This window comes from Labeo rohita, unplaced genomic scaffold (assembly GCF_022985175.1).
Source record: "Labeo rohita strain BAU-BD-2019 unplaced genomic scaffold, IGBB_LRoh.1.0 scaffold_49, whole genome shotgun sequence".
NCBI lineage: Eukaryota > Metazoa > Chordata > Actinopteri > Cypriniformes > Cyprinidae > Labeo > Labeo rohita.
In genome coordinates, this window is record NW_026129410.1 from 401,854 (window position 1) to 473,942 (window position 72,089).

General features: G+C 38.5%; 1 protein-coding gene across 1 annotated transcript; it reads left to right on the forward strand.

Annotated features, from left to right (window-relative positions):
* Window positions 1–23,333: 23,333 nt before the first annotated feature.
* Window positions 23,334–51,566, forward strand: LOC127160884 (NACHT, LRR and PYD domains-containing protein 12-like). The gene is made up of 7 exons (XM_051103527.1): window positions 23,334–25,129; window positions 27,910–28,083; window positions 35,827–36,000; window positions 36,118–36,291; window positions 44,337–44,510; window positions 50,940–50,986; window positions 51,058–51,566. Exons 1-7 carry the CDS (start codon window positions 23,349–23,351, stop codon window positions 51,564–51,566), a joined length of 3,033 nt encoding a protein of 1,010 aa, XP_050959484.1. The 5' UTR covers window positions 23,334–23,348.
* The last annotated feature ends 20,523 nt before the right edge of the window (window positions 51,567–72,089 follow it).

Genomic DNA, 72,089 nt, shown 5'->3' on the forward strand with positions numbered 1-72,089 from the left:
TCACGTTGAGTACAGGAGTGCCGCAGGGCTGCGTACTCAGTCCTTTGCTTTTCACCCTGCTAACTCACGACTGCAGAGCTGCATACACTGTAAAAAACAACCTATAGAATCTACTCAATATAATGGGGTAAACTGATGTAACAATTTGCACTTCGTTTTTTGGGTAGATTCTATCCTATATATTTGAGTAAAAAATACCTGAATTTAACAGCTATGACAAACTAAAAAAAAGTAGATAAAGTCTACACAGCAAAAAGCCCAGTGTTAAATGAACTCTCGCGGGAGTTTGAGTGTGAAAATGAACACTGAAGCAGTGTCAAAGTTAATGAGGTAATTAAGTGATTCATTGAGTGATGATTGACCATTATTAACCCTTTCACGCGTACGATCACACCAGTGTGATCATTCTTGGCTGGTCCCTGGAGCGTACGATCACACCGGTGTGATTCGAACGTTCAGCGCGTCACGTGATCAGCTGCTGAATTCAAATCTGCTTTGGCGCTTTGGCTGGCTCTGAGCCAGATCGGACGCGCTGAGTGCTTGTCATATTATCGCAACTATTCAGTGTTTTCAACCATATAATGCTTATTTTAGGTTCCAGACATTTACATACACATACGTCCTAGTAAAACGATGCATTTATAGTTAGCAAAATACAGGCTGATGTCTATGGAAGCGGCAATAATGATCCTTACAAATGTAATCTGACGACATGTTTTATTGATATCATATATACATTGTGTAGGTAACTATAAAGTTTACTCTGCTCTTCTCCAAGCTCACCAGAGACTTACTTTAATGTTTTTCGGGAGGAGAGGATGATTTGCGTTTTGTAAATCACACAGCTCGGATTCAGCGCGAACTAACATGGCGGCGCCCATCACTCGGCATAGATCAACTAACACGCTCATTATAAAAGTGTTTAAACCTCCAAATACATTTACTTGCACATATTTCAGAATCAGAATATCAGATATTTCATAATACAGTCGGCACGTTTGTGAATATTAATAATAAAAAGGGGAAAACTATATAAAAGTGATACATGTGTCATACAGCGCTATTGTGGCTGCGGTGTGTCAGGTGACAAACACGACGCGTCGCCATGGAAACAATAAGGCTATACGTTCTAAATAACGGTCGCCTAAAAAAAAAAACTCACTCTGGGGGCTCAGCTAGAATATTTTAAACTCACGTGTGAAAGGGTTAAAGATGCCTGATGTTAGTAAACAGAATCGCCAAAAGGAGAAAATCTAATTTTGTAAGTTGCCATCATAGTGGTCAGTGTTAGCATTAGTTTAGCTCTTTACCAGTAACTTCTTAATATTAGTTTTTGTTTGGGTGTTGTAATTAAGTTATAACAGTCAGACAAACCAGAAGAAATGAGATTTTGTGGTTTTGAATATGTTTTGACAAAGTCATGAAGTAGTGATCAGAATAAGTGAGTTGTGTTTTGTTTATGTTGGTTTAATCAGACAGGTGTTTAGACACACAGACATCAACAATCAGCATGAGAATCACAACAATGGTGACCAACAAAAATGTATGTTGTAGCCAATCAAAACTCATCCATATCTCCCATCATGCATTGTGGCATGAATAAATTATGAGCTGATGATTTCCATGATGTTTAGAGTTGATCTGTTTCTGAATATGCTGTTTGTCACCATTTTTGAGATTCATATGCTGATTCATGATGTCTGTGTGTGCCTAAAAGAACAGCTTTTGAAAGTTTTTTTTGATCGGAGGAGCTTGTAAGAAGTCCATTCAAAATTTAAAAAAAAAAACACACACAGGCTTTATCATTTTTTTGCTGCTGTGAAACCACAAGGCAGTTGTAATAAATAAAGGATATAGAACTCTAAATGGTTTCAGTGGCTCAAATTAAGTTTATTTTAAAACAGAATTATCACCACTGCATGACTTTTGCTCTTTGGCTTGTCTGGCTTGTTTAACTAAACAGTTGAACAAAAGCTAATGTTAAAAAGCTACAGGTCAAGAGCCCAACTGATGCTAACACTGACCACTATAATGGTGATGTAAACATTTTGGTGTCTTCAATAATTTTCAGTCATCACTCAATGAATCACTTAATTACCTCATTAACTTTGACACTGCTTCAGTGTTCATTTTAACACTCAAATAAACTCCCGGGAGAGTTCATTTAACACTGGGCTTTTTGCTGTGTAGACTTTATCTACTTTTTTTTTAGTTTGTCATAGCTGTTAAATTCAGGTATTCTTTATTCAAATATATAGACAAACGAAGTGCAAATTGTTACTTCAATTTACCTCATTTTCTTGAGTAGATTCGTAAACTCAGGTTTTCTTTACTCAAATATATAGGATAGAGTCTACCCAAAAAACGAAGTGCAAATTGTTACATCAGTTTACCCCATTATATTGAGTAGATTCTATAGGTTGTTTTTTACAGTGTACAACACTAATCACATTATCAAGTTTGCGGATGATACGACTGTGCTGGGACTGATAAGCGGGAACGATGAGTCTGCCTATAGAGAAGAGGTGGAACGGTTGTCTGACTGGTGCAGAGACAACAACTTATCTCTTAATGTCGATAAGACAAAAGAGATAATTGTGGACTTTAGGAGGACACACCCTGCCCACCTCCCACTCAGCATCAATGGGTCAGCTGTGGAGATCATAAGGAGTACTAAGTTCCTTGGTGTTCATAGAACTGAGGAACTTACATGGACAGATAATACCACCTTCCCTAACTAAGAAAGCCCAGCAGAGACTACACTTCCTCCGGAGGCTGAAAAGAGCGAGCCTTCACCCCTCTATTCTCATTACATTTTACAGAGGTACCATTGAAAGTGTTCTGACCAGCTGCATTAATACCTGGTACGGCAACTGCAATGCATTCAACCGCAAGCGCCTGCAGAGGATAGTAAAGACAGCGGAGAACATTATTGGGGTGCCTCTCCCCTCACTCCAGGACATATTTCACAAGCGCAGTGTTCGCAGAGCTTGCAACATTGTGCAGGACCCCTCTCATCCCTCACATAGACTTTTCTCCCTCCTGCCATCTAAGAGGAGATTCTGCAGCATCAGAGCCAGGTCTGCCAGGTTGTGGGACAGTTTTTATCCCCAGGCTGTCAGGCTTCTTAACAGCATGCTGCCCACAAGAATTTTTCAACATTAACTCTACCCCTCCTCAACCAGCCTGTTTGCCTTAATACACATATGCACTGTCACTTTTACAAGGACTGTTTTTTTGTACACAGAACAAAAAGACTAAAAAACACACATACCTCAAGTATTGCGCACTGTCACTTTATGATGATTTCTCTGACATATTTTCTTAAATTGTAACATGATGCTACTTAAATATAGTGTTAAATGATGATCTCTGTCTTACTGCATATGCAGAGTATATTAATATAGCTTATCCATTTTGCACATACCATAGATGTATATTATTATATATTGTCTGATTGCACTGTTTTTGTTTGCACAATGTGTTGTCTTGTTTGTCTTACTTTATTTAAAATTTTTCTATTGCACTATTTGTATACACTGTAGATCCAGAGCTCTCGCCATTTCGTTTCCCTGTATACTTGTATACGGTGAAATGACAATAAAGTTTACTTTGACTTTGACTTTGACTTAATTAACTAAGCTCTCTACACTGCATACTAAATCTGTTATTTACATTGTCTCTACATTTTGTGCTGTGAGTAGCAAGATGCATTTCTTTTGGCTGCAGTCTGCAGGTATTATGGCCAATCACAAAAGACGGTATTGCACAGCAAAACATAGACACAAATATTCTGCTATGTTTTTAGTCTATATCGCTATGTTTATGTGCAGAACTGGGATTGCTTTCGTAGTCTTTTGAATGGATGAAATATAGAAATCACTTTAATTTCCAAACAAAACTGAACTGAAACGCTGTCTCCCCTTGAAATTCACTCCCCGGACTGCGTTTCTCAAACCAATGGGGCTGTCTCAAACTATACCTACCTTTTCCAGTTTAAATGTTGTTGTGTTTTCTGACTTGTTATAATGTTTTCGGAATTGCTGTTGTTTTTTCTGAATTGTTATTTTGTTTTTTAGATTTGCATTCGCATTTGTAATTTGTTATTTTGTTTTCAGAATTGTGGTTTATTTTGCACTTCTCGGCCACCGCAATCTCAAACAATGTCATCTTTGCATTAGAAATGACACAACTGAGCAAATGACACTTAATGACAGTTGTCATAAGCATGCATAAAACCTTCTTCATATTTATGACATGTGTCATGTCATGATTATGAAGGTGTCATGTCAGTCTTATGCACACCCATTCAAGTAAAATGCTACCGAAAGTTGGTGGTTGAATACTTTGTTGGAATCTGGATCTGAAATTATCTCATGTGCGTGTGTGTATTTGTTTTTGCTACATTGTGGGGCCCAAATGTCTCCACCCAGATAGCAACGTAATGTCGGCCCAGATCCGGCCCACATCTGGCAGATGTGGCATGATGATCTGGCCCACATGCAGCGTGGAATTATGGCACTTGGGTGGACCGCTCCTGTTTGCCAGATCTGGGCCAAAAGCAGGCCACAGCAATGCCACATGTCAGCCAAGAGCCACAACCTTAGATGAAATCAGCAGAAGATAAAAGACATTCAATCTCTGAAGATCTCAGAGGAGGAGATTTAAACAACTCCACAAACAGCCTCACCAGCTTCACGCATTTCTGACCAGATTGACTTTACAGAAGTTATTTTTTGCAAATTAACAGGCTTAAATCTACTCTACCATAATAGTGGTTAGTGTTTCCATTAATTGGGCTCGTAACACTTTTTTTTTTTAATATAAGTGTATATTTGTATGTTGCTATGATGGTGTGTTTGTAAAAACACTTCAGCAGTAACAGATAAAAGCAAGATGAAATCAGGCATTGACAAAGCTATTGAAAGTTGTATGAATGAATTAGCCTGATTCACTGTCATTTGGCTTTTCCAATTATGTTGCGGAAATAATTCCTTTGTAGTATAACACCGTCTGTAGTCTTGCAAAACCAGTTTAAAAAAAAAAAAAAAATCCGGGAAGCCATCATAAATCACGTGAACCTCAACAATGGTGACAACAGAAAGTGCAAAGTTGCAATGCATGCTGGGAACCACAGTACAAAACTCCCAGCATGCATCACAGCATGAAGAAATTATGCAGCCTTTTGTGATGTCCAGAATTGATCCGATTATCTGATTGTTTTGTCACCATTGTTGAGATTCATATGCTGATGGCTGATATCTGTGTGTGTCAGCCTTATGCAAAATTTTGTCCTTTGTTTAAACAAAATTTTCAATACTAATTACTTCAAAACTAATTTTGCAACTCATGTAGCAATAATGCAGGTTTTACAATGTGAGAGCATTGAACTACACAACAACTACATTCAAATGTTTTCAGTGAATCAGGCAGTTATGTGATAATATTTAATCACACTTTCACAACAGCCAAATAAAACGTGCTTAAAAGTAAATGTTAAGAGCCCAATTAATTAATGGAAACGCTAATCACTATCATGGTGACCAGTGGAACATTTAATGTTAGTGCTAATTCTCAATAAAGAAATAAAGTCAATCTGGTCAGTAATGCATGAAGCTGGTAATACTGTTTGTGGAGTTGTTTAAACCTCCTCCTCTGAGATCTTCAGAGATTGAATGTCTTTTATCTTCTGCTGATTTCATCTAAGGTTGTGGCTCTTGGCTGACATGTGGCATTGCTGTGGCCTGCTTTTGGCCCAGATCTGGCAAACAGGAGCGGTCCACCCAAGTGCCATCATTCCACGCTGCATGTGGGCCAGATCATCATGCCACATCTGCCAGATGTGGGCCGGATCTGGGCCGACATTATGTTGCTATCTGGGCAGTGTGTGTGTGCGTGTGCATGTGCATGTGTGTGTGTATGACATGGTGGGAACCGGCCGATTAAAAATGATGTTTATCTGAAAATGCAACAATGCAAATAGGTTTTCTGTAAGGGGCAGGTTTAGGGTTGGGATAGGGGATAGACAATCTCGTTTGGTCAGAATAAAAACTATAGAAGTCTATGGAAAGTCCCTACAATTCACAAAAACAAACGTGTGTGTGTGTGTGTGTGTACTTGTTAATGCTACATTGTGGGGACCAAATATCCCACAAGGATAGTAAAACCTGAAACTTTTGACTGCAGGCTGGTCCCCACAGTGTAAAAAAAAATGATTAAACATAGTAAATGATGTTTATCTGAAAATGTAACAATGCAAACAGGTTTTCTGTAAGGGGCAGGTTTAGGATTATGTCCCCGCAAGGATAGTAAAACCCGAAAATTTTTTGACATGTGGGGACTGGCCTGCGGGGATAAAAGATATTGTACAATACAAAATTCTTGAACCCAAGCTGCACAAATACTATAGGAAGCATCACTCTCTGTCTGACAAAATGACCACCAGTAGTAAGACACAAAAAGAAACTAAACAGGAAAAACTACAGTTTTGAACTCTGGATTTTGGACTTTAGATCTTCTTTTAATTTGTCTTGCACATTTTATTACAGGTTTGTTTAGATGACAACCTGTTTCATTCAGACTTAATGAGAAGCATGGTTTTGTTTTACTTTTTTATGGGTGTACCTATGACCCACTGATGAAGTCCAAATTCCACATTGTAAAGATAAAAAAAGCCTTTATTCTACTGGTTCACTTTAAGAATATGGTAGACAGTACAGCTGTAACACTGAATATTTTCCTTCTAATGCAGCTGTCATCATCTGCAAGCCTCACTCTGTGTGGAAAATTTTTAAGAATTTCCTGCAAGAAAATATTTTGGCAGCAGGTAAGTCTTATTGATGTTTTACTTATTAATGTTTTACTGGATTAATATTTCTGTTTGATCATGAAAACAAATGTTTCCCTTTTTTTCTAAGACATTTTCCTTGAGTTGAAATCCTGCATGACCGTAAGCAGCCTTTGAATGATGCTGTAGTTGGAGTTTTAGGAATTTTACCATAGTTACACTTACATATGCAAACTAGTTGCATACATTTATACAGTATTTATCAATAATCTACAGACAATTTGATGTTTGCAAAATACTTTTTTATTTAAGATTGGCATTCTCAGGTTACAGACAAGGTACTATTTATATGCTATTTGTTTAAATGTGGGCATTTCTCTTAAAAAATACATACAGTGTTTTTCCATTTTACATTGCATCTCTCTGGTTTGTTTGTTTTCTCTGGCAGATGCATTTGTTAAATTGGACCCTATCGAAAGTGTAATATTTATAGTGTACTATTAGCTAGAATTGGAAAATGTATCTATTTGCTTATTACTCATACAACAATAATTCATAATAGGTTTCATATTAATAAGCATGAAAAGTAATTAATAAGTATGAAAGATAAGAACATACCTAGGACATGAATTTTCACATCGCACATGACACATAATTCTGTTTAGTTTATGTCAAATAAAATTCTATTACAGTGGTATTGGCCTAGTATTAATTGAGATTTATTTATTTATTTATTTTTATTAAAGGGGTCATCGGATGCTAAGTTCACTTTTTTATGTTGTTTGAACATTAATGTGTGTTGGCAGTGTATGTACAAATCTACCCTATAATGATAAAAATCCATGCAGTGGTTTTTAATTAATCTGTAAAAATAATATCCCCTTTTTCAAATCGAGCCGTTCTCAGATGCCTGTCGGTGTGCTCGCTGCAGAGCCAAATGGGAGGAGCTGGAGCTCTAGCTTCCCCTTGCTGGAGGTAATGGGTGGAGATAGACACCTAACCACACCCTAACCCTACACCTTACCCTATCCTAAACATAACTCCACCCTTTAGTTCACACTTAGCTGGAGCTGGACATCCAGAGAGGGGGAGCTGGAGGCCATTCAGCTCTGCAGTGAGCTGCACTTGGTTTTTTATGACCCCACATTTCACTTAAACCATTAAAATATGAGGGACAAAAACACTTACCAGTGTTGACAACTGCTTTTTATTGAAAGTAGATAAGCTAGTCGTTAAATATTGCTAGATGACATCATAATGGCGAGTTCACTGTTCTATATAAATATAAATATAGATCAGTGGAAGAGTCTCTGACTCTAGATATGATTTGTCCAAGAAATTGATTTCATTGCTAGGCTTTTGACAAAAATCTCAAAAGGTGTGAGGAAATCATTAAATCTAGTGACAAAATCACTAAATTGGCAACACTGTCACATTGAGAACAACAAAATCAGTTATTAATATTTTGTTGTTCCTCTCTTGTCTTCATAATTTCTTTGTATGACAGCATGGCCAAAAATTATGCATATTTGGCATGTGTCATTGTTATTATCACAAATAAAACAATTACAAGTCATGTGAAAAAGTTAGGACACCCTATTGAATTTCATGGTTTTGTGTATCAGGACATGATAAAAAATGATCTGGTCCTTGGCAGGTCTTAAAATTTGAAAAATCCTCAGATAAACATCATCACATGACATATCACACTGTGTCATTATTTATTTAACAAAAATAAAGCCAAGAAGGAAAGGCCATGTGTGACAAAGTTAGGACACCCTATGGGTCAATTGCCTGTAGATCCACTTTTAGCAGCACTAACTTAAAGCAAACATTTTCTGTGTGACTTTATCAGTCTCTCACATCGTTCTGGAGGAATTTGGACCACTCTTCTTTCAATGTTGCTCCAGTTTATTGAGGTTTGTGGGCATTTGCTTATGCACAGCTCTCACCACAGCATTTGAGTCAGGATGAGCTCTAGACATGGACTGGGCTGTTGCAACACCTTGATTCTTTTCTTTTCAGCAATTCTGTTGTAGATTTGCTGGTGGGCTTGGGATCATTGTCCTGTTGCATGACTCAATTTTGGCCCAACTTTATGTCGGACAGATGATCAGCCCCAATGATCAGCCCCCCTCCAGCATGCTTGTCTTTTGGTATGGGGTGTTTATGCTGATATTCTCTTTAGATTTTCACCAAACTTGGTGCTGTGCATTATGGCCAAACATCTCCACTTTGGTCTCGTCTGTTCAAAGGACATTATTCTAGAAGACTTGTGTTTTGTTCAGATGCAACTTTGCAGACCTAAACTGTGCCGCAATGTTTTTTTTTTTTTAGACAGAAGAGCCTTTCTTCTGCCAAACCTTCCAAACATGCCATTTCTGTTCCATATATGTCTAATGGTATTGTCATGAACTTTAACATTTAACATGTTAACTGAGGCCTGTAGAGTCTGAGGTGTAGTTCTTGGGTTTACACAGTCTGATCTTGGGGTGAATTTTCTGGGACGTCCACTCCTGGAAGGAGAGGTGTCTGTTTTAAATGAATTCTACTTGTGAGTAAACTTCAAATTGTTTGGAAATGGCCGTATCACTCTTCTCAGATTAATGGCAGCAACAACTGCTTCTCTAAGATGATTGCTGATGTCTTACCTCCTTGGCATTGAGTTAGCACACACCTGAAGGCTCCAGACCAGCAAACTGCCAAAGCTTATGCTTTTATAGAGGTGCTCAGACTTGCTGATGATCAGTTAATTAAAGGTATTTGATTAGCAGTGCTTGACTGCGATTTACCCTCTTAATTCCAATGTTAACAGTAAGTGTGTCCTAACTTTGTCACACATGGCTTTTCCATTTTGCCTTTATTTTTGTTCAGTAAATAATGACACGGCGCAATTTATCATGTGTTGTTGTTCATCTGAGGTTTTCTTTTTGAAATTTTAAGACCAACCAAGGACCAGTTTTTTTTTGATGTCCTGATACGGAAAACCATGGAATTCAATAGGGTGTCCTAACTTTTTCACATGACTGTATGCAGTATGTTTACAAAATACAAAATAATTTTGCACAGTGCAAAGCATTGAAAAAAAAAAAATACATTTAAATATTAAATAGTGTCTTAATCAAACGATTGGTGTTGTGCTGTTGTGACTTCACATGAGCAGGTTCACTATTGGCTGTTTCAGAGGTCAGCAGCGGCCGTTTTGGGTTGACATCATTGTAGTTCTTCGTTCACAACACTTAAGTGTCCCCTCAGTCAACACTTAAAAATTGGTCTTAGACTTTACTGAAAGTTGCTTTTAGCTTCTTTATAAAAGTCTCCTGCTTTCAGAAAAATCCTACTCATTATTAAGAATTTTTTGACACTTAAGTCAAAGATTAAGATTATTCTTAAAAGCATTTCTGAGAAATTTTATACATACCGGCCCTGATTATTTTAGGAGCCTTGTCACATGTCCATTGTTTTTGAATGACGGTGATACTTCTGCTATATTTTCTCACTTAAAACAATGGTTTGGTATTCCTCTTGTACCACTGTCTATTTTGTGCTAAGAAATAAGTCACCTGGCAGTTTTCTCCCAAGTGGTTCCATTGTTGTCAGAATTAAGTCTGAGTATGATTCAGTACCCAGTCAACACGTGAGATCATGCGATGTTCACAGTGACATCACATCATTCTCATTGTGTGATACTCAAGAGTGTGAGTAATATGTGAGCTCATTGTGAATTCAAAATGTTGTGCAGGTTGAGAGGAGGCACTGCAAATATCGGTCACCAGGGGACATTCTACTTCCTGTTTCTCAACACTATCACAGTGGTGTCACATGATGAGCTCGCAGTATGAGTGCACACCCAGATAACAAATTTATGTTATAAGAACCTTCTCCAAACATACACAGCAAAATCCCCAGTGTTAATTTAACACTCTGAGTGTGGACACATATAAACACTGAAGCAGTGTTAAAGTTAACACTGAAGCAGTGTTGAAGGTAATGATATAATTAGGTGATTAACGAAGTGATGATTGATCATTATTGAAGACACCTGATGTTAACAAGCAGAATCACCAAAGGAGAAAACCAAAATTTTTATGCAACCATTATAGTGGTCAATGTTTGCATTAGTTGGGCCCTTGACCTTTCAATCTTTAATATTAGATTTTGTTTGGCTGCTGTATTTGAGTTAAAACAGCCAGACAAGCCAAAAGCTCAAGTAACCAGCTGATTATGTTTTAACATATTCATTGTTTTGACAATCCACAGAAGATCCAGCACTTCCTATACATCTTGGAAAGTTTTTTTTTACAACCTGTTCAAAAAAAAGTATTTCACCTAGGCACACATAGACATCAAGAACCAGCCCATGAATCTCAACAATGGTACTATACGCTTTTTGATGGTCACCGTTGTTGTGATTCTCACACTGATTCTTCATGTCTGTGTGTCTAAATTAAGATAAACTGTTTTTCATCATCTGTCTGATTATGGCAAAACTGATTGATCTTTTGTTTTTTTTTTTGTAATCTTTTTTTGTAATGTCACTATATGATGATTAAGTCAAGCACAGTCAATGCCATCTTGCTGACTTTTGCTCTTTGCTTGTCTGGCTGTTATAACTCAGTAATTGCAGCCAAACAGGACCTAACATTGATGATTTAAGGGTCAAGAGCCCAACTAATGCAAACACTGACCACTATAATGGTTGCTTAAAAAATTTGGTTTTCTCCTTTGGTGATTCTGCTTATTAACATCAGGTGTCTTCAATAATGATCAGTCATCACTTTGTTAATCACCTAATTATCTCATTACCTTCAACACTGCTTCAGTGTTTATATGTGTCCACACTCAGAGTGTTAAATTAACACTGGGGATTTTGCTGTGTACAACTGATGTGTAACTGTTTGTAAACCACATTTGTTACGGCAAGGAATACCAAGAAGGGATTATTAATGATAACAACACAATCATCACCTAGATTCAGTACGCAGTCAATTATAATAGCTCTTTGCTTATACAGAATATTGAAATTTATAAAGAAATTTGAAAGCATAAGTCAAACATTTTAAACTGCCGTGTCATGTAAAAACAGAGAAACATCAAGAATCAGTGTATGAATCTCAACAATGGTGACAATCAAAAGCTTCCTGCAGCAATGCATGCTGGGTACCTAGTCTCCGTGCAGTGAGTACACTTTGACTTCACATTGTGATCATAGCGTGAGCACACATTGAGGACGCTGTGAGGTTACACTTTTAGCTCACTGTTACGTCACATTGTGACCACATGGTGAGATCAGTGTGAGATCAAATTGTTGACTGGGTAGGCTATAAAACACTTGTAATTGTCAGGAAGTTACTTGTCTTTTAGACTTTTAGTTCAATATACTTACCTGTTGATCATAAATTGGCTTAAACCTACACTTTTTTTTTTTTATTTAGTAATTTTCAGGAGGGTGTCGTCATTTTTCCAACACAACATTTTATCACTTTGATAAGAAAATCTTATTTTCCTGAATAATTTTGACATTCTTCTTTGGCAGTTGATAAAGCAGGCTTGTTGGAACATTATATCTCCAAAGAACCCTAACATGTCTTCCAAGTAAAGAGTAATTGCTGAATTTGTTAGGGGGTGTACTCATTTATGCTGTGCACTTGTAATAATATATATATATATATATATATATATATATTACCGGGAGTCTGTCATTTAATGTTTGATCACAGATAATTTATTGACAAAATTTAAAACATGGGTAAAAAATATCAAAAAGTCAGTTTTAAGTATAACCACCCCAAAATGAAAGCAAGAACACTCTCAGCTGATACTGTAATGACATAATATTATTGGCGAAACAAATGTTCCTATTTACAGCGGTGAGAAATGCAGCCAATAACGGACATGTTTGTTGATCTCTTTAACACAATGACCAATCAGAGGTATTTAATTTAGAATCAACTCACCGCACATAATGCCAGAGTTTCTGAATTGTGATAAGTTATGCTCACTCTTGTGAATCATCTCGTTAACAAACAATGACAGAGATTCATTAAGCAGTGTAGACAAGTTTATTGATTTTAATGAAATGTTGAGATCGCAAACTAATATGAGTGATTGTAAAGTAACCCAGATAGCAACATAATGTCGGCCCAGATCCGGCCCACATCTGGCAGATGTGGCATGATGATCTGGCCCACATGCAGCGTGGAATGATGGCACTTGGGTGGACCGCTCCTGTTTGCCAGATCTGGGCCAAAAGCAGGCCACAGCAATGCCACATGTCAGCCAAGAGCCACAACCTTAGATGAAATCAGCAGAAGATAAAAGACATTCAATCTCTGAAGATCTCAGAGGAGGAGGTTTAAACAACTCCACAAACAGTATTACCAGCTTCACGCATTACTGACCAGATTGACTTTATTTCTTTATTGAGAATTAGCACTAACATTAAATGTTCCACTGGTCACCATGATAGTGATTAGCGTTTCCATTAATTAATTGGGCTCTTAACACTTACTTTTAAGCACGTTTTATTTGGCTGTTGTGAAAGTGTGATTAAATATTATCTCATAACTGCCTGATTCACTGAAAACATTTGAATGTAGTTGTTGTGTAGTTCAATGCTCTCACATTGTAAAACCTGCATTATTGCTACATGAGTTGCAAAATTAGTTTTGAAGTAATTAGTATTGAAAATTTTGCTTAAACAAAGGACAAAATTTTGTTTAAACAAAGGACAAAATTTTTGTTTAAACAAAGGAAAATTTTGCATAAGGCTGACACACACAGATATCAGCCATCAGCATATGAATCTCAACAATGGTGACAAAACAATCAGATAATCGGATCAATTCTGGACATCACAAAAGGCTGCATAATTTCTTCATGCTGTGATGCATGCTGGGAGTTTTGTACTGTGGTTCCCAGCATGCATTGCAACTTTGCACTTTCTGTTGTCACCATTGTTGAGGTTCACGTGATTTATGATGGCTTCCCGGATTTTTTTTTTTTTTTTTAAACTGGTTTTGCAAGACTACAGACGGTGTTATACTACAAAGGAATTATTTCCGCAACATAATTGGAGAAGCCAAATGACAGTGAATCAGGCTAATTCATTCATACAACTTTCAATAGCTTTGTCAGCGCCTGATTTCATCTTGCTTTTATCTGTTACTGCTGAAGTGTTTTTACAAACACACCATCATAGCAACATACAAATATACACTTATATTAAAAAAAAAAAGTGTTACGAGCCCAATTAATGGAAACACTAACCACTATTATGGTAGAGTAGATTTAAGCCTGTTAATTTGCAAAAAATAACTTCTGTAAAGTCAATCTGGTCAGAAATGCGTGAAGCTGGTGAGGCTGTTTGTGGAGTTGTTTAAATCTCCTCCTCTGAGATCTTCAGAGATTGAATGTCTTTTATCTTCTGCTGATTTCATCTAAGGTTGTGGCTCTTGGCTGACATGTGGCATTGCTGTGGCCTGCTTTTGGCCCAGATCTGGCAAACAGGAGCGGTCCACCCAAGTGCCATAATTCCACGCTGCATGTGGGCCAGATCATCATCCCACATCTGCCAGATGTGGGCCGGATCTGGGCCGACATTACGTTGCTATCTGGGAAGCGGTCATTCGCACTTTCAAGGTTATATAACATTATCTGTTTAACCCTTTAGGTGCCTGGATTTAGACAGATTTTAAAAGCCTGGGGCTTGAAAGGGCCTAAAGACTGCTGTAAATTAGAAAAATGTTGGGCATGACCGAAAGTTTGTTTATGTTTTTTTTTTTTTTTTTTTTGGTCTTTTTATCCTCATTCCAAATGATCAGAAAATAGGACACCAACAATAAAACAGGAGAAAGTACAAAATTATTACTATACACAGCAAAATCCCCAGTGTTAATTTAACACTCTGAGTGTGGACACATATAAACACTGAAGGAGTGTTAAAGTTAACACTGAAGCAGTGTTGAAGGTAATGAGATAATTAGGTGATTAACAAAGTGATGATTGATCATTATTGAAGACACCTGATGTTAATAAGCAGAATCACCAAAGGAGAAAACCAAAATTTTTAAGCAACCATTATAGTGGTCAATGTTTGCATTAGTTGGGCTCTTGACCCTTAAATCTTTAATGCTAGATTGGTTGCTGTATTTGAGTTAAAACAGCCAGACAAGCCAAAAGCTCAAGTCACCAGGTGATTATGTTTTAACATATTCATTGTTTGATGTAAATCACCTAGAGTCTAATCTCTAAGTTAGGTTTTTTTTTGCTTATTGTAATAGCCTTGACAACCCACAGAAAATCCAGCGCTTCCTATACATTTTGGAAAGATTTTTTTTGCAACCTGTTTAAAAAACAATAAACTATTTCACCTAGGCACACATAGACATCAAGAACCAGCCCATGAATCTCAACAATGGTGACAAACAGCATATTCAGATAAACAGATCAACTCTGAACTCTCATAATTTATTCATGCCGCAATGCATGATGGGAGTCATGGATGAGTTCTGATTGGCTACAACACGCTTTTTGATGGTCACCGTTGTTGTGATTCTCACACTGATTCTTAATGTCTGTGTGTCTAAATTAAGATAAACTGTTTTTCATCATCTGTCTGATTATGGCAAAACTGATTGATCTTTTGTTTTTTTTTTGTAATCTGTAAGGAAATTCTATGTCAAATGCTCAAGTCACTATATGATGATTAAGTCAAGCACAGTCAATGCCATCTTATTGATTTTTGCTCTTTGCTTGTTTGGCTGTTATAACTGCAGCCAAGCAAGACCTAAAATTGATGATTTAAGGGTCAAGAGCCCAACTAATGCAAACACTGACCACTATAATGGTTGCTTAAAAATTTTGGTTTTCTCCTTTGGTGATTCTGCTTATTAACATCAGGTGTCTTCAATAATGATCAATCATCACTTCGTTAATCACCTAATTATCTCGTTAACTTCAACACTGCTTCAGTGTTAACTTTAACACTGCTTCAGTGTTTATATGTGTCCACACTCAAGAGTTTTAAATTAACACTGGGGATTTTGCTGTGCATGAAAGAAGGAATTCTCGTCCTCGGGATGTCCAACTGAAGTCCACAACAGCATTCTCCTTCAAACAGGCACCAAACAAAGTCTGTGTATGGAGGAAATGCCCACTTCTGAGTTACAGGAGCTGCTGACACTAGCAAAAGAGCTCCTTACACAGAACTCAACTGAGGAATACTGGGAAGGATACACTTCTGACTCCTTGCCCGACACAACACAGCATCAGACCCCTCCAAGTGAGCAACATCCTGTCACATCCCTACTTAGTAACGCATTACGGTAATTAGATTATTTATTTAGTAACGGAGTCATTTAATGCGTTATCATTTTCAAAATAGTAGTTTATAGTTATTTATAGTTACGAGCCCAGTGTCTTTTCGTTACTGCTGTGTTACATTGTTGCCGACAGAATAGTGTTTTATCATCTAGATGGTAAAAAGGGTTTAGCACATGAGACGTCCTCCACGTGAGACTTTACTTTGACTGGTAAGCTCCTGCGAGGTGAAAACTACCAATTAAAACAAACTTAGCATGGAGAGAAAAAAGCACATGTTCTGTAGCTGGAAATACAATCATTATTTTGAGTATATTTCTTTCAAAGACAAGCACATTATTGTGCATTGTCAATTAGGGGGAAATAAAACTTTTCATCCACAAAAAACTTCACATCCAATATACAACACCTCAAAGGGCAGCACGGCAGCGGTAAAACTTTTTGAGAAAGCACTTTTTTTGAGAGAGCAAAGCATCAACTTCTACTGTTGAGTCCAATGCCAGTGGATTAAAGACCTGCACTCCCACGGTACCTGATGCAACAGAGAGCAGTCCAGGACAGACAGGTGAGTTTGGGCAGGTAGGGACTCATGTATGTGAAGGATGCAGGAGAATAAACAATTAGTGGGACTCCCGCAAAATACGTTGAGCAATGTTGATTTCTGGAATGCAATGGCCAATCAGAGGTTTAAGCATCCACTCACTGCTCAGACTGCTGGAGTTCCTGTGCAGTGCTGAAATTATATTATAACAGAGCTTTTTGAGATTGCAATAAACTGAGTTAAACGGAGCACTCTTTGCTTGCCTTCTGGCATGCCAAACCATGCGAGCAGCAACCTTTGTTTTTACTTAAAATTAACTGTGGTTTGTGAATGTTGATGCTTTAATAACACATTTTATCTGGAGCGTTTATATTGGGATGTTATGGCTAAATCCATCTGACGTTATTCTTTAAAAAATGCATTTTTATCAGGCTCAGATGTATAGGTTTCTATGTAAGTACTTCTGATTGGACTGAGGCTGGGATTTTAGCGAGTTTGAAGAAAAAGTATTTGATGGACGTATAATATGCGTCGAGAGCATTCACTCCGTATCATTATCTCATTTTTGACCGAGATGGCTTTTAGCTGGTTTTGCATCTGAACTCTTCAATTAGTAATTGAATTACTTTTCCGGAGGAACTTGCCCAACACTGTTAAACAGCCCAGGAGCAGCTAGACAACATGGGATGGAGCAATAAATCTACGTGCCCAAAAACAAAAGCCACAGCTTCACTCTAAAAAATCTCCATAATCATTTCCTACAAACAACCTTTTGCCGCAGACCAATTCACTTCAGGATAACAGGTGGCACTACTTCAACACCTGCTGAACAAGATTGAACTGCATTTTGCTACAACCTACCACGGCACACCAACTGTCAACATCCACAGCCAGAGAGCCACCACAGCCTTCAAGCATTGCGTATCTGATTTTTCTGCTTATTTTTTAAAGAGGGTAATGTAAAAACTGGACAAATCAGATACACAATTATTTGTTATACTTAACAAATAATCTAACAGACCCTCATGCAGCAACTGGACTGGTTGCCAGTATGTCAGTGAGCATCACCCCAGGGCACAGGTTACCATGGCAGCTACACTGTAAAAAGCAACCTATAGAATCTACTCAATATAATGGGGTAAACTGATGTAACAATTTGCACTCAGTTTGTTTGGGTAGATTCTATCCTATATGTCTGAGTAAAGAATACATGAATTTAACAGCTAAGACAAACTAAAAAAAAAGTAGGTTAAGTCTACACAGCAAAAAGCCCAGTGTTAAATGAACTCTCCCGGGAGTTTGAGTCCATACTCAAGAGTATTAAAATGAACACTGAAGCAGTGTTAGAGTTAATGAGGTAATTAAGTGATTCATTGAGTGAATCATCATCAGCGTTGACCATTATTAAAGACGCCTGATGTTAACAAGCAGAATCACCAAAAGGAGAAAATCTAATTTTGTAAGTCGCCATTATAGTGGTGAGTGTTAGCATTAGTTTAGCTCTTTACCAGTAACTTCTTAATATTAGATTTTGTTTGGGTGTTGTAATTGAGTTATAACAGTCAGACAAACCAGAAGAAATGAGCTTTTGTGGTTTTGAATATGCTTTGACAAAGTCATGAAGTAGTGATCAGAATAAGTGAGTTATATTTTGTTTATGTTGGTTTAATCAGACAGGTGTTTCTGAAATTTATTTGACCAGAAAAAATATAAACATTTTTTAGATTTAGACACACAGACATCAACAATCAGCATGAGAATCACAACAATGGTGACCAACAAAAACGTATGTTGTAGCCAATCAAAACTCATCCATATTTCCCATCATGCATTGTGGCATGAATAAATTATGAGCTGATGATTTCCGTGATGTTTAGAGTTGATCTGTTTCTGGATATGCTGTTTGTCACCATTTCTGAGATTCATATGCTGATTCATGATGTCTGTGTGTGCCTAAAAGAACAGCTTTTGAAAGTTTTTTTTTGATCGGAGGAGCTTGTAAAAAGTCCATTCAAAATTTAAAAAAAAATTCAGGCTTTATCATTTTTTTGCTGCTGTGAAACCACAAGGCAGTTGTAATAAATAAAGGATGTAAAACTCTAAATGATTTCAGTGGCTCAAATTAAGTTTATTTTAAAACAGAATTATCACCACTGCATGACTTTCGCTCTTTGGCTTGTCTGGCTAGTTTAACTAAACAGTTGAACAAAAGCTAATGTTAAAAAGCTACGGGTCAAGAGCCCAACTAATGCTAACACTGACCACTATAATGGTGACATTTTGGTGTCTTCAATAATTTTCAATCATCACTCAATGAATCACTTAATTACCTCATTAGCTTTGACACTGCTTCAGTGTTCATTTTAACACTCAAACTCCCGCGAGAGTTCATTTAACACTGGGCTTTTTGCTGTGTAGACTTTATCTACTTTTTTTTAGTTTGTCATAGCTGTTAAATTCAGGTATTCTTTACTCAAATATATGGACAAACGGAGTGCAAATTGTTACTTCAATTTACCTCATTTTATTGAGTAGATTCGTAAATTTAGGTTTTCTTTACTCAGACATATAGGATAGAATCTACCCAAACAAACTGAGTGCAAATTGTTACATCAGTTTACCCCATTATATTGAGTAGATTCTATAGGTTGCTTTTTACAGTGTAGGACAATTCAGACAGATATAACATCTGTTATAGCCCAGTTTAATTCAGAGTTTTACTTTCGCTTAATTCACCTTAAAACAGACACGTAAGTTTAAAAAAAGGACTACTTCCCATTAAATTATAAGCAAACCATTCTGTGAATGAACATGCATATCCCCAGTACATTGTGTGTATTATTACTGTTTTTGTATATTGTCTTTTGCATTGAATACTGTTTTATACATGCTTTATGAAATTAATGATTAGTCCACTATTCATTGGTGTATACCACCTCCTTATAACATGTTAGTTATAAGAGTATAAGGGGACATAAAGTGCCTTCCCACTCTGATCATGCAAATATGCCAGCCAAACAATGAGTCATAATCTTTACTTCTGGAACTTTAAGTTACCAGTGGCTCAGTGACCCCCTGGAGGTGTGACCTCACCAGAAGTTAAAAGGCCACTATATCAGTGACTTTCCTTTCTTATCCTCTTCTTCTGTTCTTCATCCTGGTCTTTTGGTTCCTGCTTGTGTGGGTCCCAGGGCCAGTGCAGCCATGCCTGGAAGGCCTTGACTAAAGCCATATCTTCACTTTTCACCCAGCAGAGAACTCTCTTGACTACCACATAGTCAGAATAATATCTTTGAAGTTTGTCACACTTCAAGCCCAGAAGAATGTGATTGCAATTCCAACACCATCAAACTTGATCTTGCTACATGCTCTAATGCATTTGTTCTGTAAGAAAGCTATTTTTTTAGCCACAAAAATATAATTTCTTAGAGTTGATGTGAAATTACACTGAATGTTCGCTGGATGAACAGATAAGTTATTGTAATTTTAATTCTGCTATTCGTTGCTTTCGTCAACGAAAATGATGACTAAATATTGTCGTCAATGAACTTTTATCACGTGACGAAAACGAGACGAGACGCAACGTAAACGTGGTGTGACGATGACTACAATTAAATGTATAATGCAATATCGTTGACGAATAAAAATGTGGTTTACAAAATAAAAACTATGCTAAAATGTCTCTTCATTTTTGTTAACGAAAACGAGACGAAATGAAATGTTATAACGATATTTTGTTTTGTTTAGTCGCGTTATTATTATTTTGCAGTATTTCTGAAGTGGGCTGCATAAAGTCGCACTGCGCAGACGCAGGCGACGTCACTTTCTCAAGACTATTAGACAGTTATATACCGTTATCAGCACATGTTGAAGTAGATTCGTGTCTGAGAGAATATGTGCCGTATTGCAGCGTTAGAAAACTCTGTCAGTTATTTTTTACTTTCACTTTCTATATAGTGAATTGTAAAGTTAAAACTGAAATTAAGACGTTCACCGGCATAATTATAAGTTTGATATCCATTGGCTCGCCTTCATGGTTTAAAACAGAAATACTTCCAATATTGCGAACCGCAAACCCCTGTGTTTATGCATCTTAAACGCAGGGAGAGGTGAAAGAGGAATCAACTCGGTTTGCCGCTCTGTCTGAAACACGTCTTTATGTTTGTGCACGCTTCGGTGTATGCGAGAACAGCGCGCAAGTAACGAATCGAGTTCTGTTTCGTTTCTTCCTCTTGTGATTTTAAATAGCTTGAACGTGTAAATTGGCAAATTAACCTGCGAAATCACATTCCAAACGGTGGGGTTTTGACCTGGTCCGTACGTATCACAGATCGACTGCGATCCGTTTAAGCCCTAATAGGGTATATGAAAGATCAGAGCCAATGCTTCAGGGAAATTGCTTTGCCGGTCCAATGGCAGACTCCAGCGTTTGACACACATCAATCACGTGCACATATTTGTTTCTTGACTATACTACTAGGTACTTATACTATATTAACTGGGTTAAATAGAACTGCATTACTAAAAAGAGACTAAAATACAATTTTCATTGAGTAAAACTAGACTAAATGTCATCAGTTTTCGTCGATCAAAACTAGACGAAAATAGTCATGGATCATTATGATTAAAATAAGACTAAAATGCTCAGACTTTTAGTTGACTAAAACTTGACTAGACTAAAAAGAGTATGAACGTGACTAAAACTAATAAAAACTAAAATGACAGCTTCACACAAAGACTAGAACTAACTAAATTTAACTAAAAAATTTAATTTAACTAAAAAAAAAAATTAAAAATTTAAATTTAATTTAACTAAAATTAAAACTGCTGCCAAAAACAACACTACTGGCAACTGTTATAAATAATTGTAATTAATTATAATTAATTGCTTACATTTAGTGATTTTAACTTCTGGTTTAATGACATAAACTGGTTGCAGCCATACCTGAAAATACTTCAGTTCTTCCTTCATTTACAACAACGTCATAATCTGCAGTATAAAGAGTGTTAAACTTTGTATAGAGTTACTATATTGAAATATGTAATTATTACAATGCAAATTTTAATTCATGCAACTTGACATTTTAACTTCAACAAAGACATGACATAAAATATTTCACTTAATGAATTAAACTTTAATAAATTATGCAAACTGTTGCCTGTTGTGACACAAAAATCAATTGCTTTGTGAATGGCCCGTAAAATACTTTATTAGCCCTTTAATGCATTCCAGATGTTTAGTTGAATTCTGAACCGGTCTAAATAGTGACTCCAGTGATGTCATTGTATGTCCAAATGCAGAACAGAACATATTTGAGGGAACAGAAGAAGACTGGCTCTAAAATGAATCTATATGAGGAGAGAGAGGAGGAGGACAATGTTCCCTATCAGAACAAGAGAACAGCATCTCTAGAGCCTAGCTGTGTGTTTATGAGGAGTGAAGCATCCATACCAGAACCCATTAACTTTAGTACTGGATCAGTGACCATTAACCCCAGGTGAGACAATACCAAGTACTAAAGACAAGAGACATCATTATAAGCATTGTGAACATGGGTTATTAAGAGATATCAGTTATTGATGTGTTTCTCTTTCTTACAGTGACACCAAGAAGAAGAGAGCAGCATCTCCAGAACCCAGCTGTGTGTCTATGAGGAGTGATGGATCCATACCAGAACCCATTAACTTCAGTACTGGATCAGTGACCATTAACCCCAGGTGAGACAATACCAAGTACTAAAGACAAGAGACATCATTATAAGCATTATAAACACTGGTGATTAAGAGATAAGTTATTGATGCTTCGCTTCTTATAGTGACACCAAGAACAAGAGAGCAGCATCTCCAGAGCCTAGCTGTGTGTCTATGAGGAGTGATGCATCCATACCAGAACCCATTAACTTTAGTATTGGATCAGTGACCATTAACCCCAGGTGAGACAATACCATGTATTAAAGACAAGAGACATGATTATAAGCATTATAAACATGGGTGATTAAGAGATATCAGTTATTGATGTGTTTCTCTTTCTTATAGTCACACCAAGAACAAGAGAGCAGCATCTCCAGAGCCCAGCAGTGTGTCTGTGAGGAGTAATGCATCCATACCAGAACCCATTAACTTTAGTACTGGATCAGTGACCATTAACCCCAGGTGAGACAATAACCAGTGGCGGAGACAGGATTAAAACATAATTATCAGTAATAAGAGAAATAACCACTGACTCACTATGTTTTTCTCACTATCAGACAAAGGGTAAGTCAGACAGCATCATGTCCAGTATCCAGCTGTGTGTCTATGAAGACACTGGATTCATTACTGGATTCATTATTCATTACATACAGATTTGAGGTCAATTTGTGGAACATTATTTTAACTACAATGTTTGACAGTTGAAACAAACATGGAGAGACATTTTACTAAAGGTCATTTTAAGTGTAAAGCTGGTTCTAGCTGTTTTGGAATAGTTTCTGCATTAAAATAGTCTTGGTCTGTATTAAAGCTGTTTATTGTATCAGCTGCTTCAGAGAATTTAACATCTTTCATATTACAAGAGCATCTTTAACATTCATTAATTCATTGTGTTGTTGTTCTTGTTTCTGCTGTGTGGATAGATATGATCAGACTGGAGAACGGCTTCAGGATTCCCACAAAGCAGGTGATAAAGTACAGAGAGTCAAAGACCAGCACAAAACCAGCATGAGGAACAAATATGAGCAATTATTTCAGGGAATCAACTTACACAAGACTCAAACTCTCCTAAACAGGATCTACACACAGCTCTACATAATAGAGGGAGAGAGTAAAGGGGTGAATGAAGAACATGAGGTTTTACAGATAGAGAAAACAGCCAGAACAAAACGCTCACAAGACACTCCAATCTACTGCAAAGATATCTTTAAACCATTACCTGAACCAGGATATGTGGAGAAAGATGAAATCAAGACTGTTCTTACTAAAGGCATTGCTGGAATTGGAAAAACTGTCTCTGTGCAGAAGTTCATTCTGGACTGGGCCGAGGGAAAAGCCAATCAGCATGTAGATTTCATATTTGTACTTCCATTTCGAGAGCTGAATTTAATTAAAGATCATCAGTACAGTCTTCATGGACTTCTGCTGGACTTTCATCCTGAACTTCAAAATCTGGATTCAAAGATTTATAAGAAGTGTAAAGTTGTGTTCATCTTTGATGGACTGGATGAAAACAGAATCACACTGATGTTTTCAGATGATCAGAAAATTTGTGATGTGACTGAGATTTCATCAGTGGGTATGTTGATGTCAAACCTTATGAAAGGAGAGCTGCTTCCCACTGCTCTGATCTGGGTCACCTCCAGACCAGCAGCAGCCAATCAGATCCCCTCCAAATACATTAACCGTGTGACAGAAATTCAGGGATTCAATGAGCCTCAGAAGGAGGAATATTTCAGGAAGAACATCAATGACCAGCATCAAGCCAAAAGAATCATCTCACACATCAGAGGAGCAAGAAGCCTCCACATCATGTGTCACATACCCATTTTCTGTTGGATCTCATCCGCTGTGCTTCAGAAGCTCTTGAAAGAAGATCTGAGTGCAGAAATCCCTCAAACTCTGACTGAAATGTACATCCACTTCCTGCTGATTCAGATCAACATGAGAAATCAGAAATATGAAGAGAAAGATCCAGAGAAACTCCTGCAGTCCAACAGAGAAGTGATCGTGAAACTTGCTGAAGTGGCTTTCAAACAGCTGATGAAGGGCAATGTGATGTTCTATGAGGAGGACCTGAGTGAGAGCGGCATAGACGTCATTGGCGCATCAGTGTATTCTGGGATTTGCACTGAGATCTTTAAGGAGGAGTCTGTGATTCATCAAAGGAAAGTCTACAGCTTCATTCATCTGAGCTTTCAGGAGTTTCTTGCTGCTTTCTATGTATTTTACTGCCATTTAACAAAGAACATTGAGCCAGTGCATTTTTTTCTGGATGACAAATATGAGAAGTGCAAATCTGAGAAAAACAACTTGTATGAGTTGCTAAAATCAGCAGTTGATAAAACTCTTGATTGTGAGAATGGACATCTGGATCTGTTCCTGCGGTTCCTGCTGGGCATCTCACTGGAGTCCAATCAGAGAGTCTTACTTGATATACTGAAACACACTGAGAACAGCTCAGAGAGCATCAAACAAACCACACAGTACATTAAAGACAAGATCAAGAATACTGACTATAACTTGATGCTCTCAGCTGACAGATCCATCAATCTGCTCCTCTGCTTGCTGGAAGTGAAAGATCAGTCTCTTTCCAGAGAGATTCAGGAGCTTGTGAAATCAGACAAACACTCAAAGGAGAATCTCTCAACATCTCACTGCTCCACAATTGCCTACATGATTCAGATGTCAAAGGAGGTGCTGGATGAGCTGAATCTCCTGAAATACAACACATTAAATGAGGGAAGAGAAAGGCTGATACCAGCTGTGATTAACTGCAGAAAAGTTCTGTGAGTATTCATTCATGTCATTACAGAAGAAACAAATTAGTCTGTAGTTGAGACTCAAAGTAATCTATCATATCATAACCTTAGTTTTATTCATATAAAAGTAATTTATAGCAGATAGAATAAAAACACATTCATAATGCATCATTTAATGTTAAAATACATTTTCTTCAAACAAATTTAGTTTGAGAGACAAATGGAGCTCAAGCGTAGTTGAGGTAGACCACAAAACCACAGACAGCATCAGCAGACGCTCAGCTGATTGTAACTCCTCCCACTACATTAAAATAAGATACAGAAGTTCATCCATACTTACACTTGCCTTAGTCTGTTGCACAGATATGTGCTTAGTGAGCTTCAGTTCTGTCACACAGAAGCGCGCTAAAACAGCTTCTATCATGCGTCAAATCAGCTTTCAGTTTGGTTAAACAGAAAATGTGCACAGATACATTATGACAGCTTTCAGTCACTAGACTGTCGCACAGACACTCGATTCTAGTTTTGTACGGGAAACTAGAATCAGGAAAACTGTTATTATAGAATGACCCCAGTGTTCTGCCGTCAGATGAAATGTTGTCAGGCCATATGTCAGTAAAAAACAAATCTTCCTGTCCTGTCAGCTGTTATACTGTGCTCGTAGTGTATGCTCTTCACATGCATGCACAAATGTGCTTGCGCCTGGAGTGCGCTGTATTAGGCTTTATTGAAGTGCTGTATCATATTCAAACCCAAATGAAACTACAGGGTGGGCCATTTATATGGATACACCTTAATAAAATGGGAATGGTAGGTGATATTAACGTCCTGTTTGTGGCACACTATAAGTGGTCAGAAACTTGTAAATAACTCATGAAAGAATAAAGTTACATTAAAACCAAGCACACCATTGTTTTTCTTGTGAAATTCCCAATAAGTTTGATGTGTGATGTATCCATATAAATGGCCCACCCTGTACAAGTATCCAATGTTGTAGTTATGTTGTCAGTTAAGTCTTTTAAAGTAACAGCAGCCAAAATATCATAATAACCAGCTGCTGTGATGTCTGTTAATCAAAGAACAAAATTAAAAAAGAGGAAATCAGTAACTTCTGTAATTTTAAGATTTGTCTTTATTAAATTTAGAATTTAGTGTTTGATAACTTTATTAAATATAAAGTATATTTTCTATATTTACTATATTTTCTTGCTGAAAGGCATAGGTAGCTACATGACATTTATTATCATGAGGTTTAGGTGAAGATTGTTTTAAGTTCACTTAAAAGTTGTTATTTTTTAAAATGTTAAAGTGATAGCTCTCAATTATACTCTAATGTTGAAAGGCTATAGTCAGTGGTTAAATAATAAGAATATAAATTGCTAGACATCAGTTGGTATCAGTTATACTTGCCTTCAGTCATACAAAAATGGCATTAAACAAATATTGCACAATAAATGTATAATAATGTCAGATGGAATTAATTTCAGGTAAAATGTGTGATTAATTCGTTTTTTTAATCAACTGACACTACTAAGTTCTATAATAAAAATACATATCTGATATGACATTATATTATCATCAAACAATTCTTATTATCAAGGATTAAAGATTAAACGAGTAAAAATGATTGCACAACCACCAATTAGACGGCGATATGCAGTAATTATGCAAATGGTTTTGAACAGAAGAAGAAAAGCAGTATTGCATGCTTTTCTTAGAATCTGTTTCCGAGATGGGCACTCGAGTTAGTGACTCGGACTTGAGACGCACTTTTATAGACTTCAGACTTGACTTCAGAATTGACATGAAATGACTCCAGACTTGACTTGACTTAAGGAAAAGCACCCCTGCATCCATCCAGACAGTGAGCTGTAACAACAGCACCATTTTAAAGCAGAAGTCCACTTCCAGAACAACAATTTACAGATAATATACTCACCCCCCTGTCATCCAAGATTTCTTTCTGCAGTAGTAAAGAAGTTGTGTTTTTAAAGCTATGGACCACTGCTATGGTCCCACGTCTTACTGTTTTCTGCTCTCATTTTTGCTGTTTGTGATGTTCAAAATTGATCTGTTAATCTGAAAGTTTTATTGATGGTCTCCTTAGTCGAGGTTTGTGTCTCTCAATGAAGAATTCTTGCACAAACAAATATAATTGCATCATTGAGGGGACAATCTCTGTTCATCCTGTTACAGTGTAAATCCATAAAAACTGGGTTTCCTTTAATAGAACATTTTTATTCCCTTTTATGCCTCAACCTCACTAGACATCAACGATTTCTTGAATATCGCAAACAAAAGGCTTCATTTGGTCTGCTTCTTCATCAATGTCTTATGCTGTCAATGCACAAATGCTATTAATGAACTTAGTAAATGCTAAATTGCAAATGGTGAAAGATCATTAATTTAATAAAAGTCATGGGTTAAGTGCCAAACTAATATCACAATAGTGGGGACTTCAAAACAACAAACTCTCAACAAAACTTCAACATTAAACATAACTTAAATAATCAACACTCTGGGAATCACTCTGCCGGTGATTCCCATATAAACACAAAGCAGTGTTAATTTAAAAATTATTTAGGGATATTTAGAAATATTTAGGATCTCTTACTAATGTGTTTACATTAGGGTTTACAGATGGCCACTGCAATCCATCATGATCTGTATTCAGAGAACTTCATGTCACAGAATATTAGATATGTGATAAATAAAAGGCATGTTTTAATTGTCATGCACAGAATACAGAAAACATTTTGACTTTACCCATCCATCTCTTCCTCATTGCATGTCATTCTTTGTTATAGACTTGCTGGATGTCATCTCTCTGATCAGCACTGTGAAACTGTGTGTTCTGCTTTACAATCATCACACTCCAATCTAAGGGAGCTGAATTTGAGTGTAAATGACCTGAAGGATTCTGGAGTAAAGCTGCTTTCGAATGCACTAAAGAGTCAGAACTGTCAGCTGGAAATACTGAGGTTTGACTTTCACCTTTTAGATTCACTCATTTACTATGTTAAAATATGCTCATGATTACCTGTTTCATAACTATGGCTAGCAGAAACGGTAGTATGAATGTATCAGTGGCGTTTCCTCAGTGGATATGAGCAGTGCCTGCTCAGTAACACTAGATGAGAAAAAAATCATCAGTACAAAAATCAGGGTTTCCAGGCATCCTGGAAAAGCTGAAATTTAAAGATTAAGAAATAAAAATTAAATGAAAAAAGTGAAATTTTCTTTAAAAATGAGCATTTTTCTGAGGCTTCTATGTGTAGGTTCAGTAATTTCACTTTAATACAATGAATAGGTTCTTTTCATCGCTGGTAAAGTGAAATAACTTAACATAAACAGAGCCTGAGAAAAATGCTCATTTTAGCAGAAAAATTCTAACGGCACTTTGAGCCTTTGAATTTATATTGAGTCAAGGAAAAAAAAAAACAGCACCATCAGTAGTAGGGTTAGATATCGTTTGACTTATATAAACTCCAATTCCGATTCTGCAGATTGCGTCCATTGATTCATTGTTCAGCAACTCTTGGTAAGAATCATGCATTTGTTCCATTTAAGTAGAGTAAAAATACCTCACGCTTGTTCATGTTGCTTCTCCTCACTGTTTATTGCCATACACAAAACAGAGACGTCTAGGTTCTGCCCCCTTCTGGAGTTGCAACTCATTTTTTTATGTAAGGGAACACACCCCTGAAACAGCATTTTTTAACACATTGTGATACTGTTTTGTATTTGGATTTGGAACTTCACAGGCACATTTAAGAGAGCCATAAGATTAATATTACATCTTGTAAAAAGTGGCATAATAGGTGCCCTTTAAAAAGTATTGTTTTAGATCATATACAGTGTGAAAACATCCTTGCATCAAACAAAAATTAGATACAATGAAAGCTGCCTCAGGGTTACCTGGGAGTCAGCCGGCCAGAACTCTAGGCACGGTTTGTCAACCAAAAATGTGTGCAGGTCCCCTACCCTTTTGATGGAGGCCAATGCAAGCAGGAGCAGAGTTTTCATTAATAGGAAATTCAGCACAACTGATTGCAAAGGCTCAAATTGGCCCTGATGTAAATGTAGATGTAGATCCTTCCTCAGAGGAATCTGCCAAGGAGGGGCTGTTGCAAGGAGCATGAGTTCTGGGAACCAGGTTAGAGTGGGCCAGTAGGGCCCCACAAGAAGGATCTGTTCCTTGTCCTCCCTGACCTTGCACAGTGTCTGTGTGAGAAGGCTCACTGTGTGGACACTGCATGAGCCAGATACCACGCGAGGTCTGTGGCAATGTAATGTTCTCTAAGAACTCCTGGGTCATGATCACCCTGGTGCAGGTCCTTCAGTGCCTTAGCCCTGTGCTGCTGGAGCGGTTCCTAGCAGTGAAAGGTGCCGTCCATGTCCAAGTAAGCTCATCATGTGCCTCCAGGAAAAAAGGCCCTGAGAACTAGCATAAGCCGTAGTCGTAATACCAGTCGTCCAACCGGAAGGGGTTGAAGAACTAGCACCTTGCCCCACTGCAGGAAACAGAGTCTGGTCCGCAACTCTGTGATGGCCATACTCCCACAATGAGAGCATGGGTCATTCATGAAAGCCGCCTCAGCATGCTTAATGCCCAGACACATGAGGCAACGATCGTGACCATCACCTGGTGCCAGGTAACGTGAATGCAACTGCTCTTTTACGTGCTGAGGCGCACACGGGTGATGGCCGCAGTAACACAAATGGCGGTAGTGCAGCCTAATGTGTGTGTTCCCACTCGACAAAGGAGACCAACATGCTGAAGCGCCGTTCTGCCAACACAAGAACTTTAAGTAGAGCGGTTGTAGTCTTTGACCTGTTAATCTTGCTTATAGAACTCGAACTGGTCAGCTCTAAAGTTTACTTCACTTAGAAACATTTATTCATGGATTTGCACTGTGTCGCTGCCTGCAGCGTCTTCACACACAGATGAATCGTACTAGAGAAGTGTGAAGTGTGACATAAATGCATCTGTAATTTAAATGTGTGCTACTGATTTAAAACAAAAGTAAAACACCTCATGAGCCTCTCTCATTTGACAGCATCCAGATGTTTCCACTTTTGCCACGTAACATTTAGTTGCTAAACCATTATTCATTATGTAAACTTGTACTTCACTTGTGTTCCAATATCTGTGTAAAACATCATCCTTCGCATGTGAAAATATGTTTGTTTGGGAGCTGCACGCTGATTTTTGACCTTTTAGAAGTGTAACTTTTTTGTTTGGTTGACAAAATGTAAAGTTCCCAGTACTAGAACTGATATGTAGTGTGTGTGTGACTCGCATGCGTGATCAGTTAAATTTAATAAAATAAAGAAAATTAATAAAATGCATTGAGTGTCACAAAAACTAACGTAGCCTATACTTGTCACAGTTTTTTTGGTTAATATGTTAATTATTTAGAACAGTGGTTCTCAAACTTTATAAAGTGCCACCTCAGAAAATACACCACTATAATGACCAACATTAAAATACAGCAGTGTAGTAGACTTGTTACGATGTGAAGGAGACGAGAGGCGAGCGGATCCATTTGCGAGCTTTTATTGTTTGGACGAGACAGATACATAGTAGAGCAGGCAGGGTCGAGACAACAGCAAGCAGGTAAATTAGGGCGATGCACAATAGAAGTCCGTGAGTCAGGCGTGGGGTCGAACAGGAGCGAACGGGAGCAATACAGATAATCCAGGGAGAGTAAACGATAGTCCAGGCGAGAAGTCAAACACGGGAACGAGGAGACTAGGAACTCGGGAAACTAGGGAACGCTAACAACACAACAATACAATCTAACAATCCGTGGTTTGCAAGTGGGAGGACCGGGGCTTTTATACTGTCTCTGATTGGACGCGGGAGAAGAGCAATGGCTGATGGGGAATGTAGTCTGGGGTGTAGTGCAACAGTCAGAGTGTGTAAGTGAGGTGAGAGTGACATCTGGTGGTGAGCGGAGAACAGGACACCGACCAGATTCGTGACATAGCCCCCCCCCCCAAGGAGCGGCTTCCAGACGCTCCAACAGAAACAACAGAAAAAACAGTCCAGGGGAGCGGTGGGGGGGCCAGGGAACTGAGGCAAAACCGGCTGGGCAAGGGCCCTCCAGAGTGGAGCCAGAGGTGGAGCAGGAGACTCGAGAGCCCTCCAGGGTGGAGCAGGAGGCGGAGCAGCTCTCCGGGGCGGAGCAGGAGGCCTAGGAGCCCTCCAGGGCAGAACAGGAGGTGGAGCAGGCCTCCGGGGGCGGAACAGGAACCTGCGTCATGGTCTGGGACCTGGGGAGAGCAGGGATAGAGGAGACAAACAGAAGAGCAGGAGGGGCAGGAGCCCTCCAGGGCTGAGCAGGAGGCACCGGGAACTTCCAGGACGGAACCGGAAGCAGAGCAGGAGGCGCCGAGGCCCTCCAGGGCTGAAAAGGAACCCGTATAACGGACTGGGACCTGGGGAGAACAGGGACAGAGAAGGCAGAGAGAACAGGGAGAGAAGCAGAGAGACCACAGGATAACGCCGCCTCCATAGGAGGTTTTACAGTCAACGCTGACACCTCTGGAGGCATTGGCGCAGCTTCTCTGATGGGGAAGGCCTCTGGAGCAGACTTGAGACCAGACGGGACCTCTGGAGCAGATGTGAGACCAAACGGGACCTCTGGAGCAGATTTGTGACCAGACGGGACCTCTGGAGCAGACTTGAGACCAGACGGGACCTCTGGAGCAGACTTGAGGCCAGACGGGGCCTCTGGAGCAGACTTGAGACCAGGCGGGACCTCTGGAGCAGAAAACTGCGTTACGGCCTGGGACCTAGGAACAGTAGAGACAGAGGAGGCAGACAGAATAAGGGGAGAAGCAGAGAGTTTGAGGCAGAACGCCGCCTCCCTAGGAGGATCTACAGCCGAAGCTGACACCTCAGGAGGCATTGGCGCGGCTTCTCCGACTGGTGAGGCCTCTGGGTCTGTCTCGTGGTCAGGCGGGACCTCTGGAGCAGACTTGAGATCAGACGGGAGCTCTGGAGCAGGCTTGAGATCAGACGGGACCGCAGGAGTTGGCTGGCGAACAGATGTGACCTCTGGAGCCGAGTGTGCAGCCCACACACTGAGAATGGCGATCGCCAGCACGCTAGCAGACATGACGTGACAAGGCTCAGGGAGGTCAGACGAGACCTCTGGCACAGACTTGATGACAGGCAGGACTTCTGGAGTCGTCGTCAAGATCTCTGGAGCGTAGCTTGCGGCCCAGATGCTGAGGATGGCGGTTGCCATCACACTGGCAGACATGATGTGACAAAGCTCTGGGCGCTCAGACGAGACGTGACTTGACTCTGGGCCATCAGGCGGGACATGGTGAGGCTCTGGACAGATAGACGAGACGTGTCGGGGTTCTGGAAGGTCAGACGAGACGTGACTTGGCTCTGGAACAGCAGTAATAACTTCCTTTGGCTCATGAAGATCAGCTGTGGTTTGACTTAGTTCGTGGAGATTGGCCGTGAATTGACTTGATTCGTGAAGCTCAGTAGTGAACTGACTTGACTCTTGGAGATCAGCGGCGATTTGACTTGGCCTATGAGGATCAACAGTGACTTGACCTGGTTCGTGGTGACTGGCTGAGGCCTGACTTGGCTTGTGAAAATCAACTGTGACCTGACTAGGCTCATGGAGATCTACTGTGACTTGACTTGGCTCGTGTAGATCCGTTCTGACCTTGCTTGACACAAGAACCTCAGTCTTGACCATACTCAGCTCAGTAGCAGCAGTTTTGACATTACTTGAATCAGGAGCGGCCGCAGCTTTAAATCGGTTTAACTCAGGAACAACCGCCTTGACGTTGCTCGACGCAGGTACGACAGTCCTGACGTTGCTTGGCGCAGGAACGACAGCCCTGACGTTGCTGGACTTGGAAGCTTGACTGGACTTGGAAGCTTGACTGGACTTGGAAGCTTGACTGGACCTGGAAGCTTGACTGGAACTGGAAGCTTGACTGGACCTGGAGGCTACAGCCGTAGCCTGACTTGACTCTGGAGCAGCGGCTGAAGCTTGACCTGGCTCTGAAATAACAGCAGCAGCTTGACTTGGCTCATGAGGGTCTGCGGTAACCTGGCTTGGCTCATGGAGATCCGCTGTAATGGGACCTGACTCATGAACAACATGGCTTGGCTCAGGAACAACAGCTGTAACGTGACTTGACTCAGGAACAACATGGCTTGACTCAGGAACAACAGCTGTGACCGGGCTTGATTCGTGGAGAACGGCAGCTGTGTCTTGACTTGACTCAGGGGTAGCCGCCGCGACATGAAGGAGCACCACTTTAGCTGCCCATACTGTCATTAGGGGTGTGTCCAGCACGTGGGCCATCATGACCACAGGTGGCGTCCGGGTGCTGACCACAGGTTCAGGAATGGCGGCCATCTTGTGGAGTGGCTTGGAGACAGCGGCCATCTTGTGCAGTGGCTCTGGCGTGGCAGCCATCTTAACAGTGCTTGGCTTAGGAAAGATGGCTGTTCCTTGACTTGAGATAGGAGCGATAGCTCTAACTTGACTTGACACTGGAACAGCAGCCGTAACTTGACTTGACTTGGAAACTTGACTTGACTCAGGAAATGCAGCTGCAACTTGACTGGACTCGGAAACTGGACTTGACTCAGGAAACACAGCTGCAACTTGACTTGACTTGGAAACTTGACTTGACTCAGGAAACGCAGCTGCAACCTTATATGGCTCTGATATGGCAGCTGTGACGTGACGAAGCTCTGTTTTCACCGCCATCTTGCAAACGGGCACCGCAGTCGCCGCCATTTTGTGAGCGTGTGCCGGCGCTGCCGCCATCTTGTGAACGGGCACTGCAGTCGCCGCCATTTTGTGAACGGGCTCCACTGTCGCCGCCATCTTGCTTGCGCGCATCGGCGCGGCCGCCATCTTGTGCACAGGCTCAGCTGACGCTATCGTAGCTTGGGCACGCTCCGACACGGCCGCCATCTCGCGAGCGATCCAGGCGGAAAACTTGGTTTTGGCGTCGTGATCCGGCGTAACCACCAATCTGCGAGCGGGGTGCGGAGCTGCCGTGTCCGCGTTGTCGCGTTCTCCCTTCGCGACCCCCACAGTACACGGCAAGCCCACACACAATAACGCAAAGTTCAAGAAGGCGCCCAGAGATGAGCGCGGACCCTCGCGTCTGAGTTTGGCCTTTAGAGGCTCATTAATGCAGTCGCAATAAATCTCCATAATACTGCAGTCCGGGAGGGTGGAATAATTGGCTATGGCTAGAAACTCACGGATGTGTTGATCGAGTGTACGCTGTCCTTGTTTGATTCTGTATAGGGTTCTGTCGGTGTCCATATCGGAAGATTGTCCGGGGGTGAAGCTGCTGGATCCTGTGGTGACGGATTGTTCTGTTACGACGTGAAGGAGACGAGAGGCGAGCGGATCCATTTGCGAGCTTTTATTGTTTGGACGAGACAGATACATAGTAGAGCAGGCAGGGTCGAGACAACAGCAAGCAGGTAAATTAGGGCGATGCACAATAGAAGTCCGTGAGTCAGGCGTGGGGTCGAACAGGAGCGAACGGGAGCAATACAGATAATCCAGGGAGAGTAAACGATAGTCCAGGCGAGAAGTCAAACACGGGAACGAGGAGACTAGGAACTCGGGAAACTAGGGAACGCTAACAACACAACAATACAATCTAACAATCCGTGGTTTGCAAGTGGGAGGACCGGGGCTTTTATACTGTCTCTGATTGGACGCGGGAGAAGAGCAATGGCTGATGGGGAATGTAGTCTGGGGTGTAGTGCAACAGTCAGAGTGTGTAAGTGAGGTGAGAGTGACATCTGGTGGTGAGCGGAGAACAGGACACCGACCAGATTCGTGACAAGACTATTCAGCTACAGCTCTGCACAGTTCAAAAGCGAGGCAGTGTTATTCCTAATATTCCTAATTTGTTTACAAACAGGTAAATAATAATTAAATTAAAATGTGTTGTACCTAAAAGTGAAATAAAAATTGTTCTGTACATGTAAATGTAAAAAAGAAATACAATACATTTTAATTTAATCTCTATTTGTGTAAAATTTTTATTTTTTAATGTGTTTTAACATTCATTTGTATTTAATTTAGTGATTCCTCTGCGTACCATTAGAGGGAGCCTGATGACAACTAGTGTTACTTGTACCGCACTTTGAGAACCACTGATTTAGAATAAAAATATTTTGTGCAGTTCTGTCGTCCTGTTCACAGTTCACAGAAGTGCTGCACGTGTGTGATGTGACAATGTGTGAATCCTCGTGGTCTGTCTGTTAATGCTGCTGTTTGCGCATATAAAGCTAAAGCCCAGGAAATAAAGACATCCTGATCTTGCTGGTTAATGATCAACTTTGAGTTGTCGGTCAGGAAAGTAATCTATATAAAATGCTGTAATTGCTGTAATTATACAATTCTCTGCCAGATTTACTGTGCTGCAGTACTGGTTCAGCTAACTCAACATGAGCTGAGACCTGATGTGAGATTTGATCTTAGCCACCACTCACGTCCATATTGATAACTTCCAAGTTTGACATAGAAACGACTGTATGTCAAATTTTCTGCCATACGTTCAGTATAATCACCACAAAAATTAACACTGTTTCTCAGGCTTAAATAGAATAACTTCCTGCCTCTAGCATGCTCTTCAGAGTATAAATCCTAGCTGATAAGCACAAAATGTCACTATTTTTGTTTTTTTTTTCCTCTGTGCAGATTTTATGGGTGTAATCTCACTGCTCAGTCTTGTGATAGTCTGTCATCAGCTCTACAATCTTCTAACAATGTCCTGAGAGAGCTGGACTTTAGTAACAATGACCTGCAAGATTCTGGAGTGATATTACTTTCTGATGGACTGAAGAGTCAAAACTGTAAGCTGAAGATACTGAGGTTTGATTTCAAATGCTTTCATATCTATTATTATTATTATTATTATTATTATTATTATTATTAACGTAATTACTACAATTTAAGATTTTTTTTGTATGCAATGGCTTTCTTTTTTAGATTTTCCATATGTTTTCTCACTGTTCAGTCTTGTGAGAGTTTTTCATCAGTTTTACAATCCCAAAACTCTTTCCTGAGAGAGCTGGATCTGAGTAACAATGACCTGAAGGATTCAGGAATGAAGCTTCTTTCTGATGGACTGAAGAGTCCAAACTGTCAGTTGGAAATACTGAGGTAAATATTTTTTCTTAAAATATTTAACAAAATTCTGTCACAGTAAATGTCCTTTAAATTTTGTCACCAAAAGTAGTATTCGCTCTCAATGGAACATAAGACAGAAACAACATTTGCAGGCATTTTATTCTTTATGTTTGTATAGATGTCTGTATTTTTCTCCTTGAAAAGTGGCAACTAAATTAATCTGAAAAGTGGACTAAATCTGAAATTTTTGTTAAATATTTAAAAATATTTTGCAATTTTAATTTTGATTTCATGCATTCTTAACATCTCAGACAGTGTCCAAAATTAACATGAAGTACAGGGGTTGGACAGTGAAACTGAAACACCTGGGTTTAGACCACAATTAGTATGCCGTTTGGCCTCCTTTTGCAGCCAATACAGCATTATTTCATCTTGGGAATGAAAAATACAAGTCCTGCACAGTAGCCAGAGGGATTTTGAGCCATTCCTTTCGCAGAACAGTGGCCAGGTCACTATGTGATGTTGGTGTATGAAAACATTTCGACTCGCTCCTCCAAAACACCCCAAAGTGGCTCAATAATATTCAGATCTGGTGACTGTGCAGGCCATGGGAGATGTTTAACTTTACTTTCATGTTCATCAAATCACTCTTGTCACCAGTCTTGCTGTGTGTATTGGTGCATTATCATCCTAATACACGGCACCACCTTCAGGGTACAATGTTTGAGCTATTGGGTGCACAAAGTCAACCTTCACACTCTGCTCTTATTGGTGGAATGTGCGATCAGTAAAGACTGGCCACCAGGCTGCATAAATATAGCCATGAAACCTCCAACACTATATTGGCCAGTGTTTCAGTTTCATTGTCCAACCCCTGTATATAAAATGGTGTTGCCAGTTGGCCTGTAACTCTTTTAAAAACTCTAACAATGCATGATTTTGAGAATGTAATATGGCTTAGTGTGATAATCAAAATGCAAAGTTTGCATTGTAGTGAAAGAAATATGCAGTCTGATGTGCTGCATGTTTACTGTATTAACACATGGATATTGAGAAACTCATTTCTCAAAGCAACTCAGTTTACGCAAACTTATCTCTGCCAGCACTGTGAATTTGAGTGACCATAATATGGATTTGAAAAGTAAAATGCGTCTTTGTAATGAACATTGTTTTTAAATGTGTTGAAAGAAAAGTAAGCTGGTTTAGAATATTGTAAATGAATCAGTTGAGGTGTGTCATTTAAGTCAGTGGTTCCCAAACTTTTTCTTCGACTTTTTAATTTAACTCAATAATTGTAATGATATTGAAAAAAAAAAAAATCACAAGCCAATAAAATCAACATGTTTATTGAAAGTGACAATAAAATGGACAGAAAATATATGAATATTAAATCTCAATATATTATTTTTATTCAGTTCTATGAAACAGAATCAGATATAACTTCTTTTTGACTAATTATCAAAATAATGTATAGTCCTACAAAGCTATTATTTTCAGAGCATGTGAGCAGAGCATGCAGTCAGGAGAGGGTAGCGTCATTTTACCGGCATTGTCCAGTACAGCAGTACTATGTTACAGCACAGTATGCGACTATGTTACAGACACAGTATGCAAACAGGAACAAGTATACATGGACATTTTCTGTCCGTGAGTTATTTGAGCGGACTTTGCTTTTCTGTTGAGCATAAGCGGTATATGAGTGGAGCGTTCATATGGGCCATGAGCAACTCAAAGGAACGCACATTCATAAAGCGGAATATTGAGCGGAGCGTCACACGTTCGGTGCACGCTGAATACTGACGAGCAGCGTGGCAGATATTTTCGGCCATTTATCTCTTTCGAATCTCTATAAAAATCGTCTGACTGTACACTAGCCTTGTCACATGTACTCTTTATCCAATCAGATTTGAGTCAACCAATTATAACTTGCTGTGGGCATATGAGGCGCATGCCCTGGGCGTGCCTTCCTGGATGTTGCGTCATCAGCATGAGACCATAGTTCAAGTTGCGATTCAGCAGAGGTTTGTGCAGTTAATCATTTTATTTCAGTTAAAGGGGTCATTGGATGCCCATTTTCCACAAGTTGATATGATTTTTTAGGGTCTTAATGAAAAGTCTGTAACATGATTTGGTTAAAATTTCTCAGTGGTAGTGTAAAAAAAACACCTTTTTTACCATGCCAAAATCAGCTCTGCCAAAATCATCCTGTTCTGATCAATGTTGCTTTAAATGTTAATGAGCTCTGCTTGCCCCGCCCCTCTCTTCTCTCTGTAGAGTGACAAGCCTGTTTACTTTAGCTGCATTTATTCGTGTTTATCCACGAAACTTGCTAACTAGCACGTTATTAGAAAAGGTGATTGCAAAGATTCATTAAAGGGGTCATCAGATGCTCATTTTCCACAAGTTGATATGATTCTTTAGGCTCTTGATAAAAAGTCTCTAATATACTTTGATTAAAAATTCTCAATGGTTTTGTAAAACAACACTCTTTTTACCTTGTCAAAATGAGCTCAGCAAAAATCATCTCATTCTAAGGGGTTGTTCCTTTAAATGCAAATGAGCTCCGCTCACCCCGCCCCTCTCTTCTCTCTGTGGAAAGATATTGTTTACATTAGCCGCATGTAGCCGCGTTTAGCCGCTAAACTTCATAACTACCACGTTATAAGGAAAGGCGATCGCAAAGATTCATAAAAAAACCCTTATACTCACTTGTGCCGTAAGTAAAGTTGGATCATGAATGATTCGTGCGAACATAGATGGATATATGTAGATCGGGAGGTGCATTACTTTCACAAACAAATGTAATCTACTGCATCTTCAGCGGCTCGAAACATAGAGGCCAGACTGTGATGGTTGATTCAAGGTAAATCGCTCATGTCAATCAACTATTGTGGGAGCGGCCTCTGCGGGTGTGACGCAACAACAACAGGCATCTGAGAATGGCTCGATTTGAAAAAGTGGATATTATTTTTACAGATTAATTAAATCTTCATCTTTTACAGATTAACCCAGGGGTGCTCAACCCTGGTCCTGGAGATCGACTTTCCTGCAGAGTTCAGCTCCAACCCTGAACACACCTGCACTAGCTAATTAGGATCTCAAGGAGCGCTTGATAATTACAGACAGGTGGGTTTGATTAGGGTTGGAACTAAACTCTGCAGGAAAGGTGATCTCCAGGAACAGGGTTGGGCACCCCTGGATTAAAATATTAAAATATTTAAAATATTCTGCCGTTCAGAGAGTCCTGTCAGTTGGATTTACAGCATGTAAATTCACCAGTTTCTTCCGAAATACATGCAAGTAAGTGGCTGGTGAACTGGGAAAGGAATGGAGTGAATTATATTGTTACTTACACTATGTGTATTGTGATGGCACACCGACAGGCATCTGAGAATGGCTTGATTTGAAAAAGGGGATAGACAGATTAATTTTACAGATTAATTAAAAACCACTGCATGGATTTTTATCATTATAGGGTACATTTGTACATACACTGCCAACACACATTATGTTTAAACAACATGAAAAAGTTAACTTAGCATCCAATGACCCCTTTAAAACTTTGGCACAACATCTCTCTGCGGCTTTATAAGCGCAAAACGGTCGCTAACACCCTGGAGCTCACATGTCCAAAAACTTACACAAATTTCAAATAGACGTTATCCTTATTAACAAACTGCATATTTGAAATACAAACAAGTACATTCTTGCCTAAAAACCTCTTAAAACTACATTCCATGAAACAAAAACAGTAATATTTATGAAATGATACTGGATTTGGGCGTCCACCATGACACTCGCTGTAATTAGTACCACAAGCGGAGTGATACAATTACAAACGGTCAAACGGCTGTTAGAGTTCTATTAGACTCTTATATCGGACTCATATTAGCCAATCAGATTCAAGAACCAGACAGAACTGTTGTGTATGTAAATATATGAAGAGTTCACATGCAAAACCAGCTAAATCCATCTGATGTATTTCTTTAAAATGAGCATTTCTTTCTGGCCACTTTGTATAGGTTTCTATAAGTACAGGCACTTCTGAATTTAGCTGGAATTTTGAGTAAAAGTATTTGATGGACATATAATATGTGTCAGGAGCATTCACTCAATATCATTATCTCTTTTTTGACCAAGATGGCTTTTAGCTGGTTTTGCATCTGAACTCTTCATATATATGTATACTACTTTTATAATCAATCAGTGATGATTACTGCAGCTTAAACGCTTTAATCCGTCAGCATGAGCGCGGAAAAAAAAACAAAGCACTGCAAACGGAGGTATGTGAAAGTGGCGTTATGTGTATATGCTTCAAGTGTGCATGAGTGCCCAGCTTCCAGGAGAGTGCACGGTCACTTAATGGTTAAACGCTGGAAAGAATTAAAAAGAAATGCAGTATATAAACTTTAGGGATGATGCAACACTGATTCTATTGTGCAAGTAACAATTTCAGAGCATGTTAGGCTGTTCCTCTCTCTTGGCGAGTGAAAGAAACTTTTTAATCTATTTATTATTCCAGCAATTTTTGTTTATTTTTCTTTGTTCAAAAAACGCACCAAACAAGAAGTGTGTTACACTTACTTACACTGCGTGCGCAGTGGTGTAGTGGTGTCTGGAGAAGTGTGTGTACTCTTAATTTATTTAAGGTATTGTTTTCGTTATAATGTACTGATAATGTACTGGAATTCATATGAGACACCTTGATACTGCCCGCTTGCAGTACTAACATTAATTTCACATCACGCATGTTTTTTTTTTCCCACTTTATTTCCCGCTCACACTTTTCTCATCCTAATTTTACAAGTTGCAAGTTACAAAACACACACAAAGTGCTGACTAACACTGATCACTGGTGGGTGCGTGTGTTCTCCAATCGATTCGGGTGTTACCCACAAACGTTAAACGGACCCGAGACCCGAGGTAATAGATTGGGACCCGACCCTTGGGTCTTGGGTCGTCCGTGAAGGCCTCTAATTGGAAGCAATTAGTGCCCTTTCAAGAGAGAAAGAGAGAGTGTGCGGTCATTCACTCGTGCCGTTTATGAAATTATGGCTCACATAAGGTTTTAAAATTACTTCGTAAGTTATTTAATGAAGAAATATAAATTGTACTTCACCTTCAGCATTATAATTGTTTTACCCGCGCCAAAAAGAGACTGAGACGGTGCTGCTGCATGTCGTACCAAACCTCTCACACCAGGCATGTCATCAACTTTTGATCGGTTTATGAGATTGGCCTTTTTAGAGACCGCCAAACAAACATACCCAAGCGATTATCGGTCGATAGTGTTTGGTAGCCAATCAATCTGAGCACCCCTAATATTAGCATGTAGCCTAGATTTCAGTTTCTGTACAGTCTAATCTCTAATTGTCATTCGAATTTCATATTTAAAAAAATATTTTAACCCAAAAAGCAATTTATCCTTGCTTAGAACTGGTTCTCTTTCAAATACAAATCTTGTGTAATCCCACATAGGCTATCTGCAGGTGCGCAAATGGCACTAGGGACGGGGGGACATGACCACCCCCAGATTCATAGTGACCCGATCTGTCCTCCTCACTGTCCCTACAAAAGGTGACAAACATGGGTAAAACTGAGGATTAATCAGGGTTTCTGCTATGTACATAATTAGCCTAAGTAGTGGCACGGCGGTTGCCACTCCTTAATTATTGTTGTCACTGCTTCAGAATCAGACGCAGGCTGACCAGGGCTCTAGACTCAATCTTTCCACAGGTCGCTGATTTGCGATTAACTTTCTCAGTTGGCTGCAGGAGCACATAAATTGGTCTTTTTTTTTTTGGCTACAACTTTAATCAATGCAATTCAATTAACTTTCATCATAGTTTGTAATTGCTTGCATTATACACCTTTCACCTTTTAAGACTAAAACAAAAGATGGATTCATTGGTAGCCTATTCTTTATTAAAATCACAATGACAATAAAACAGGCTACAATGACAATGTTTATTACCAAAATCGAATAAGATAATGCATGACATACACCACATGCTATATTAGCCTATATCGACTAATAAATTATAGAACGTTTAGCAAACACTGAGAAATCAAATAAAAAATAAAATAAAATAAAGCATAACATAATTCGAGGCAAATGACAGCTTTTCAAAGTGAAAGCAAAAAGAAAAGTGAAACTAATATTGCTTTTGTGTTTTTTTTCTACAAGAATACCAACATGTTCACCTTCTGTTTAAGAAGCGTTTTGTTTTTGTTTTTTGTTTTTTTACTTTACTTTAGCTTGAAAACGAAATCGAATTCTGACTCCTGCTGCAATGCGCGCTTCCATCAAAATCTGCCACACACACATACAGACACATATACACATGCACAAACACACTCATTATTATGGTCACTTAAGGCTAACTCATCCTCATTGTCATCACATGAAACTCTGCACTCTTCCTATTGCCATTTCCGTAAAATATTGTTGTATTCATTTTTTGAAAAGACTAAATAATTTTAAAAGCTTTTTAATTATGCAAAAAAAATCCCCCTTGTGAAGAGATGTTCAGAAATTAGGTTTACAGAGCAATTTCTGGATCACTTCAACAGGTGTCCTCCATGTTGGCGTGACAGTGGGAAAAAAAACTGTTTTGCAGGAACATTCAAATGTCATGTGGCTTAAAAACAGCACATCATTGACTACCTTAAGGCCGGCCCTTTTAATTAACATATGGCAATATATTGTTTTTTTCAGAACAAGGAAATAAGTAGAAAGTAGTTATTGCCATATGGCAGCTCCGTACCATAGAGGGTGTTTATCCATGATTTTAAATAAGAATCCCCCAATGGCATTTTAGTGCAAACCATTAGCCCAAATTATGTAAAGTAACTACTTGAGCATTAGTTAAAGCTCAAATTATGCAATATAACTGAGTTGAAAGCATTTGCTGACAGCTTGGTCCCCCTAGTTAAAAAATCCAATCTGCGCTCCAGGCTATTTATAATCAGATGCACATTTAAAACTGAAATGTAATTTAATTTCAGTCAAATGTGTTTAGTAAAATCCTTTATGGATTACAATCCGCCATCAAATTGATAAATTTAATTATTCCAGCTGCTGTGAGAAAAGGCTATAAATGATCTAGCACCTGTAGCATCCTCATATGCGATATAATGTAGCAATATACCCTACTAGCCGGGACGCCTTCTTTATGTTTATAGACGTGACGTAATGACACAGTGGCATGCTCAAATTTCCAGTGAAAACCTACCTGTACCACTCAGATCAGAAAACATTATAAGATAACCGTTGGGAGTTGAGCTAAGTAATGGGATACTTTTGAACACTGGCTGGATATATACTTACTCAAATATTGATTTTAGATCATTTTAACCATAAAAAATATGGATTGCAGCTTTAAAGCTCTCCTTAGTAAAAAACACAAATATGTACTGATGCATAAATCTATTTTGCCAGTATCCCATTTTTACTGCCTCAACCTCAAGAGTGAGGTTGAAAAAGAACTGAGAGTGCTTATCACCCCTAGGACTCCTGTAGAACTGGGCTTAAATACAAACAGCTGAATAAAGGCAAGTATTTAAATACATAATCAGTATATTATACATATTTTAGGAGTGCCCAATTTGCAAGATATTTTGAGAAACTAGTGTTATGATCCATAAGTTGTGTTATGATCCAGTATCCACAGAGTTGGTGCTAGGAGACGCTTTTGGTGTCTGTAACAGATTAAATTAACATTCATGTAAATTACAAAAAACAAGATGTATATAATTTCTGTGATTGTTAATGAATAAGAATTTTGAATGATGAAAATGAATTTGTCTGATTATTCTGTTCATCCGTGTTAGAACTGTTAAAGAAGAATGCTTTTTCCATATTTTATATCTACAAGGACTGAAATGACAATGACATCAATTTAAAAATGGTACTTCAGGTTTACTTCTGTTATCTAGAGACTAATAGAAATAGAAAATATTTTGTTGTTACTGGAGTATAACTATCTTTTGAATTCACTTCTGTTATATCTGCACAATGGTGTTGGTAACATCTCACTGCCAAACTAATGTGGACTGTTGATGTGTTTGTTTTGTAGATTGTCTGGCTGTATGGTAACGGAGGAAGGCTTTGGTTATGTGTCTACAGCTCTGAGCTCAAACCCCTCACACCTGAGAGAGCTGGATCTGAGCTACAATCACCCAGGAGATTCAGGAGTGAAGCTGCTCTCCGAAAAACTTGGGAATCCAAACTACAGGCTGGACAAACTCAAGTATGTTTTCAGGTTTTATTATTTAAACTTCTCAGTGTGTCTATGTATATCCACACGAGTCTATGGCTTGTAATGATGCCAAATGTTAGAGATCTTGAAACAGGGCATCACTAATTGTTGTAATTTAAGATTTAAGTAGCACCACCAGCGTAATGGCCCTTGGTCCTAAATATTAACCTTCAGGGGTTGACAAATGTGCCGGTGCGTTTTGTGGTAGTTTTTCTGATAACCCCTAAAGGAACTTCCATTACGCCGTCATTTCTGATCGTACAGATAAGAGCAATGCATCAATCGAAACTGTAAAGGGTCTACTTTTATTTGTATACACAAAAAATATAAAACTTCATGCTTTTGTTAAATAAAGAAAACAAACAGGGTGCCCTCTCTGCTGCCTCGGACTCTGTGATCTTCATTTAGAAACACATCACAAAAATGAACTGAAACTCAGCGAATACACGACACGGACATAAGAGAGATATCTATAGAAAGCTTGAAATGTCTACTTTTAAACGACGTAAGTTATATCAAAAACAAGTATTCTGTGATAAAGTAATCTGTATAAAACCAACGTGATGTCCACTTTTTCCCGTCTGACCTATCTTTAATGTGATCATGCCCATGAGCTACTTTTGCTTTTGATATTACAATAGGCCATGTGAGACATGCAATATGTAAATGCCTACGTTACCGTAAACAAAGCAGTGAGACATCTTTTTCAAGTTCATCTTGGCTACTTGTCATTCTGGAAGAAGATGTGCTGAGAGGAATAAGACACCATTGACCTCACAAGAAGAAGACGCGCTGAAAGGAATAAGCTTTGGATTACCTCAGAAAAAGGAGATGCGACTTGACTTGATCCAGCGGAGGAGATCATTTACATAAGTAAGTCTTTCTTTTATTAGCCTACTTGTAATGGCTGTTATTGTAACAACTTGTAGAGGAGCGTGGGGCACAAATGAACACACATGGTTTAAATATTTCCACACATAGCATAACGAAATTTACTAGTTGCCATATCAACACTCCAGAAAAGTGCACCAAAATTCAAAAGCCTTTTAAAGATATATTTGAGTATTTAGTTTACCATAGTAAAAGTATTTTTTTTAAACTCAGTTTTTAGCATTCTTTTAAAATAAGACAATTAGATATTATTTTAACCAACAATTTGTTATTTACTCAAGCATGGTTGAGATGTTTCATTGTTAAACTAATTCTTAAAAACACCACTATTTTATTTTTTTTAAAAAGTTAATAATTTTATTTTATCGACAAAATATTTCAGTTTGTTGTGTATATTTTTTTATTAGATCAGATAACATTTTATGCTGTCATATGGTCATGTTACAACATGCCCCTCAGATGTTACATTGTACCCTGCTTACAGGGCATGTTGTCACATTTCACTTCCGTTTTTTTTTTTTTTTTGAGGTAAATACTGAACCCCACGTGGATTTACAAAAACTGAGAAAAAGTGTTAGGTTGTGCCCCATGCTCCCCTACACATTTTACTAGTTAGACTTTTTCCAAACTATAATTTCTGAATACATGTTTAAACATTATGAAGTACGAGTTAGGAGTGACTAATGTGATAATATAGTTTCTCCTATATCAACATGCTTACAGATGTTTGTTTTTTGTTTTTTTTTGGTGACCAGATACCTTGAAGACCTTGAAGTCTTTATTTCTCTGACAGTGCTGTACCAAAATCAGATGTTTAACTACATTGATTTAATGTTTTACTTGAAGGGGTCATCGGATGCCCATTTTACAGAAGTTGATATGATTCTTTAGGGTCTTAATGAAAAGTCTATAATATACTTTGGTTAAAAATTCTCAATGGTTGTGTAAAACAACACCCTTTTTACCTTGCCAAAAGTCATCTCATTCTGGTCGAGGCTGCTTTAAATGCAAATGAGCTCTGCTCGCCCTGCCCTGCTCTTCTCTCTGTGGAAAGACGAGCCTGTTTACTTTAGCCGCATTTAACAGCTAAACTTGCTAACTAGCACGTTATTAGGAAAGGTGATCGCAAAGATTTATAAAAAAAAAAACCTTATACTCACTTCTGCTCTAAGTGAAGCTGGATCACAAATGATTCAAGCGAACATAGACTCATTTATGTAGATCGGGAGGCGCATTCCCTTCACAAACAAACGTAATCTACTGCATCTTCAGCAACTCAGATGTCGTGAGTAAATGACGACCCCTGCGTTCATTATTACATCCAGCAACACAACACCTATGTCTAACTTACATCCTTGCTCTGGCATCAAAGCATGGAGGTTGGACTATTACAACTGATCTGAGGTAAGACGCTCATGTCAATCAACTATCATGGGAGCGGCCTCTGTGGGTGTGATGCAACAACGACAGGCTTCTGAGAATGGCTCAATTTGAAAAAGGGAATATTATTTTTACAGGTTAATTAAAAACCACTGCATGGATTTTTACCATTACAGGGTAGATTTGTACATACACTGCCAACACACATTTATGTTCAAACAGCATGTAAAAGTGAACTTAGCGTCCGATGACCCCTTTAAAATAAAATATGTTACAATAACCTCCATGACTTCTGATGATGTAGCTGGGTTTATTTTTCTTGAATCCATAGAAAGCAACAGCAGACACTGGAAATATCAGATAAGGTTTACTTGTTTGAGCATTTGAACAGGGTCTGTTTCAGCAATAACACAAAGGTGTGTCACTGTTCAAGTCTTAGTGTTTTGGTCAGTGTGCTCAATAATGTGTTTTTGACAATCACTGTACATTTAGATTATACTGTGTTGTAAATAAAAGACAAATACAAATTACCATTTTGTTCTCTCCTCACATTCTTTGTTACCAGCTTCACAGACACATTACTTACTGGTGGGACGCCCTTTGTCTCTCAGGTGTGAATTACAAAATATTTATGGTCACCGTCACTCCCTCACTTACGGACATTCGATCACAAAAAATGTTTTACAAATGTTAACCCGGCAATTATAGTTGCCACAGTTTATAGTTGCTATTTTCCTTTTGCAATTATTTTTCCAGATGTTATCCATGTTTTATTTCTCAATGACATGCAAGCAAACAATCAAATGAAGGATTTGAAGAAAAAAAGGTAAGTATAATAATAATAATAATCATCATTGACACCCTCCACAAAGAGAGTAAGTGACATAAGGTCATTACTGAAAAGGGATGACTGTTTACAGAGTTGTGTATCACTAAGAAGAATAGAGTGAACTTTTTAGTTGCATACACTATGTGTATGTGTTATGAATAAAACACATCTGCTTGTTTGCTGCTTCTGTGTGTATTTTTCAAACTCTACATGTATTGTTTTACTAGTGTTTATGTGTATTTAAATGTCTGAAAACTAAAATAAGCATTATGTGGTTAAAAACATTGCATTGTTGTGATTATATCGCAAGTGCAGAGCTCGTCTCTGTTTGGCTCTAATGTAAGCTCTAATCATCAAAATGAAAACAAAAAAACTTTGTTTTACTTTACATGTAATGAATCTAGAATACATGAAAGTTTCAGTTTTTGAAATAAGTTACAAACAAAAAATTAACTTTTTCATGATATTCAATTTTTTTTAGATGCACCTGTATATATATATATATATATAAACATAATCATGAAGGTCTCTAGAATCATTCAAACAAACCAAATCGTACAAGAGATCTATAGTTTTTTGTATACTTAGTCAAAAGTCCAAGCAGCAAATAACTTGTCAGTACATATATCATGGGCAAAATATCTTTTGAAAGAAATTGTCTGTATGCATTGTTATTTTAATTTATTTATCTATTCATTGGTTAAATATACATGTATTTTTTTCTTCATCCTATTTATTTGTATTTAATTATTTTCAGTTACATTTTTAATACACAATGCCCTGTTGGGGCACTTTGTTCTGCACTATGTTCCACCACTTTAAGGCAAATGGATATGTTGTTTGTTGTGTTTTCATATTCAAGAGATTATAGGCTAGACGCAGCTTTTTTGGGTTCACATCAAATGTTCTTCGACTTTTATCAAAATAATTTTGAATAAAGATTGATCTGTTAAAAGCAGTTATTTTGAGGTAGATGCCTATTTAAATATGATATTGAAGGGGTGCATACAACATATATCACATCGGACACTATTAACACAACAGTATGCATGAAACCATTCAGACAAATTTGAGCAAAAGTGGGTTTTCTGTGAAAGAGTCAACAATGATTTTCACATCATTTTTGGCAAAAACCCTAATCTACGACATCCTGTTCTCAAAAGTCTTGTGAACAAATGTTCTGTATGAGTTTTAGGGCCTTATTTCAGTGACTTTTTGTTTTTAGTTTTTCACTAACCACAAATAAACGTTGCTTTCTCAGAAACACAAACAAGTACATTCATGCTGCTCACATATTATTGCAGCCCAGTTTGTCCTAATTAAAGTGTATTCATACTTTAGTTATTAATATGCTTATAAGATACTAAAAAAAAACACAAATGTCAGGGCATATCAAAGCCCCAAAGTACTGCCAAAGCCCCTCAGACCCCAGAGGGTTAATATTAATATTAATATTTCATTTTTGTCATACAATTTATGAGGAACCAGCCAATGAGCTGCACAATGACAATAAAAAAACAAACAAATGGATAGTTTAGCTGAAGTTTTAAAGTAACTGAAATCACTTTGAGCAGAAATGCTGGATAATATTGACACTCGTCTGACAGATATGGCGAGCTCAATAACTTTGTTGGAAAGCAAAGTGTCAGATGTAAAAAAAGATATTTCTTCTAACGCAACACGTATCGAAGAGGCTGAAGGCCAGGGGGAGCTCTCTAGAAGATTAGACTACTAAATGGATACAATGAATGGATAAAGTGCAAAGATTGATAAATGCAAGTGACGGAGTTGGATGTATATTAGTATAAGTAAAAAGGTAAATCTTATTCATAGGTTTAACAAATAAATCAAGAGATTTTTTTTTGCTATTAATCTGTAACATAGTGAGGGAGACGTGAAGCGGGCGGATCCATTTGCAGAGCTTTACTGTATTTAGACAGAGACATGGTCAAACATGGGCAGGGTCGTCAACGGCAAACATTGCAACACCTCTCTTTTTGTGATGTTACTCTGAGGGGTTCAACAGATTTTTGACGTGTACTGGTAAATAACACTTCACAAAACAAATGCTCTTTAACCCTATTTTATTTTATATTTAGGTGCTTATAAACATACCGCAACAAAGGGAGTTCATGAATAAACTCCTATGCAAACTCAAAGATCTTTGTCTCTTAAATGAGTCAATGAAAGGATGAGAACTCTTTGTCTGTGAGCATGGTATTTTGCATATGTAATTCGATCGCGTGTTCATGCAAAAACTACTAAGGATTCTTAAAACACTAATATGTTGCATAGATGTCAACATATAATATACACCGTCTTTTAAATCATCAGAATACGAATTCAAAGAGACCAAACCTGGTATATGTGGGGTTATTATTCTAACTAGTAATCTATCATAACACATGCATAAAACAGTATACAGTACAAAAGACAATATACAAGAATAGTAATAATATGCACAATGACCTGAGGACATGTGTGTTCATTTACAGAAGGGTTTGTCTAAGATTTAATGAAAGTCATTTCTTATAGCAGTATGTGTCTGTTTTACAGAAAATTAAGTAGGGGGAGATTCTCTCTACATACTTCTAGGTCGTAAAGGTCGTAAAGTCTGGCAGAGGTGTCGTTGTTGCCATAGTACCCCATGCTGGTAAGCCTTTTACCCCGTATGTGGGGTAAAAGGCCCCCCTTACCACCTCATACATTTATATGATTTAAAAAACAAAATAAATGACTTGCACAATCTATTTATACAAAATCTTGTTGCTCCATAAATGTTCAATACAACAGTATATATGTTTTCTGCAATAATACACTTTGGGTGCAGTGAAAAGCACATTTTTTCCTAGGGTGTCTTTGGCCCGTTGTATCGTAAATATTAAATTTAAAATGAATAAGGCTTATCTTGGAGTCTTCTTGTGCCAATTCTGGCAGTTTATTATTTATATATATATTCAAAATAATAACTATACTTACTACACAAAAATCACAGATCACTATTTTCCAGAAACACAAAATCGATCACTTAACCTTAAAACTGTTTTAAATTTAACAAATGTTGGTATTCATATGAAATGATAAATTAAAAGTAGCATATATCAAAAGTGCCAAAATGAGATCTGATGTGGTCAAAGGAAAACATTACAGCAGCAGAATTTCTGACCTCTTCAATTTCTGTAAAACACCTGAAAAAAAAAGTTGTTGTATAATGTGTTGTTTTTATCTTGATTATCTTTTGTTTAAAATCATAATCGAAATGATAAAATTTGATGTCTTTGTTCACTGCCTTAATATGAGTGTATGTGTATGTTTTCTAGTGTAAATCATGGAGGAGAGTCCAGGATTACGGCAGGACTAAAAAAATGTATGTCTACAAATACACATGGTTATAGTGATTGTTGTTCTTGTTATAAATGTCTCTGTTCTTGTGTTCAGATGCCTGTTTTCTCACACTGGATCCAAATACTGCAAACACTAGCCTCAGTCTGTCTCAGGAGAACAGAAAGGTGACAAACAAAGATGAGTATCATCCTGATAATCCAGGCAGTTTTAATTATCCTCAGGTGTTGTGTAGAGAGAGTGTTTGTGAACGCAGTTACTGGGAGATTGAGTGGAGTGGGAGTGTGGATATATCAGTGTCATATAAGAGCATCAGCAGAAAGGGAGGTGGTTATGAATGTCGGTTTGGATATAATGATCAGTCCTGGAGTCTGATCTGCACTTCTCACAGTTATGCATTCACACACAATAACAATGTGACTGCTGTCCCTGTAATGCCCCTCAGCCGTAGAACCGGAGTGTATGTGGATCCCAGTACAGGAACTCTGTCCTTCTACAGCGTCTCTGACACAATGAGCCTCATCTACACAGTCCAGACCACATTCACTCAGCCACTGTATCCTGGGTTTAGGGTTGGTTCTGGATTATCAGTGAAACTATGTTGAAGAATCAAAATCGATCGATGAGAGATTCTACCCAAAATGCTTTCAGCTGCAAGACAAATCAGTAACGATGAGATGTTATAGAGTCTCTTCTATTGTCTTCATTAGATTGAAGGGATAGTTCACCTAAAAATGAAAATTTTGTCTTTAATTACTCACCCTCATGTTCATCCTTGGAAAAAAAAAAAATGAAGATATTTTAAATGAAATCAGTGAAGTTTCTGTTCCTCCATTGACAAGTAACTGCCACTTACTCACATGGAACTCCAGTGGTCCAACTGTAATTTTTTGGAAGTGATGTGAATGCCTTGTGTGTGACGAAAAATAAATAATAAAAAAAAGGACTATTTTCACAATTTTCTTCACTTCCATTTTAATCTCCAGTGCACTTTCAGCTGCTGCTTCTTCTCCCAGAAAAAGTACCACAATGCATGTGTGCTGTTTTAATGTGAGAACACGACTCTCTCGATACAACCCGTACTGGAAGCGCTGTACTGTTTGCAAGCAGAGGAAGAGGAACACTGTTGTAGTATTTGTAATCATGTCTTTGAAACTGAGGAGGAAATTGAGGACTGGCATTTTTTTCCCCCCAGCCTTACTGATTCAAACCAGAATATATATACAGTGATTCTGGTAATAAAATATTCAACAAGATATTCATACATATTTAAGGAGAGCACCACATTGCATGCGTATTGTGTTGATGTGAGAGCATGACTCTCATGATACAGCTTGACACCTGAAGAAAAAAAAAGGAAAAAGTAGTTTTTTTTTTTTTTTGGCTAACATAATTGTATGTTGTTTTTATCTTGATTATCTTCTCTACAAAACCATTGAAAGTCAACGTCGTAGTGGAAAATATAATGTGATGCTATGTTTGCACTGACTTAAATATGAGTGTGTGTGTGTGTGTGCACTTGGATGGGATAAATGCAGAGCACAAATTCTGAGCATGGGACACAATGCTTGGCCACACATCACACCCTTTCCTTTTCTATCTATCTATCTATCTATCTATCTTTATATGATGCAATCTGGGAAAACCCAACACATGGCAAAATGTTGAATTGATTTCATATGAAAGCTGGGTTCAAGTCCTTTCTAAAACTGTTTTTATTTTGTATTTGTATGTTTAGATAGCACAAATAATGCAGCCTACCTTGTAGTTTACATTTACAAAAGTGAGTGCAGCGCAACTGTTTGCACACCTGTGCATAAAACAGACTGTCATCGGACTCCTCCTCTTTAGTAACTTCATCCTCCGATCCTTCATCTTTGGATGTGAAATAGTCCGTTATAACATGGTTTAGGGCACTGACATAACTTAGATTGAGATCAGTAAGTTTAAGTGAGCAGCTACAGTACTTCAGACTGCGTTGTTGCACTCTGCCATCTCACGATATTAAAAAATAAATAAATAAATAACTTTGTGTGCTGTAGTTTAAACAGGACTGGTGGGGAATGCGCATTGATATTTGTGGTTGAATTTGAGAGATGGCAGTGGTTGTTTTGACATCGTTTTATATTTGAAGTATAACACACTTCAACACAATCTAAGGGGTTTACATGAACAGCTAGAAAAAGTTTGGCATTTTTGGTGGGATTTGAGAGATGGCATTGTTTGTGTTGACGCTTTATTTTTCGAAGTAGCAAAATTTTCATTTTCTAAGTATAAAAATGAGGCGAGTTTAACAAAATCTTTTAAATTATTTGAACAGCTAGACAAAGTTTGGCATTTTTGGTTGGATTTGAGTGATAACAATGAACAAAACCTTCAGCTAACAAAGTAAAAGGTTGGGCAAGGTTGGTCAAATGAGTGATCTAAGTCAAAAACTTGAATATGAAGAAGCAGTTTATATATATATATATATATATATATATATAACCCATTGTAATTCTGTAAAGGTTGGATTTGTGAGATATTTTTTGCTGTTTTGACAACTCTTGGTCTTAAATGTAAACAAAGGAGGCCAAAATGAATTATTAAATGAATGATTTAGCTAGAAAAGCAAAGAGTTAATTGGTGATCTAAGACTCCAAAAACCATTATCATGAGTAAAATTGTTTAAAATCAACATTAGGTTGTGTTCATAAGCCATTTTAATTCTGTTAAGTGTTGTAGGATATTCAACAATATTTCATGTTGACAATATTTTAAGTTTTGGAAAAAGTTTGAAGTGAGATTATATCTGTTAGGGGAGGAGCCACTCAAATATTTGCAGCAGCGGCCCCTCGGCCCCACACAATTCTCTCCAGTTTTTGCTAGAAGTTAATATATCTATTGTTCATGATTGACCAGCACAAAATAAAAAAATATAACTGGTAGATCTGATAAAAGTCAAATTCATTAAAATAAAATGTTTTAAATATTTCTAAAATACAGATGTATCAAAAGTAAAAAGAAATTTGGCCCCAAATGAGCAAACTAAACAGCAATGTTATAGGAGTTTGGGACACAAAATAGGAAACATGCTTATTCAATAACTGAATTATTTCATATTTGGGTGTATGTATTATTTTTATTTTTTAAGATTAACTAAAAAAGCATTGTTAGATGTCATTTATAGCTAAGCAATTTGATTTTAAAAAATGGTATCATAGCTATTAAACTATATCTTATGATTTTAAATCTATATTTAATCTCATGATCTCAAAGTAAAGATTTTGTGGTGGATGTGCTTTAAAATTAAATTATTATAATCTTAATTCAAGTGATGAAGGATTTTGTAAATTTGACAGTAATTAGTGTTGAGTGCTACTGTAAGGTTAAACCTGCCTGCTTTAAAAGTTTTAAAAGGATTAACAATTGAAAACATTCGTTAGAAATATAGAAAAGTAATCAAATGTAATGTTACATTACCTTGAAAGCAACTGAAATAGTTACACTACTTAGTACATTTTAAATAGGGAAATTTGATCTATAGCCTATTATAGTCTATTCCAAAATAACCTTCCCAACAATGTTGATACATTTGTGTTTTGTATTTTATAAAACAACTCAGAGAACAAAACGCAACCACCGCCTCAACTGCATTAAATGTTTCCACTGTGAGAGAATGCGGCAGCCCTGCAACGATTCCACCACTGACCTTGTCCTGTGTACGCGTCTACGTCGACTAGTAACGAATGTGATTGTAGCGGGATCACATAATATACCAGAAAACAGCAAACTCTAATTTTTTGGCTGGTAGGTGGCATTTAACTCTCAAGACAGCTATGAACTCGGCAGAGATCTTCTCTCTGCAAAGCCTGCACCTCGTCCATTAACATTATATAGCCGGACAAGTTATCCCTTACTTCTCAGCATGAGAAATACATGGTGTGGCGTGAGAGCGTGTGAACTGGTTGAAATGCGTGTCTCACGGCAAATGCATGAGACTTGAGAGCCCTCTGTTGACTTCAATCTTAGAAAAAAACAATTGTCCCTTTTTAGTCAATATGGGTATTTAATTGGATTTTAAAGATAATCATTACTGTGTTCACGTTGATGTCATTTCATCTCAGAAGTGTAAAAATGAGGCCAGTTCAACAGAATATTGTGAGTTTATGTGAACAGCCATATAAATTTGGTCAAATCAGCAATCCATGGCTCCAAAAAAAAAATTGACAATCATGGGTCAGACTTTATAAAATCAACACAAATGGACATTCATAACTTATTTCAGTTACCCCTACAAGGGTTAGATATGAGAGATAGCTGTCACCGTTTTTTGACATTTTTTGGTCACTGATGTATAAACATTCCACCCCGCCCTGGATAAAGCTGTTCTTTGGGTTTGGCCCATGCTTAAATGCTACTGGGTTGCCTCCGAAGGTGATCGAGACAATTCAAAATGTGAGGGCTGCCTGAAAGTGCTCTGCTTACGATAGGAAATGGAATGTTTGAGCAATGGTGCACGCATAAGTGCATTCTTCCTTTTCTCTGTTATGTTGCAGATGTGTTATGATTTCTGCAATAACTTTTGGATAAAGGTGGAGCTTTTTCTACTATTCAGGTGTATCTCACTGCGATTTCTGCATGTCATGTGGGGATTGACAATAACATCCGGTTGTATGCAGGTTTATGAGGGGTGCACAGCGTTTGAACAGTTGAACAGGGACCTGTCTGTGGTCCTTAATGCATCTCGTACACCTTTTGAAACTATAGACAACAGCGATCTAAAGCTCCTTTCGCTGCATTGATTATTGGCTCTTTCAACTGCAAAACAGGTTAGTGATTTTCATGCTTTGTCAGTTATCTCCTACTTAACTCCTGTATGCAGTTCGCTATGGATTACTTGAGAGTATCCTAGAGAGAGAGAGAGTCCTATCCTCAACCTGCGAAATCGCCGATACATGATACTAGCCTAGTCAAATGCAAGTTTATGCATTTTAAAAAACGTCTCAGGTTACGTATGTAACCCTGGTTCCCTGAGAAGGGAACTCGAACTGCGTCCTCTAGAGGTCACTATGGGGAACGTCGACTCCGTGACCCGTGTCTGAAGCTTATATACAAAAACTACAACCATACTGACCGGCGACAGCCTATGACGTCACTGCCGGCGTGACTCGTCGCCGTTGGCGCGTCATACCAGGGCGACCGCATAGTATAAAAGGGAGCTGGTCGAACACAACATCCGCTTCTTCGTCTGAAGCTTATGTCCAAAGCATGGCCACGAGTCTAGAGGACGCAGTGTCACGTTCCCTTCTCAGGGAAGCAGGGTTACATATGTAACCTGAGACGTTCCCTTTTGAGGAACTCGAACTGCGTCCTCTAGAGGTCGTTATGGGGAACGGTTATACCCACGCTGCCATGCTGCGGGGAGTGCAAGCCAGACACCAAAGGCGAGCACTAAGTGCCAGCTCCACCCAAGTAGAGGGAGCTGCTCCAGAGACATCCAGGTGGCTGTCAATGACTTAATCCCTTTGGTCAAAGGCCTGAGCTGCATACCCAAGAACTTACCTGTAAGGGCAGGGCTAAAGATGCCTGACCATAGTGCAGAGCTCAGGCTTGGAATCAGAAAAGAGATTCCTTTAAGGGATATAACCTATAGTCTAGGACAGTAGCCTAGACCTCGGCTTGTCAACAAGGGAGTTTACCTACTGCTTTGCGTGACCTAGCTCGAGGAGCTGGTCGGGCAGGTCATCGGCACCCCGTTCAGAGGTATTGGAAAGATTCATAAGTCGAGTGTGGCCCAAGGTTCCGGGGGCCGAACATCTCAAGAAAGGATACGAAGCCATACACGTGATCCCCACCATACAGGATTTTAGAAAGAACACAAGCTAGTGTGTGTTCTTACCACAACGTGGATTTTAGAATGTGCCCAGTTAACCTGGATACTGAAATACCGTTCATAAAGAAAACACAAATCCCGACTAAAGGGAGGTTCCATGCTTTCAAGGACAAACATTGTGCTCAAGACTTGAGTCGAGTGTGGCCCGAGCATCGGGGCCAAGCATCTCAGGAAAAGGGTACGAAGATAACGCGTAGTCCACACTATATAGGATTTTAGAAAGAACACAAGAAGCTAGTGTGCGTTCTTACCACAGCGTAGATTTTAGATTGTGCCCAGTTAACCTGGATACTGAAACATCGTTCACAAAAAGAGGCTCTGGGAAGCCGAGAATACAAAACCCAAATTAGTGAAGTTCTAAGCTCTCAGGGAGCAGAACCATGCTCAAAGTGACCCTTCTGTAAGAGGGGAGCACTGCAAAGCTCAATATTGAGCGGCCTGAATGGGATGCCCCGGAGCAAAGGAAGTAAACTTCTCTTAGGACAAAAGGAATTTTAGTTGCTCAATGGTACAGCATGCTCACAGGAGACTCTCATACTTTGAGAGGAGCGAAAGAAGGCTGGTTTAACATCATCCCATCAGGGGCTACCACCTGGAATAGCCAGAGCCATAGGGAGCGAAGGCCCTTCTCTCGATATAGAGAGGTACCTGTGAGCTCCAATTAGGAGTGACATTCTCACAGAAGACCCTCAGTGAGGGAAGCATTGCCAAGCTCATGCAATGTCAGGAGAGACATCACAGGGGCAGAGAAAGAAGCCTAAAGACCTAGGCTGCTGTCTATGGAGCTTCCAGGAGACCAAAGCCTATAAAACCCTAAAGGGTCAGTGCAGCCTCCGCACAGGCGAAACACATCGAGTGGCAGCAAGCGGCCGATTTATCTGATGAGATTGTCACCAATAAATGATGGAGTAGCTGTGTTGCTGGCGAGCTCCGGCAAAGCCTTCATACTTTTCCCTCATCAGATTCGATATTGCTCCCTATTGCTAAAAAACAAATGTAGATGAAATAAGGTATGTCAACGAAACAACCTGACCTAAGTTACAATCTTCGTAAAAGAGATTCTTCAAAGTTAAACACGAGCTTGCGCCCAAAAATGGCGGATGCACTAATGGCTCCCAGCGATATCGACGCACTTGTAAAGAGAATTACAACGGAAGTTTTGGCAGGCGTCGATAAAGCTCTTGAGAATAAAATCGACCCGGTGCTGGAGAAACTATCCGCAACTGTAGCACACATCGAGGAGGTGGAGACCCGCATTACCGAAGCCGAAACGCGCATATCTGCGGTGGAGGATACAGTCTCAAGAGACAACGCAGATTTGAGCGAGATGAAAGCTAAACTCGACGCGGCCCTGGAGAAGATAGACGACCTGGAAAACAGGAGCAGGCGGTGTAATATTCGAATAATTGGCCTGCCCGAAGGCGAGGAGGGGACCAACCCGGTCTCGTTCCTCAAAACTTGGCTACCCAATCTGCTAAACATTGAGTTCAAGAATCACCAGGTAAAGATAGAGCGCGCACATCGCGCTCTTACACGTCGTCCCGCACCGGGAGAGAGACCGCGGGCGCTGATTCTAAAACTTCACAACTTCCAAGACAAAGCACGTATTCTGCAAGCTGCGCGAGCTGCGGGCCAGCTGGTTTACAAACGGCATAATATCTCCATCTTTGAAGATTTCTCCGTTGCCGTGGTGAGAAAAAGACAAGCATTCGGAAATGTTAAGAAACGACTTCGCGAACGAGGAATTACCTTTGCTATGATCTACCCGGCGATTCTCCGAGTACAGCACGATGGCGTGAAACTTTTCAAGCAGCCTGAAGAGGTAGAGGCTTTCCTGGACAGCTTGTCTAAATTAACCTCTACCACCTCACCCGGCCCAAACCATCCCAGGGAGACTGAATGACAATATGGCTTAGTCGTTTATGTCTATAGGGACATATTTTCATTGGTTTTTGGCACACGAGAGAGCACATCTAGACTTTACTTATGGGACAATAATGTTTTATTTGTGACACTTTCTCGTTTAGAGTCTGATTGAGTTGATGAATAGAGAGAGAGAGAAAAAAAAAAGAAAAAAATATAACTGTGATATTGCTTATAATGGTTATGAGTATAAGCTTATAGGAGAAGGCTGTTGCCGCAGCAGACGGTCGATGTAGAAAACCATACCAAAACTTTCTGATTTTGCTATTTCCTTTTTAACAACTATACAACTATTGTTTGTTCTTTGCAAGTTCCGGTCATCTTATGTTTCCAACGAGACGGAGTGGTTTTCACTGTTGCTCTCAAATGTGAAACCGACCTGCGTCAGACCTCCGTTTTATACACATAAAAATGTCTGTAAGGTGTTAAGTGTAAATAGTTCTGCACTTATGTTCGATATGCAGGGTAAGACAATTTTATTTTTTTATTCTTTTATTTTCTTTAATTCCAATACTGTATTTTGTATTGCTTTAAATCTACCAATTTTCCTTTTTTTTGGTACATTCTCCATGGGAATCAAAGTTGGCAAATTAATAAGACATATAGTGAATGGTGTAGGGGCATCTTACATACATGAGGGAAGTTGGAATAATAAATCTTCTTGTGTTTATGGCAGCAAATAGATCAATATTAAAACTATGCAGCTGGAATGTGAAGGGCATTCAAAATCCAGTAAAAAGAAAAAAGATTTTAAATTTCTTAAAAAAGGAGCAGGTCCATATAGCATTTCTTCAGGAGACGCACTTAACGGAAGTTGAGCATGCTAAATTAAAGCGTGACTGGGTGGGTCAAGTGTATGGATCGTCATTCACTAGCAAGAGCAGGGGAGTTGCTATACTTGTAAATAAATGTATACCTTTATCAAATGTAAATACATATTATGACAAATCAGGTCGCTTTATCTTGCTCAAGGCTATATTAGCTGGACAACCCATTACTCTAATGAATGTTTACATCCCTCCTATTCAGTCTAATGAGCTAATTACACATGTTTTTTCAAAATTTGCCGAATGGCAATGTGAACATAGTGTAATTGCTGGAGACTTTAATTGTACTTTGTTACCTAAATTAGATAAATCCTTATCATCTAATGATAAACCTTCTAGTAGGGCACGTGCCTTGAGTGAGACATGTGAAGAGCTGGGTCTTGTGGATGTTTGGCGAGCTCTGCACCCCAGAGATAGAGAATACACCTTTTTCTCAGGAGTTCACAAAACAGGCAGCAGGATAGATTACTTTTTTTCTCCTAAAACTTCACTTCAAAATGTAATAGATTGTAAAATAGGAAATATTGTGATTTCTGACCATGCTGCTGTTTTTCTTGAATTAGGCTTATCTAATCAAATTTATTATCCAATACCCTGGAAATTTAATTCATGGCTTGTACATGATCCAAATTTTGAATTTTATCTTAAGGAGCAAATTGAGTTATTTCTTATTAACAATAAAACCTCAGATGTTTCCCCCAATTTGCTCTGGGATACCGCTAAAGCATACATTAGGGGACTGATCATCTCTTATGTATCAAATCAGAAAAAAAAGCACCTGGCAGATCAGAGAAGGCTTGAAATAACTCTTCATGATCTCCAAATAAAATATAATACTAGCCCCTCAGATGCTTTGCTGGCTGAGATCAAAACAGTACAAACATCTTTAGAAGCAATTCTCACCAACAAAGCTGAAAAATCTGTATTCTTTGCTAGACAGCGGATGTATGAATTTGCCAATAAACCAAATAAATACCTGGCCAACCTACTGCGTTGTCGATCCTATGCACATGTCATCTCTAGCATTAGGGATAAAGAAGGCAACTGTCATCATGATAATAAAATAATAAATAAAATTTTTAGGGCATTTTACAAGAGGCTTTACTCTTCTCACTCAGATCTCACTTCAGGTGACAATATGAATAAATTCCTTGCAAAACTAAATATTCCGGAATTAGCTGAAGAGCAAAGACAGATGCTAAATAAACCAATTGAACTTAGTGAAATTCTAAATTGCATTAATAGTCTCCCTAAAGGAAAAGCGCCAGGACCCGATGGGTTTACGGTGGAATTCTTTCAAAAATTCAAAGAGTTGTTCGCACATTTAATGCATGAGATGATACAATATTCATATAATTCTAGTCAACTCCCTAGCTCTATGTTAGAAGCCAATATTTGTGTTTTTTTAAAAAAGGGCAAATGTCCTGAGGAATGCGGGTCCTACCGCCCTATTTCCCTACTTAACGTGGACACCAAAATCCTAGCTAAAATATTAGCCATCCGACTTGAATCAATACTCCCTACGATAATTAATATTGACCAGACAGGTTTCGTTAAAGGTAGATCATCAGCTCATAATGTCAGAAGACTTCTTAATATAATTCAACATTCTAATCAGTGTGCAAAAAAAGGTTTAGTTATCTCCTTAGATGCGGAGAAAGCCTTCGACAGGGTCGAATGGCCATATTTATTTTCTGTTCTCTCCAAATTTAATTTAGGAGACTCATTTATTAAATGGGTTAAAATTTTATACTCTCTTCCTACAGCTAATGTCATTACTAATGGTCTCAAATCTTCCAAGTTTTCTCTATCACGTGGCACCAGACAAGGTTGCCCAATGTCACCGCTTCTGTTTGCATTGACCATTGAGCCACTGGCAGTGGCCATTAGAGATGATCCCCTTATTGAGGGGCTTTGTCTAGGAAAGAAAACCCACAAGATATCTCTTTATGCGGATGACATCTTAATATTCCTTGATTCTCCACAACAATCTATCCCACACTTAATTGACATGATTTCTAGTTTTGGTGCCTTCTCTGGGTATAAAATAAATTTTTCAAAATCAGAAGCAATGCCCTTAAACAATTTGAATTCTTATGATTCTACAATTTCTCACCCATTTAAATGGTCTCCTGCTGGTTTTACCTATTTGGGTATAAAGATCTCACCAAAATTAGACAGCTTGTATCAAAACAATTTTGCCCCAGTTATTAAGAACATTAAATCAGATCTAGATAGATGGTGTAACCTACCTCTATCTTTATTAGGCCGAATTCATCTTGTTAAGATGAATATATTACCTCGTCTTTTATACCCACTTCAAATGCTACCTGCTCTCATTCCTAACAGAGCACTAAAACAGCTGCGTGGTTTTATTATTTCTTTTATTTGGAGGAAAAAAAGGCCCAGATTAAGATACAGCTACCTGTCACTGCCTAGCAGACTGGGCGGAGTGGCTGCTCCTTCTTTTAAGTTGTACCAACTTTCTGCCCAGCTCCGCTTTATATTGGAATGGCATATAAATGATCCAAACTCAACTTGGATCAGTGCTGAAGCTGCAAATCTCAAGGCTGTTCCTCTACGGAACTTATTGTACGTTTCATCAAAAAAACTGCCAGCCTTAATTAAAGGTAACTTAATTCTTAGTAATATGATAAAAATATGGAGGCTCGCTCGTAAAATAGAAGGCTATCACTCCCATCTTTCTTTACTAACACCACTACATAACAATCCAGATTTTCCTCCAGGGATGAATGATGGACTGATACTTTGGAAGGAAAAAGGGATTTGTATCATAGGAGATGTAGTGGAAAATAAACATCTAATGACCTTTGAACAAATTGCTGTGAAATACAACCTCAGCAAAAAACATTTCTTCACATACTGTCAGATACATAGTTTTGTTACTAAAAGTCTTAAGATGCACTCGAGTGGCTTCGGTGTATCCCCACTGGAAGAGCACTTGAATAAACTCACTTCATCTCGGTCAGCATCTAAACTCTTCTATGGAATATTGATAAATGCAAACAAAGATAGCTCAGATAAAACCAGGGAGTTATGGGAGAAGGATTTTGGGGAGGAAATTCAGGTAGCTGATTGGAAAGCTGTATGTGAGATGCCCTCTTATCTTGCCAACAATTCTGCCTGGGAAATGCAGTTTAAAATTGTTCACCGGCTTCATGTGACTCCAGCCCAAAGGCATAAGATAAACCCTAAACTTTCTAATCTCTGTAATAAATGTAAAGGAACGGAGGGAACCCTTATTCATTGTTTTTGGAATTGTATGAAGATCCAACAATTCTGGAAGGGCGTCCTAAAGGAGCTTGAGAATATATTTCGCTGTCCATTACAACTCGGACCAAAAGCATGTTTACTAGGCATAAGTCAGGAATTTCCCTTCAAATTCCAAGGGATTCACCTTCTTCAAATTCTCTTGTACTGTGCTCGCAAATCCATACTTGTATGTTGGATAACAGATCAAACACCGTCAATCATTCAGTGGTTAAACACAGCTAAAAATCTAATTCCCTATGAAGCCTTTTCTACCGCATTAAAGGACAAACCTTTCAATTTCTATAAGGTATGGGACCCTTTTCTCATTTATCTGGGGGTAAAAGAAACACGATTTCTAACTTTGGGAATCCAGAATTTAGCGTGGAAAGGTTGAAAGGCTACCTTATTGTATTTTTTTTTTTTTTTTTTTTTTTTTTTTATGGCTATACTGATTTCTGTTTTTTATGTTGATATATTTACTCTTGTTTATTTCTCTGTGTATTTTATTTTATGTTATTATTATTATATATTTTATTTTTATTATATATATATATATTTTTTTTTTGTAATAATCTATGTTTATATTCATATTTGTTTATTTTTCTTGTTAAATGTACAGATTATATGGATGTTTTGATTTTGTAAAAACCCTGTCTATATCAAAACCTACAAACAGCAACATCAGCCAGGGGACCAAATGGGGGAACCACACATCCCAAAATTGCAGCATAATACTGAGGACCTGATGGCTAAGGGACCCCGCAGAGGTCCAGCCGCTTAGCTGCCTGGTCCAGTAGGTATGAAGCCAAAGAAATAGGCTGTCTTCAATCTGGATCTAATACTGATGGGTGAGGTGATCAACCAGCCAGTGACAGCAAGAGGTTCCAACTCCAGAAGGTAGATGCTTGTTAGGATCTTAGCCCTTAGAGTCAGAAACAGGTCCAAGAAGGGCTGCAGAAAAAGAATAGTAGTAAACAACATAACTAACAATAAAATATGAGAATGGATTGAACTCACGATACCATGGATCCAGCTCACGCTGATTGTCTGGACTCTCAGAGATTGTTCTAAAAATGTAGAACTAACCAAATACATCATGGGTCTGTATGATGATGGGGTGGATACCTTGAATACCTTGTCTTAGTAGGTGGCCTCTAAGGGTCGTACTCACACAATGTGGTTCCTGCACATGACTCCAGCTAGGCCCTAGGTGAACCTTCTTGTGAAGCTGCCCGGACCACCATAGTGGGCCATCTACTTGCAACCCTAGTAGGGGAGATGGCACCATCTAGGTAGGGGCCCAGAGAGACCGCTGCTTAAATATCTGTTAGAATTTAATATCTAATCTACTGCCGAGATAGAGTTTGGTTGAGCGATGGAGCACGGGATCCCGGACCAATGAAATGAACACACAAATGTGCAATTCACTCAAAGGTACTTTATTAAGAAAAGACTCCAACATTTATATGGTAAATATGGAGAAGTGAAAGATCAAACATCACATCCTTATAAGTAAGCACGACAGTACACCATGTCCTGTGATTCTCTAGACTAGACTTGGGTCATGTCTGTTTTTCAGGTTAGTATGAGAGGGGCACAGGAGGTCAAGATTATTATAATCTCACAATACCCTAAAAGGGGAGCAATCACAATATTAGCAAAAGGATATCTTAGTCAATGTGCGTAGGAAGACTACACAAAGTGTGGGTTGTCTACTTATAACCTTCTATCTGGGTAAGAGCTCAAAGAGACTGCTACTTAGAAACCTTAGAAAGGGGAGTGATCACCAAGTTAACGCATAGCTATCCTCAGATAGCTGGCTCTAGGAGAGGGGACCATGCAACTGCTGAGACCACCAGCAGTGGGCTGTCAAACTATAATCACATAATCATGGCTGAACTATAACCACCCTCAGATGGCTATACTAAGAAGGTACCCCTTTTTATTTTCTGTCCATAACCCGTTTTTAGTACTGGCAGAAAATTAACACCACAACCGCAATGCGCAGCATATATTCGGCTCCCTTGGGAGTTGAACATGCTCCGTCCATGCGCCAGATTCCCCCGGGAATCAAGCGGGACGGAGTCGCCACCACGAAAACGTTCTGAATGCCGCGAGAGGCGAACACACTCACGCAAATTCGGGTATACTCACCTCCCTTATTCTTTGCGAATGCATCGCGATGAGCTCATCAAGTTCCTTAGAGAGCTGGATGTGCAGCTCTTCACCACATACACACAGCCCGCAAGCTTGTGAAAGCGGGTATGAGAGCGTGCCTGTCTCTTGCAAAGAATGTGATCTCATTCAACTCCCTCGAGTGCTGATTTTCGCTTACTCCTCACCATACACGCACAGCCCATGAACCATATGAAAGGTGCGGCCGTTTGTTTCATCCACGCATCGTCATACACGAGCCGTCCTTAAATCCTCTGGTGAGAAAACATGCACTCAATACATGCTTTGTTACAGACAAAAGGTTAGTGAAGACCTTATACTATGCAGTCGCACTGGTATGACACGCCAACAGCGACGAGTCTCGCCGGCAATGGCGTCATAGGCTGTCCCCGGTCAGTACGGTTGTAGTTTTTGTATACAAGCTTCAGACACGGGTCACGGAGTCGACGTTCCCATAGCAACCTCTAGAGGATGCAGTTCGAGTTTCTCAAAAGGGAACACTTGCATTTTAAGTGAAGCTCTTCACACTATAAGATAAAAGCAAGCTAGTAGCCTATGCAAAGGCCGCAAATTGTTGGCGAAATAACACAGAGAATAATATGACATATAGAAAAGTTCTTGCACAAAATAAATGCAAGAAATTTCAAGGACTTGTATCTATATATGTTTATTTTCAAAACCTTTCCAGGGCCTTGACATTTTTTTTTAAATTCACAAGCTTTCAAGGATTTCAAGGACCCGTGGGATTTGTCTGATTCACAGTCCTTGAGTGAACCTGTTAAGTACACAATGATAACTCAGAATAAAGAAATCTGAACTGGCAAAAATTAAAACATTCAAAACCATTTTAAAAATGTTTTTAACATTGTACTTACATTCTTTGCTGCCCTACAATAGACCGAAGACTAGAAACACCAAGACGGTGCACTTACATTACTATGATTTGGAGAAAGTGCATTGCACAATTCTGTGGTGTAAGTCCTGCCTTCTAAATGAAAGAGCCAATGGCCAATTGATAAATTCATTGCATCGCTGCAGATGCAGGCTCTGGTTGCCACAGAAACAGACAGGCCCTGTCCCAAATGGGCCTTACACCTTGCGCTTGTGGTTCTGTGGACTTACAAGGCTCAAATTTCACATTAAATTTGAATACTACTTTTAATATAATATACTTTTAATTTAATATGCTATTTGAAACAATGCACGTTTATGCAATTTTTCTATATTTATGGTTAGTGATGTGCTATGCGATTTCTTTTTACATATTAAAACTGTGCCATGCCAAGGCAAAAAAAGTTTGGGAAACACTGCATTAGACAGCAACATGTTGTTCTTCACCCCACAGTCTCACTCTGACCAGAACTCTGCAGTAAGTGTGGCCAAGCAAGAGTGACCAATGCAGAAACATCCAGCTTCACTTGACAGCAAAAGTTTATAACTTGCAAGCAAAGATTTTAGACCTGCAAAAAATGACAGCAGAACAGGAAGCATAATGGTGCATAGTGAAATGTGTGGGAACTGCATAAAGGAAAGAGAATATTTATTTGCTTTCAAACACAGTATGTTTGGTTGCATAAAAAAGACAAAAGTAACTCCATGTAGTTGGTTAAAGGGGTTATTGGATGCAAAGTTCAATTTTACATGTTGTTTGAACATAAATGTGTGTTGGCAGTGTGTGTACACAACCACCCTATAATGATAAAAATCCACCAAGTGGTTTTTATTTAATCTGTAAAAATAATTTCCCCTTTTTCAAATCAAGCCATTCTCAGGTTCTTGTCTGTGTGACGTCACACCGACAGAGGCTGCTCCCACAATAGTTGATTGACACAGCCATCTTACCTTAGACCCGCCTTAAATGAGCAGTAACAGTCCGATCACCACTGTTTTGATGCCGGAACAGGGACGTAGACAAGAATGGCTCCTAAGTGATTGAGGTGTTCTGTTGTTGGATGTAATAATGAACATAGTGGTCATCATCGTTCGTGCAAATCATTTGTGATCCAGCTTCACTTACAGCAGAAGTGAGTATAAGGGTTTTTTTTTATTAATCTTTGCAATCGCCTTTCATAATAACGTGCTAGTTAGCAAGTTTCGTGGCTAAATTCGGCTACAGTAAACAGGCTCGTCACTCCACAGAGAGAAGAGAGGGGTGGGGCGAGCTGCGCACATTAACATTTTAAACAACATCGACCAGAATGGGATGTTTTTAGCAGAGCTGATTTTGGCAAGGTAAAAAAGGTGTTTTTTACACTACCATTGAGAAATTTTACCAAAGCATGTTATAGACTTTTCATTAAGACCCTAAAGAATCATATCAACTTGTGGAAAATGGGCATCCAGTGACCCCTTTAAGTCCACCAGACTGTATTGTTGATTATTGCTTGCAGCCTGCAATCTAAGCCTTTTAACACTATTTGAGCATAAGAAACAACATTTTTGGGACAGTTGATGTCAGGACATGGTCTTGCACACCCGAAATAACTGCCTAGACATGCTGCAAATATTACTGCAGAGTGAACAGACTTTTCTGCAGTGGTTGAATTGTAAAAACGGGGATGGTGGGGCAGGGCCTTGTGATTACAAATCATTGCAAAAGTTGTCTAATTTTTTGAACACATTATAATTTTTTTTGAAAAAGTAAGCTTTTTTTAAATTAATCATGACTTATACACTGCTTTCTTGTTGGCCCCACAATAACAGAAGTTTCACATTTTTTTGTGGGGACATTTGGTCTTCACAATGTAGGTACAAAAAATGCACACATACACATCCACAATCACTTAGTGCCAAATGACCCTTATTTATGAGTGTACAGTATTAACAAAAATTATATTTTGGGGAGGATTTTTGTAGATTTGATGTGCTGGTTTATGCTTATCATGGATAAATAAATATGACAGTAAAATTTCCCGTAGGTGTTGGCAAGTGCCTGTTTTACTGAATGATTAATTGTATTAATCATTCAAATGATTCATTTAAAATGGTTGATTCAATTAGAATTGACTCAAATTGACTGTCTTTATGTATTGATCATTGAATAATTGGCTCACTCGATTTATTCAAAAACAGATTTATTCAGGAAAGAAACACTGCAGTGTTTCTCTGAGATGCACAACAGAGCTCCGGATTCATTTGGAACCATTTCATTTGCAAAATAAAATGTAGCCTAACACACTTAATTAGTTTACTGTCTGTTGAACTATTGTATATCGTTAATAGGGCTGGCAATTAACGTGTTAATTACATTAATAAATTATGCTGAATAATAACGCGTTAAAATTATTAACACATTTAACGCACTTGCCCTGCCCCAGACCCATGTGGGTTATCTCATATAGTTGATTAATGACAAATATGAGGCAGGGCAACAACTCACTGTGTGATGGAGCCTAGAGAATGTAGTTAGAATGTCCCTAATATTCAAGATATGGGGCAAAAATGCCACTGTGTAAATTTCTGTCTTATATTTACATCAGCAATATCACACAAGCAATAGGCTAAGTGCAATATTACAACCCTAATGTAAATGTGATACTGATCGTATACAACAGTTTAAGGAGTAAACAATTTTGTCTGTTTTGCTCAATTTCGCCAAAGAAAGTATAAAGACAAAGCAGAACTGTTCATCTCTAAGCAACACAGCGGCATTTCATTTCTTAATGCGCATTTTGAAAGAATTGGGTGAACCAATTGGCACGTTGGATCTGGGTAAACCATTGGCCATAGGCGTGCTGAATTTAAAGCGACATTGCACAGACCTGCACTATGACATCTAAGAATCAAAAGCATAAGGAGCCTTCTGCTCTCTATCAGCTTAAGTGGTGACGTAATGCACCCAATGAACGCACCAACGAATGCTGTTTCCGGGTTCAAGCCCCAACTTATTTCACTTGAGAATACTATCTCAGCTGCCATTTATGAGCACTGTTTATTCATATGAAACATTTAAGCTAAATGTTTTCAAATGTACGGTGTACACTACAGTCTCCGTGCTCACAGCATTCCAAAGGGTAGAATTATAATTTTTTGGGTAGTATTATATCACATTCTGAGTGTATAATTAGCACCATTTGTTGTACAGCGAAAATGAAGTAAAGTGCAAAAGTAAATATACAAATGTTAATAAGTTCTCACACTCAGATCAACAAGCTCTCTAGCTTTGCTGCTGTTTTACCTTCATACTTGTTACTATACAGATTTTTTCAAAGCTGCTTTACAGTGATAAAAAAAAAAAAAATGATGCAAACAGTGTTGATTTAATATAAGTCCAATGCATCTACATAAGCAGTTCTGCAGAAAACATCAACTAACCCAAACTCCTTAAGGTGACAGAATGGGGAAAAAAAACAACAACTATGAAAGTATGCTTAGTTGGGGGATCAGTTCCCCCAGTGGTGTGATTATGAGTACCTTTGGTACCTTTTCACTTTCTCTCCTCTCCTCTTTCCTAATACTTCTCTCTGTTGCAAAGAGGGGTCATCTCATGTTTTCCCTCAACTTTAAAATCGCCTTATATCGCTGTTTTACCTTTTACACATTATCTGTTCATTTTTGTTCTGGAAGTGGACTTCTCCTTTAAATTTTCCTTAAACAATTTGTATTTTTCATATTACCTGTATAACTGGGTATTTAATAATGCATTTAAAGAAGACTGAATAAGTAAGATTTGGGGGTTCAAACCTACATAGCAATTGACATCTGGCCCAGCTCTGGGCCAAGCAAGGAGTTACACTTGGCCCAAGTGCAGCAAAGAATTACGGCTCTTGTTTGGCCCAGATCTGGACTACAGACGTGAGCCGCACATGAGCCATAACTGGCCCAAATCTCAGCCAAACAGTAACTTATAACCAGCCCTGAACTGAGCCAGAACAAGTTTTAATAGTGCTACACAATCTCAGGCTTCAGTAAACTACATAGAGACCAGTCTTAAACCAGAAACCCCAAAACTGAGCCATGTCTAAAGGTGTAACTGTGTTTTACTGCTTATTGATGGATCCATGGCTGAGTTGGTTTTTGTTTCCTTTTTTAGGCTCAGTTTTGGGGTTTCTGGTTAAAGACTGGACTCTGTGTGGTTTACTGAAGGCTTGACTGGGTCCCAGATAGCAAGAGAGCAGGTGAAAACCATTGAATCAATGTTAAAAATAGTTGATTTGTCAATGTTAATGTCATTAAAACAATTAATGTTGACATTTCAACAAACCACCATTACTGTGATCAGTGATTGCTTTAGTTGGGTCCTTGATTCTTGATTTCCATTATATCAATTCTTTTTTTGTGCTATAATGGTATTTCAATATAAACACTTACGCTATTGAAAAGAGATGTTTTAAAATTAAATGAAAGTAGATTACTTTTTGCAATGGGTGGCAACTGGCAATACAGTTGAAAAACAATTCTAAATAACATTGATGAATGTCATTACCAACATAAATCTTCTGTACCACGAATGCAAAAAAAAAAAAATCTATGATAACTGATAAAAAGATTTAGACATGAACACTCAACATACAAATCGCAACAATGGTGACAATCACCAAACTAATTCAGATAAACAGATCAACTGCAATGCATGCTGGGAATCATGAATGACTTTTTACTATATTGATACCCAGCATGTATTTCTGCATAGAATTTTATTTTGCTGATTGTCACCATTGTTGAGTTTCATACGCTGATTCTTGATGTCTAATTGATTCAGTAATTTAAAGTTTTTTTGTTAATACTCTGTTAATTCATAAAAGTATGATAGTGGATAGTGGTTGAGCTTTACTCTCACATTGCAGTACCACACCATCATTCAAAGCCCAATGCACTTGTGAACAATTCATTAAATAACCTTGCAATGGTTACAGTCTCCACTACCATCTAATCGCAGCAGAGCTTAGTTTTCATTGTCTCAAATAACATGTTTTCACACAATGTTACAACAGACAAAGAAAATCTAATGTTAAAGTACAAAGAGTCAAGAGCCCAACTAAAGCGATCACTGATCACAACAATGGTGGTTTGTTGAAATTTAATTTTTTTGTTGAACATTATTAGTAGGAGCAAAAGTTATATTAATTCAATATCATTAACATTGACAAATCAACTACTTTTAACGTTGATTCAATGGTTGCTTGGGGGTAGCACTAATAAAACTTGTTCTGGCTCAGTTCAGGGCTGGTTATAAGTTACTATTTGGCTGAGATTTGGGCCAGTTATGGCTCATGTGTGGCTCACGTCTGTAGTCCAGATCTGGGCCAAACAAGGGCCGTAATTCTTTGCTGCACTTGGGCCAAGTGTAACTCCTTGCTTGGCCCAGAGCTGGGCCAGATGTCAATTGCTATGTGGAAACATTCCGATACACAAAGCAATTTGCGCATGGACTGGACAGAAAGTGAGGCCTCCTTTGTCACTAGTTTTGTGATTTCTACGTTAACAAAACGAGCCTCGAATCAAGGCTTCATCTGGCACACCCATTAACACAAGCTCCGATGCCTTGGTTCAAATGTCACATCACTAGTTGACAGTCATTCAAGATTTAGCGATCCAACTTGCTAACGATGTGGAAGCACAGCTTCGAATATCACATGATTTCCCTGAGCACGGTAATGACATCTCTCATAAAGTTTCGAAACAATGTAAACAATGATCCGAAAAACACTTTTTAGCCAGTTTGCTAATTAGCACAAAATGCCATTGGTATACTACTTCCCCCCACCTCACTGGAAGTTATACCCACGTTCTTTTTTACAGTAGCGCCCCTCAGAAACATGTGAATAAAAGTGAAGTTAAAGAATCTCAATGTGGCCACTGCGATCTTGAGCCAAGGTTCCTAACCACCAAGTCTCGAGAACGTTCTGGGGAAAATTTGTATAGATATGATGTTCTGTTATTTATTGTGCGTAAATGATTGTTCTAATTATTCTGTACTTCGTTGTATGCAATTGATATGGAGTAGCAATTTGACGATTTCATGTTAAATTAGTAACTAAAAGATTGCTCTTGTAAGGCCTCTACCGAATCAGTCGCCAAAAGAGAGACAGCATCACGACATTCCAGGAGAATCT

Excerpts from the sequence above, each read along its gene's own strand:
- LOC127160884 (XM_051103527.1), top strand. The coding sequence starts at position 23,349 with ATGAGGAACAAATATGAGCAATTATTTCAGGGAATCAACTTACACAAG. Across the intron at positions 28,084-35,826 it reads TGTCAGCTGGAAATACTGAG|ATTTTATGGGTGTAATCTCA; the intron begins GTTTGACTTTCA and ends TCCTCTGTGCAG. Across the intron at positions 36,001-36,117 it reads TGTAAGCTGAAGATACTGAG|ATTTTCCATATGTTTTCTCA; the intron begins GTTTGATTTCAA and ends TTTCTTTTTTAG.